This window comes from Meriones unguiculatus, chromosome 8 (assembly GCF_030254825.1).
Source record: "Meriones unguiculatus strain TT.TT164.6M chromosome 8, Bangor_MerUng_6.1, whole genome shotgun sequence".
NCBI classification, from domain to species: domain Eukaryota; kingdom Metazoa; phylum Chordata; class Mammalia; order Rodentia; family Muridae; genus Meriones; species Meriones unguiculatus.
Window position 1 is genome coordinate 108,116,877 of NC_083356.1, and position 60,948 is coordinate 108,177,824.

Sequence of the window (60,948 nt, forward strand, 5' to 3'; positions counted from 1 at the left end):
ATTCACTTTGTATCCCAGCTGTAGCCCCCTCCTTCATTCCATCTCAATCTGACTCTCCCTCCTTCATCTCCTTCCATGCCCCTCTCAAAGTCCACTGATAGGGAAGGTCCTCCTCCCCTTCCATCTGACCCTAGCCTGTCAGGTCCCATCAGGACTGGCTGCATTGTCCTCTGTGGCCTGGCAAGGCTGTTCCACCCTCACAGGGACGTGGTCAAAGAGCCAGCCAAGAGTTCATGTCAGAGACAGTCCCTATTCCCCTTATGAGGATACACACTTGGACACTGAGCTGCCATGTGCTGCATATGAGCAGGGGTTCTAGGTAATATCCATGAATGGCCCTTGTTTGGAATGTCAGTCTCAGAAAAGAGCTCTGTGCCCAGATATTTTGGTACTGTTGCTCTCCTTGTGGAGCTCCTGTCCTGTCTAGGTCTCACTAACTCCCCCTTCTTTCCTAAGATTCCCTGCACTCTGCCTAAAGTTTGGTTTTGCATCTCAGCATGTGCTTTGATACACTGCTGAGTAGAGTCTCTCAGAGGCCCTCTGTGGTAGGCTCCTGTCCTGTTTCCTGTTTTCTCCTTCTTCCAATAGCCATCCTGTTTGTTTTTTTGAGTGACGATTGATCGTCCTACCCAGGGTCCTCCTTCTTGCTTGGTTTCTTTAGGTGTACAGATTTGTGTAAGTTTATCCTATATTATATGTCTAGTATCCACTTATATGTGAGTATATAGCATGTGTGTCTTTCTGCTCCTGGGAAACCTCACTCAGGATGATCTTTTCTAGATACCACTGTTTGCCTGCAAATTTCATGATTTCCTTGTTTTAAATTGCTGAGTAGTATTCCATTGTGTAAATGTACACAATTTCTGTATCCATTCCTCTGTTGATGGACATCTGGGTTGTTTCCAGGTTCTGGCTATTATGAATAAACCTGCTATGAAAATGGTTGAACAAATGTCCTTATTGTGTATTTGAGCATTTTTTTGGATATATGCCTAGGAGTGATATAGCTGGACCTTGAGGAAGCACTATTCCTAATTGTTTGAGATAATGCTGGATTGATTTCCAAAGTGTTTGTACAAGTTTATATTTCCACCAGCAATGAAAACAGACACACTAAATCTGTTAGAAGAAAAATTGGGGAAGAGCCTAGAACTCATTAGCTCAGGAGACAACTTCCTGAACAGAACACCAACAGCACAGGCTCTAAGATCAACAAGCAATAAATGGGACCTCATGAAAAGCTTCCTTAAAACATAAGACATTGTCGTCAGAACAAAACGACAGCCTATGGACTGGGAAAGGAACTTCACCAACTGTATATCCAGAATATATAAAGAACTAAAGAAGTTAAAAAGCAATGAATCAAATAATACAATGTAAAAAAAAATGGGGTACAGAGCTAAACAGAATTCCCTGTAGAGGAATATAGAATGGCAGAAAAACATTTAAAATGTTCAATGTCCTTAGTCATCAGGGAGATGCAAATCAAAACAACCCTGAGATTTCACCTTACACCCATCAGAAGGCCTAAGATCAAAAACTCAAGTGACAATATATGCTGGAGAGGATGTGGAAAAAGGGGAACCCTCCTCCATTCCAGCCTTTTGTTAGTTATAAGTGAATAACAGTTGTAGATTCTCTTCTGGTACCTCCTGCTGACACTGGGGGCACTGTAGGGAGGGCAAAAAGCTGAAATGCTGGCCAAGTCCAAGAAGAACAAGCTGTTTTGCTGCTGTCCAGTGTCTGTGAGAACATCCAGGGCTGGGAGGGAAAGTGCAGGTCCAGCTTTATGGAAGTCTGTGAGGTCAGATTGGTACACTTGTGGTAGCTGCTTTGGCGCTGTTGTAGATATAGGAAATACCTGGGTCTGGCAGAATATTGGAACATATTTATAGGCTGAAGACAAAGTTAAGTAGGTTACAGAGAAAATTCTTTTAGGTGTACATTTAAAACTTTTGGGGGAGCAAAGAGAGGTAGAAGGTTTGGATCAAAAAGACTTGAACATGGGAACCTCCATTTACCTGAGGGAGCCTCCATTTACCCAATCACTGCCAGTAATCAAAATGGCTTTGCTTTGGATCTGTCATCTAAGGAAATTGAGGCCAAGTTTGGTTACAAAGTTGTGTAAGCTTAGAGGCCCTTAAAGGTATAGAAACTTGAAATTCTCCAGAAGACATTCCTGAGGAGAATATGGAGAAATGGATGAATGGACTATTCCCATTAGGCAGGTAGGAGACTGTGACCTGTCAAGGCCTCCCAAGAGCATGATTTGAATCAGTATATGCTACAGTCTGTCCTAACAGCTCTTCGGCATTGGCCAGAGACCAAGGAAACAGTTGCCTCTAGCAGATATGGCTTACCTAGCACTAGGATTTTTGTAGAAGAGCAAGAGGGGAAGGGAGAGAAACTGTGCTGGTAGAGGAAAAATCTTACCCAAGGGAGAAGATGGTCCTAGATGAAGCGTTTGGACGTAGGTTGGCGAGAGTGGTAGGGAGCGTTCGCACCAACTAGAAGTGAAGACTTGCCAAATGGCTGGTGCACGGATGCGGCTTTCGGGTGCCAGGAACTGACACCAACCAGAAGGGAAGACTCACCAATCAGCTGGTGCTGGATGTAGGAAATGTAGCAGTCAAGTAGCCAGGAAAGGGAAATCCCAAAACCAGGGAAAGGGGAGGAATTCCACCTTGAGTTGGAACCAGGATAGTGGTATAGTGGAATTTTTTTTATTAGAGTTAGATTAATAAATCAGGGCTCTATTGATAAAGGTCAAAGCTCTGGATAGTCAATAAAACAGTAGCATACCAACATGAGGAAATATTAAGCATTTTTACCTATTTAGGATACCTTAAATCACTTTAGACCTTGCAACCTTTATAACTTCCATTGACCAACCTTAAAACACTTTCTTAGACCCTCAAACATTTTTCTCAGTCCTTTGCAACATTGCAGGTCTGATTTGTGTCTGGTACCAGGGCTTTATCAGCAGTAAGGCTGAGTTCTCTTAGAGGGAATCTCATGTGCAGGAAAGGATAGGGCAAATAGGCAGCTTGAGAATGGAAGTAGGAAGGGGCTCAGTGTCCTTTTAGAGTCTACAAGAGACTACAGTTTTGTAGCTTCGGAAAGAGTGGGACAGAACAAAGTAGGAAAAGCAGCTGGCAGTGGTTTCCACAGCGTTTGTTTGTTTGTTTTTTAAAGAAGATGGCTGCCAATCATGTGACTGCCCTTGAGTGCCCTAAGTTAAGATGGCAGTGAAACCATGTGCTTGCCCTTAGTGGAGATGGCAGGGAAGCTGTTGCTTCACCCTCCTTGTCCCAAAATCAACATGGTGGCTAACCATGCACAGTGCGTGGTCATAGCTGCATAGCAAGACCAGGTGCTTGTTGGTGGGATGGCTGAACTGATTTGAAACTCTTTGCACGCTCATGGCATGTCTGATGGGAAGGCTGCACAATTGAAAACCCTCCTCTGCAAGCCAGCCTCTGGAGGCAGGCATTCTGAGGGAGATTTAAAATCTTGTCCATGGGGCCTGAGACAGCGGTGCAATCTAAAGCCACCTGTATGTGCACAGAGTACCCAGCAATTGCCTACCTAACAGCAACAGTTTAGATGCAGGCTGTGTCTGTGTCTGAAGTGGCAATTTCAGCATCTGGTATGACAGTTTTAGTTTCCCCTAGGCAGATGCTGGATCTGAGCAGCCTAGAGCAGAGGGACAGGTGTGCCTGGTAAGGACAAGGCACTTTAGAGAAAGTGTAGGTTTTAAGGCAGAGGTGGTTGAGTGCTGGTTAGGGATAGGTAGAACAGAAAAAGAAAATCTGTTGCAGACACCATGGTCCTAATAAGGGTTCCTGGTGTGATCAGACCAAGTGTTAACAGGAGAGCCCTTCCCAGCCAAACGTACCATCATTAGGACCAATGAGATGGGGATGCACACAAGAGATTTTATATGAAAGAGGTTTATTAGATGGAGATGAAGAGAGAGAGAGAAGGAGAGAGCAAGACATGACAGGGGAATGAAGGGGCACTCCCACAGAGAGAGGGGAGAGAGCAGGAGAGCAAGAGAGTAAGAGGGCAAGAGAGTGACCAAGTGGTGGGTTGGTCCTTTTAAGGAGAGACTTAACCACACCTGCCCGGTGCAGCAGCAGGGCAAACACATGATGACATCATAGGTTGCTAGACAACCCAGAAGCAGGCTGCCTAAATACTACTAATAATAATAAATTAAAAGGTAAAATACAGGTCTGTCAAGGGATCCATAAATTGAAAATTTAGAGAATTTGAAAACTCTTTGTTCTGAAGATAATTTTAAAGACAATGAAATTTTATATTAATGTGAGCTCTGTCATGTAATATTTTTACTGACGTGGCCAGTAAAAAAGAGGATGCAGCCAGACCTGATGAGACTTGCTAGACTGGGGTCAGTTGGTAGGCCAGGAGGGCCCTCCCTTTCTGAGGGCTATGGAGGGGATGGGGAAAGAGGGAAGGAGGTTGGGTCTCAGATGAGACAATAAAGGGGGCTAAGATGGGGATGTAAAATGAATAAATTAAAAAAATAAATTTAAATAGAAAAACAAATAACAGATAATTAAAAGGCAAGAAATTCAAATAAAGACATCAAAGAATGGTTATACTCTCAAATTCAGAAATAAAATCCACAAGAAAGAACATGTGTCATTTGTCTTTCTATGCCTGAGATATCCAATTCAATATAACACTGTCAATCTCCATTAATTTATCTTCAAATTTTCATTATTTCATTTTTCTGTGGAATTGAATAGAATCTGTGTATATTTAGCACACTTTCATTATCTGTTGATGAGTTAGATATGTATATAATCCCTGGATGCACTGCTATAATGTATGTATGTGGTGTGTGTGTATACATATATATATATATATATATATATATACATCACACATGGGTGTGTGTGTATACGTATGTTTGTATGTGTATAACAAGAACACTTAAATAAAAAGAGGCCATGAATGGTGTGGATAGAGGAGGAAGGATGGGAAAATAGAGAGATAGAGAGATAGAAATAATACAATAGCATGTGTGTAATTCTCAAAACCAAGAAAACTAAAGGTAAGTTACAAACTAAGACAGTACAGTTATGTGGCCAAAGGGGAAAAAAAATCAATGACATAGTTGGGGGAAAGGCACAACGTCCAGCTGCAACTAATGACTGATAAAGGAGGGGAAATAGAAGAGATGAATAGTCCATAAGTTAATATAGCTTTTATATGAAATATATGTATTACACATTTTATCTAGCCCCTGTCATAGAAGAACACAATGTAAATGCTTCATAAAAATGGGATTATTGGAAATTGTTTTTCAAATGCCCTTGAAATGTTTTAAGTAGGCGGCCTTACTTAGTGTAATGGTATGGCATGTTTCGAAAAAGACTACATGGGAACATAATATTAAAGAAAGAAAAATTCTGCTCTGTATTTATGAATGTAAAAGAAATGAGAAATGAACTAGGGAGACCTCTCAGTGGCTAAGAGTACTTTTTGCTCTTTCAGAGGACACAAGCTTAATTCCTAGCACCCACAAGGCAGCTCAAGCCATCCAGTTCCAGGTGATCCAGGGTTCTCTTCTGACCCATGAGTACCAGACACAAACTTGTCCATAAGTATATTCAGGCAAAATGCTCACACACAATAATTAAAATAAATCTATTTTTAAAGGAAAAAAGTTTAGAGATTGGTTTGTTTCACTGTATTTGTCAAAAAGGAAATGAGAATCTTAGTTAAAATAAAAGTTGCTTCTTCTAAGGTATTTGATCTTATTATACGAAAGAAAAATCCATCAAGCAATTCCAGTTTGCATGTGTAAATGCATGAATTATACACGGGTCAGCAAATTAGCCAATGATACATGTGACAGTATTTTATTTGAAACCATGACCATGGGTCCAGGGGAGGTGCCATCCAGGACTTGTTCCTCTGTGGGTAAATGTCAGGCTCCACTTCAAAACTAGAGCGGGGCTCCAAACCCAAGGGTAGAAAGAGTACCACAGATTTTAAACAACATAAGGAAACAGAAGGGATAAAGGGGATTGTGAACAGACTGAAATATTCAGGAAGGCAGGCCATGCTGAGCAGACATCAGGTGCTATGAGGGATGAGGAAGCTAATCAGATATTGAGAGTGATTATATAGAAGTGATCAGAGGTCCTTGCTAAACTGAATAGTCAGGGTTCTTTTCTAACACTGAAATTTACAAACTCAGATGGGTTAGAAAGAAGCTTGATAACCCAAGTGAAATTTGCCCACGTAAATAACTTTACCCTCTTTTTAATTTATCTTCCTATGCTTCTATCTGTCTACCTATTTAAACAATGCAATATTCCCTTATTTTATTATTACAAAGAATACATGAGTCTATAAAAGTTCATTATAATTACTAAAAGTGTAATATATTGTGTGCTTGTGTGCTTAATTATCATTGAATAAACACAGGCATATAATTTACTGTGTGTGTGTGTGTGTGTGTGTGTGATAGTGACCAAGAGCATCAGTCTTGCATGTAGAAAAATTATATACATAATTTGAGCCTTTTCTTATCTGAAATATTGGAGAATTTAATCAAAATTATGTAGTATTTGTGAGGATTAATGATAATGTACACATACATTATTAGGAACTTGTTTAAGACATATCATAGGCACTCTTATTGTTAATATTGATATTAAATAGTCCTGTGCTGTAATTGGTATTTTCATTTTGTAACTGAGGTTAGGACTTATGACCTTTTCAAGAGTGCTCAGGGAAGTTGTGAAAGACTCTGTGCACAAACTAAGTGAAAGCCAGCTCAAAATTTTCCTCTGAACTGTTTTGTACCCCAGCGGAAAGTGCTTCAATGAAGAAGGAGGAGCTTTCCCTGGGGAACTGCAACTATATCAACATATTCTAACTAAATTAATTAATCTTAATGAAAAAGTTGAAACTTTGTGTTTACTGAGACTGTTGTCAGTTAATATGTCCCCATGAAAAAGCTAAAGAACCCTTCCTTTAATGAGGCCCTTGGAAACTGATTAGCAAGTAAACTGAAGTTATAGAACAGGGAATTCTCTTTGCTATGAGTACTTTCATAATAAGACCCAGAGAGACAGTTTCATCATCAACACTTATCAAACTCTGGCTTCAGTTTCTTTCCCCATATGATCAGTAACTGTTTAATTAATATCAAGAAATGGAAAACTGCACTTAAGGAAAATAGCACTTTGCTTACAGTCTTAGGTCCTCTGAATTTTTGAGGTCAGAGTACAATTAGAATCACCAAGCTCTCTGTTTTCATGCTGTATAGTACAGCCAGCAGCAGGGGCTTAGGAACTCCTACACTCTGTGTTCAGATATTAAAATACAGCACATAATTAGAGAACATGATCACTCATTAAGACTTTTCAGATTCACTGGAAAACTGAACCTACTGCCTAATTAATGTTTGACAGGCACCGTGACCAGGGTTTCTGCTGGACAGGGCACGCGAAAGGAAACTAAGAGCCGGTCCCTCCTTTACTCAACAAAGATATCTAGGAGTCCAGCACTACATGACTGATTCACCTGGAGACATGACATAAAACTCAAACGTGCATATGCACTTCTTAGCAGCGGTCTGTGTGAGCAGCTTGAACAAGTGAGGTGGCTTGCAAGCTGCGTGATTAAGTAGATTATTGATTTCTACTTATACAAAATATGCATTTTGAGCTGAGCTAAATGAGATGCTTATGACTATGCCCTGATCACTTTATGAAAGAACCAGGCTTAAACATCTATGTTCAACAACTCACCATGGTTAAAAACTACTCACATAAATTTGCTTACGTGGGAAGTATGAAAACTGTTATAAAGTATTAGTTTCTTACATGCTTATCACAGAGGACATCTACACACAGGGATTACTCCCCTTAAATTTCATGAGAGACACTAAAAGTAGTCATGTTAAGAATTAAATAAAAGAAGCCTGTGTTCACTGGAATTTGCACTAAATGGAAGATGAAGTGGATAAACAGAAGTCAGTGGAGTGTACAATGAGGCAATTGATATTATTAGCCAGTGTTTAGATAAGAGAGAAATTCCATATTAGTTTCTAATTTAATTCCTCTATTATGCAAATTCGCAAATACTAAAAAAAGAAGTTGCACTTTGTCAATATTGAAACCTGAAGTCAGGAACTGTTTTGTGTTCATTGACCCAATTCATGAAACGGCCTCAATAAAGAGTACCACCTGGCTGTGTATACTGTATCAGGGGTTCAAACTAGAAATTGTGATCAATATTCAACAGTGCTTAGGGGTTATTAACACATAAAATATGGCCAGAGATGAAGTGAACATTAAGAATATAATCTGATAGAATTAGATAGTAAAACCTGTCAACCGTTTGTCAAGATAATATATCTGTTTGCTTTGTACTTGTAAGTTATAAAGATAATTCCCATACATTTTTCACTGTTTCAGTTTATTGGTATGATTCAACACATTAAGAATAAAAAGAAGAAAGAAAAGAAAGAAGAAAGAAAGAAAGAAAGAAAGAAAGAAAGAAAGAAAGAAAGAAAGAAAGAAAGAAAGAAAGAAAGAAGAGAAAGAAAGAAGAGATAGGAAGAGGAACTGGGAAAAATGGCTGAGTATTTGCTGCTCTCACAAAAGATCTGAATTTGGTGTCCAGCATCCACATGAGGTGGTTCACAACTTCCATCCCCAAGCTCCAGGAGGTCTGACAGCCACTGCCACCATTTGTAGATATCTGCATACACACATGCACACATGCACAAGCACGTACACATACATAAAAATGAAAAATCAATCTAGAAGTATAAAAAGGAAAGACCTTTCAACTCAAGTTTTGAGTATTTATTAAACGCTATGACTCTCTTCAGACAGAAAAGGGATCTTGGAACTACAGCCACCATTCTTACTGCCATTTCATTGGCGGCTGTTGGAGCTACCACCGGGGCATTAGCCAGGAGTCATACTGGGCAGACTGCTCAGACCCTGAATAATCATTTAGCCAATGTAGCTCATGCCTTAGTTGTACAAAAAGGAATTAATGCTCAACTAAAAGGAAGCTTGATGGTGTTCAATCAGAGGATTGACCTCTTGCAGGAGCAAATTGATACCCTATGGCAAATCGCTCAACCTGGCTGTCAATGAAAGTATGCTGGACTTTGTGTCACTAGCATACAACATGAGAATTTTTCCTGCGCTGCAAATCTGTCTAAACAATTGTCGAGCTATATTTTAGGTAACTGGACTGGAGAATTCGATACTACGATGGAGCAGCTGAGAGTGGCCATTGTCACAGTAAATTCTACCGGAGTGGACGCAGGACTAGCCACAGGATTATCAACATGGATTGCTGCAGCCATGAATCATCTGAAGGAATGGGCGGGCATGGGAGTGTTAGCAGGCCTTCCAGTGTTGGTCTCCTTGGTTTGCCTGTGGTATATATGCAAGATTAGAGTCTCACAACAGTGTGATGCAGCCATGATCATTCAGGCCTTTACAGCCATTGAAGCAGGACATTCTCCCCAAGCATGGTTGGATACCATAAAAAGCTAAAATGATACGCTCAGGATGCGAGGCTAAGCACTGCACTCAGGGTCAGCCGCTTTGGACCCAGAGAAGAGCATGTCTGATTGCATGCGGGTTGATGCCCCAGGTCCCGCCTCTGAGAAAAAGGTATCGGACGGGTCTGATGCTCTTTGGGTGGATGACACCTAAATGAACATCTGTACAAAGTCCCAATTTATTTCTAATATCAGAGATCAGACCTCTACTCTTGCCTGATGCGTCTAAAACAAAAAGGGGGAACTGTAGAGAGCTGCGGAATGCTATGCCTTAAAGATGGAGCTGGTTTCCGCCTTCCACCTTCCCGATAGTGAGTGCTCTCTGTCATGAACAATTCCATATTTGGCTAAGGCTGAGGATCTGGCTTGCTTCCATGTATGTGGACCTATCTGCATTGCCCCCGTGGCACGCCTGGGTTGGCTACCCAGAGGCTATTTAAGCTGTGGGCTGGCTTTCCCCGGAGTCCGAGGATTGTTCAAGGTTCCTGAATAAACTGCATTGAAAAAAAAAATAAAGATAAATTTAGAATTAGGAAAGCAACAATAGTAAAACACAACATCACAAAGCTAATATATTGTGAATCACTTGATTATCATATGAAATGAAATAAAGAAATGGAAATTTCTTTTATAATCATTATTTTCTCCATAATTTCTAGTGTAGGGCTCTATGGAATGATGGCAGGTAATGGGAAATACAGAAGCCACAGAAAGCTGCCAAAGAAATGAAAGTGAGGAGACAAAGGTCTAGCCAAGAGATAGTTTCCTATTATTTCTGAAGATTGTACCAAAAGGCCCATGAAAACTATTCAGATAATGACCTGGTATTAGTGAGGTCAATCACAAATATTCATGTATACAATCAAATGCACCCATCACTCTCAGTCACAAAATCAGACTAAAAAAAACATAGAAAAGAAAGAGCATTATTAAATGCTCTTATAACAGGTTCCTATGCTATGACTTCTCATACAGTCAAAGATTTCTTTCATATTGGAATATAGGTTTGAAAAACCTTCTTTACTCTGCATTTATATCATATCCCTCCACAGTAACATACTTAAAATCATGGATTTTATCTGTATTTACTCACACTGTGTCTTACGGACACTGACTAATATTTGGAACTTGTAGTTTCTTGACATTTTATGTAAATAACCTAAAGTAAGCTATTCACTAAATGAGGTTCAAGTAACCAGCTATTGTGTGAAGACAATAAAATTTAAGCAAAATTTAAGTTGCATGATTTAATCAGTCATAAAATAAGATGACTAGCTATAAAACAAAGAGGGGACAACAAAAGTAATTTAGGCTTTGATTCTTCATTTTTTTTCAGTTGAGAGTAGTGAAAAGCAATTGACCACACAATTGAGAAAACAGGAGCAATGTGGTAATCTATGAAATGAAAAAAAAATTAAAATCATTAAACTTCTTTTAAATTTTATTTAATATATGATCCTGCACTATAGAGTATGAAAATTATTTTTTTCCTCTTTGGAGGGACTGGATATTATCACTCATTTAAAAAACCAAGAGAAGATCAAAATTAAGATTAAACATTAAGATTATTTCCCACCTCCCAAATCCTCTCATATACCAGTACTCACCTTTTAAAATATAGGGCCTTTCTTTCCATTAATTGTTATTACATACATACAGGAGTATAGTAGGTTTTATTAATTATTTTAGTTAATAAAACACTGTATAAGCTGGGTATGGTGGAACATGCCTTTATTCCAGTGCTCCGGGAGACAGAGGCAGGAGGATAACTATGAGTTCAAGGCCAGCCTGGTCTACAAAGGAGGTACAGAACAACAAAGCTCACACAAAGAAAAACTCTGGAAAAAACAAACCGAACCAAAACCAAAACAAAACAAAAACATTGTCTAAAGTTTTATTGTGAATGAATAATACAAATAACTTATTAAATTCCCAAATTAATCAGTTGTTTCTTTAAGTCTGCCCTGACCATAATGTCACTTATGAGGAATGTACCTTTTTTAAAGTAAGTGCTTAAATATATGTATATGTTTGCATATATACATACCCACATAAACACAATAAAAAATTATAAATAGGCCATAAATTTGAAAGGCAGATGTAATAAGAGAAGATGAAGTAGATAAAACAATTTTAAAAGCCATTTTTTTTTATCATTTTCACTTTTAAAAGAAAAATGCAATAAATTGTCTATTTAAAAATCTCTAGCTCATAGATGTAAAGCACAAGGTTAGGAACTTATGAAAATAAATTATTCAATTGGAAACATCCTAAATGGGTAAGAAACAAAATAAAAGATAACAGCAAAAACCAAAGTCACCACGTTAGAAAGAGATATGCTACTTCAATGGTCACCACTCATGCAAGCCTATTCGTATACTGTTTGCACAAATTATAATTCATACACACAAGCAAATCTTGTTACTCTGTGGTAGGTGAGTTGATTTTGATTCACATATGATCTCATGATACCTTTGCCTTTGGAGGCCAGTCATTTTCTCCTTAGAATTTCCAAATGTCAGTAAGACCCAGGAGAGCCTGTGACCTTGGAGACAACTGTACAAATATTACTAGGAATTAACACTGAATAAGAAATCTCCCAATGACTTATATATTTATATAAACTAGCATCACTCACTAACTTAGAGAAGAGCCTTATAGAGAATGACAACAATCAGGCTGAGATTTCCTCCATAGTCAGGTAAGAAGAAACATTCTTCTGATTATTTGCAATAAAACTCTTCCTCAAATAGTCCATTATATTTTCTATTCAGAAGTCCATGAACTTGTCCATCTGTGCTGAAACAACACAAAACTGATGTCCACAATCCTAGGAACAAGGTAAGTATTCTCTCAACTGCTCTTTGGTTCTTGCAAATGTTAGAGAAAAAAAAGATTAATAAAATAAACAATTCTTGTATAAAAAGAACATTTGGTTTGCTGAGCAGTCTTAATTGTAGGATAAATTTTGAATAATTTAAAAGAGAGAATGTGTCACATAGAGACTCATGGATGGAGGCAATATACAAAAATGAGAAAAATGTGTTCAAGATGTGAAATTCAAAAACCATATTGCTTTGATGAAACTTGATGTAATTTATATATATTTTTATTTTACTATAGATTTGTCAGGAAAGAAAATAAATCTTATCTCAGTGAACTTTTAAACAACAGTAGCCTGTGCCAGGAAAGTCTCCATTATTTTCTTCACAGCATCTAAAGAGAGGTTTGTGAAAAAGGACTGGAAATGGGATTTCAACTAGCACATTCCTACATTTGAAAGTGGAGAAGTATTGACCAGTATTCATTTTTGCCTGGTTTTCTCTTCCATTTGACACTCAAAATGTGAATCTGAGTTATCAACATTGCCATAAAGACCCAGGTGAGTTTACAAGCTTTATTCTAACACCCTTCTATCAAAATGAGATTTGGTTCTAAGAATTAAATTATTTGGTAGAGAGAGAAAATTTCTTGTGGCATAAGTATATAGATAAATAGATGATAGACAAATGAATGTATAGATTATAGATGATAGATTAGATGATAGATAGATAGATAGATGATAGATACATACATACATAAATAATAAATGATCATCTAGGCAATATGATTTTGGATGAGATGGTAGTATTCTTTCTGTTTTAAATACTACATGCTAGGCAAATTTTCAACCATTGAACAACCACAGCCAACTGGTCTGTTTCTAAAATTTGCCTTTATTTGTTTGCTTTACAAACTTAGAAGCCATTGGAATAATTGAAATTGGATATATTTGGTAGCCTACTGCATTAAACAACATCAACTCACAAAGCAGTTGTATTTGATTACAATGTCTTTGCTGCACCAATAAATTGTCTTAATATTATCTTGTTTCATTTTTGCTTTTCAGATGTTAAGACTTGATGAAATGACCGAAAGGAATATCACTGTTGTGACAGAATTCATCCTCTTAGGTTAGGGTTTGCAGTCCATAGAGAGATAGAAATCATTCTCTTTCTCCTCATTCTAGTGGTCTACAGTCTGACTTTGGTGGGAAATGTAGGAATGATTTCACTAATCAGGATGGATTCTAGACTTCACACACCCATGTACTTCTTCCTCAGTAATCTGGCCTTTGTAGACCTTTGTTATTCCTCTTCAGTAGCCCCCAAGTTCCTGGAGACACTCATCACTAATAGAAGGTCTATATCTTTCTATGCCTGTGCAACCCAGCTTGGTTTTTTTCTGTACTTTTTGATTTCAGAGATGTTTCTCCTTGCAGTGATGGCTTATGACCGCTATGTGGCCATTTGCAATCCTCTTCTGTATATGGTGGTCATGTCCCAGAAAGTATGCCTACGACTTGTAATGGGCCCCTACTTTTACAGTTTTGCCGTTGCTTTGCTCCACACAGTAGTTACTTTCCGACTGTTTTACTGTGGCCCCAATATAATCAACCACTTTTATTGTGATGATGTCCCTTTGATGGCTCTCGCATGCTCAGACACCAGCCTCAAGGAGATTCTAATATTCATCTTTGCTGGATTCAACATGATCAGTTCTTTGACCACTGTCCTAATTTCTTACTTATACATTGTGGCTGCTATCTTGAGAATCCAGTCCACTGAAGGGAGATGCAAAGCTTTCTCAACATGTGCCTCTCATCTCACTGCTGTGACTATATTTTATGGAACACTCATTTTCATGTATTTGCAGCCAAAATCAAGCCATTCTCTTGACACAGACAAAATGGCCTCAGTGTTTTACACAATTGTCATTCCCATGCTCAATCCCATGATCTACAGCTTAAGGAACAAAGAGGTAAAGAGTGCTCTGAGAAAAGCCCTTGAAAAATGCTATGTGCTACCTCTAATGCACCTCAAGAAAGGAATTTCCTGACTAGAACCAATGCAATGTAAAGAAATGCCCTTTTTTTAAATCTTTGAAATAAATTCATTTTTATTATAATTTTGATGAGCAGAGTCCTTCCATTCACTATCCACATGCTAGAATTCTCTTGCAAGACAAACACAATGTAAAATACGTAGAAAAGGCAATAAATAAATTAGACAGATGATAAATAGATGATATGTAGCTAGATGATAGATAATGATAAATATATTTATTTCTAGGAGATGATTTAGTAGATAAAACACTTGCCATACAAGCCTGAGGTCCTGACTTTGAAAATCAGTACTCCTATAGTAAGATGTAAAGCTGAGACAGAAAAATCCCAGAAGCGTATAGGCCAGCTAATATGGTGTAGGTGATGATACACAGTAGGTGAACTTGTCGTAAACATGGTCTGAAGTGACACCACATACACACTCATTTTCATGTATCTGCAGCCAAAATCGACACAGACAATATGGCCTCAGCGTTTTACACAATTGTCATCCCAGTGCTCAGATGTTGTTCTCTAACCTTCACAAAATTATCATGGCACAGATGTACCTATACTATTTACACATGAACACACACATGCACAGAGGGGTGGTGAAGGGAGAGTGAGAGAGAGGAGAGAAGAGAGAGAGAGAAAGAGAAAGGGAGACAGAGACAGAGAAAGGAGAGTGAGATCCAAGATTTTTATTAAAATACACTACATTAAGGCTTTTCTCATTTATTTATTTTATTCACTTTACATCCTTGCAGCCCCTTCTCTGATTCCCTCCTAATCCCGCCCTCTCTAAGTCCCTTTATCCCCTCCCCTTTTCCCGTCTACCCCAGCTCATCAAGGTGCATCAGGACTGAACCTGTCTTCTTCCCCTGTGAGCTGTCAAGGCAATTCTGCCAGGAGAAAGCGATCTAAAAGCTAGCAAGTGAGTCCCCCACTCAGATGTAGTCCCCACTTCCCTTACTAGAGTACACACTTGAAGCCTAAGCTGCCCACCTGCTATATCTTTGTAGGAGGCATAGGTCCAGTTCATGCATGGTTCTTCATTGATACTTCAGTCTCAGCAAACCCCTCTGGGCCCTGGTTAGTTGGCCCAGTTGTTTTCCTTGTGAAGCTCTCGTCACTTCCAGGTCCTTTCCTCCCACTATTTCCCAAGACTCCCTGTGTATTGACCAATCAGGGGTCTAGGTCTAGCCCATGCAGACTCTTTGGTTGGTGATTCGGTCTCTTTGAGACCACATGGTCCCAGGTTAGTTTACTCTGTAAGTCTTCTCATAGTGTCCTTGACTCCTACAAATTCCTCAGTCCTTTCTCCAACTCTTCCACAAAACTCCACAAGCTTGGCATATTGTTTGGTTGTGAGTCTCTGCATCTGTTTCCATCAGCTGCTGGATGAAGCCTCTCAGAAGACAGTTATGCTAGTCTCTTGTCTGCAAGCATAACTGAGTGTCATTAATAGTGTCAGGGGTTGGCTCTCTTGTAGGGTGAGTCTCAAGTTGGGCTAGTCATTGGTTTGATGTTCCCTAAATCTCTGCTTTTTCTATATTTGTACATATCTTATTAATAGCACAAATTTTGGGTCAAAGGTTTTATGAGTTGGTTGGTGCCCCCACCCTCCACTGGAAGTCCCACCTGGCTACAGGAGATGATGACTTCAGGTTCCATAGACCCAACTGCTAGGAGTATCAGATCTTGGTTTTGAAGCCTTTGACTCCATGGCTTATGCCAGCCCATCTTCATCAGCCTCGTTTTAGTGCTTTCAGACTGGGATTGGAAGTAATACTATCAGATTTCTGAGCTCAAAATATTTTCAACTCAACATACACATAGTATATTCACTTGTAAGTGCATATTAGACATAATATAGGATAATCATACTAAAGTCTGTATACCTAAAGAAGCTAAGCAAGAAGGAGGACCCTGGGTAAGATGATCAATTCTCACTCAGAAAGACAAACAGGACATTGGAAGAGGGAGAAAACAAGGAACAGAACAGGAGCCTACCCCAGAGAGCCTCTGAAAGACTCTACCTAGCATGGCATTAAAGGGGATGCTGAAACTCAACCAAACTTTGGGCAGAGTGCAGGGAATCTTATGAAAGAAGTGGAGATAGAAAAACCTGGAAAGATCTGGAGCTCCACAAGGAGAACAACAGAACCAAAATACCTGCACCCAGGGGTCTTTTCTGAGACTGATACTCCAATCAAGGACCATTCATGGAGATAGCCTGGATGCCCTGCACAGAGGTAGTCCATGGCAGCTCAGTGTCCAAGTGGGCTTCCTAGTAAGGGGAACATGGACTGTCTCTGACATGAACTCAGTGGCTGAAAGGCTAAGATCAGATAAGAGGGGAGGAAGTCCTCCCCATCAGTGGACTAGAGAGGGGCATAACAGGACTTGAAGAGGGAGGAAGGGTGGGACCAAGAGGAGATGAGAGAAGGACCTACAGCTGGAATACAAAGTGAATAAATTGTATATAATAATAATAATAATAATAATAATGAATGTATTTTTCTTAAAAACTAAAAATAAAAAGTAAAAAAAAAGAAAGTCAAAAGAAAGAAACTGTACAGGCTTAAGTATTACATGTTGTTTTAAAATAGATGTCATAATTAAATATAAATTTTAGAGATTCATGAGATCACATTTTATCATATTGAACTATGTGTTTTGGGCCTTTAAATTTTAAAATACTTTTTGAATGGTAACATTCAAATTTTATGTCACTTTCATGTGGTTTAAAATATTATGTTCCTTTCCAACCATTTAAATATTTATTTTAGTTTTCAAGTTGCATGATAACAGAATGCAAAAGTGTCTGAGATTTAGCCCATACTCAATACTTAGTTAAACCCCAATCCAGGCAAAAAAAAAAAAAAAAAGTCAGGAAAATTTATCTGCTAGCATATTTTCTTTTTTTAAATTATTATTATTTTAATATTTTTAAAACATGCAAATGTAAGTTGATTGTAGCATGAACCTTCGTGATTTTCACAATGGAGACAGACATGGAAGTCTCAACACTAAGTGAAGGACGTAGCTACAGGAATACTTGAATAACAAGGTGCTGTAAGACCAGACACAAACTGTAGGAACAGAGGAGCAGTGAGTCTGCGGGAGAGGGAAGAGCAGGTGGGAAAGGAGGACTGGAGGAAGGGGAAACTACAGTCAGGATATATTGTACAAGAGAAGAATAAATGAGAAGAAAAGAGAAAGAATACTTGTGTTACCTGAGCTCGCATACTCCATACAGGAAACAGAAAAGTAACTGACTACATATTAATCTTCAAAATTTCAAAATAGTGGAGGAAGTCAACCTAAAGCAGGAATGATGTCTCTAGTCTCTCAGTCTCGGAAGTCCTCGTGCATGATGTTTAGACATCTGGCTGCAATCGTGCAGAAAGGCAGAACATTATGGTGGGAAGGGTACAATGTTAGCAAGTAAAGTGAGAAAGATCCTGGGTTCAAAACATCCTCTTCAAAGCATACCTCAGTGTGCTACCTCTTCAATCCAGATCCATATACGATCTTTTCACCACCTCTAACAATGGCAACAGTTGAGAGCAAAGTCCTTCCCACAAGGTTGGTGGAGATTTACAATTTAAATCATAATAGACAGGTAAATTGTGGTTACAGATTTTAGAGTCTATTTTTACATGTGACTCGGTAAACTCCATCTATCACCATCTTAAGTACTAAGCATCCATCACACATAACACAGTGCTGAGGTGCTCAAAAGGGATTATTCCTAGGGCACTAATCTGATGATTGGAGAGCTTCACTAAGTCAAAGAAGTAAGTGGGAACACAGAGGGAATAGTAGACATAACACATGCCAGAAAATGTTAGTCAGTAGAAGAGAACATTAAGTTGTCCTAAGTGTCATAACTGATTCATCTTTAAATACAAAGATATAATAGGATAAGAGTTAGTGTGTGAATAATATATTAGCCCCTCAACACAAGCTTTTGTGTCTTGATCTAACATAACCATTTAGTGACAAGTTATTTTTATTCTTTTGTTATTTTAAAATATTTATGACAAATTTTAATGATTTTAAAACCCATTACTATCTCTCATGCTATTTCCTCCCCTACTGATACCTTTCTTCTTTACAACAATTCTCTTCTTAATTTCATGTCATGTGTGAGTGTGTGAATATGTGTGTTTCCTTTTAAACTTCATAATACTTGCTTGCATGTGAACAGGTAGGAGATTATTTATTGCAACAAGAAAGTAGACATTATTGACAACACTAGAGAACTTAAAGATCTTTTTTTCAGAAACATTTCAGTACTAACAGTACCTTAGGGAGTAGAGACACACATTGTAAAGGATGAAGGGAAAGATATTTTATCACTGCACTGAGAATTCAAACTAAAAAAAGCGCAAACATTATTATCTAAGGAAAATTTTAAACAGAAGGAAAACTTTGAGTTATACTAACATTTTTGCATATTCTCAATGCAATTTCCTTGCTAAAATTTTATTTATTTATTTATTTTAATTTTAATTTTTCTTTTTAGTTGCATTTTGTTAACTCAGTGTCCCAGTGTATCCTGCTCCCTCATTCCCTCCCCAACCACACACTCCCTCCCTGGTCTCCTCCCTGCCCCTTTCCAAGTCACTGATAGGGGAGGACCTCCTCCCCTTTCATTTGACCCTGTTTAATCAGGTATCTTCAGGGCTGGCTGCAAAGTCCTCCTCTGTGATCTAAGAGGACTGCTCCTCCCCTGGGGGGGGAGGTCAAAGAGCCTGCCCGTGAGATCCTGTTAGAAATAGTCTTTTTTTTATTTTTTTTATTTTTTTTATCAGTTACATTTTATTAACTCTGTATCCCAGCCGTGTCCCGATCCCTCATTCCCTCCCAGTCCCTCCCTCCCTCCCTCATCTCCACCGTGCCCCTTTCCAAGTCCACTGATAGGGAGGACCTCCTCCCCATTCATCTGATCCTGTTTTATCAGGTATCTTCAGAACTGGCTGCAAAGCCCTCCTCTGTGGCCTAACAGGACTGCTCCTCCCTTCGGGGGTGGGGAGACCAAAGAGCCAGTCATTGAGTTCCTGTTAGAAATAGTCCCTGTTCTCCTCACTTTGGGAAACCAATTGGTTACTGAGCTACCACAGGCTACATCTGAGTGGAGGTTCTAGGTTATATCCATACATGGTCCTTGGTTGAATGTCAGTCTCAGAAAAGACCCTGTGTCCATATATATTTGGTCCTTGTGGAGCTCCTATCCTTTCCCCATCAGACTAACTCCCCTTCTTTCTTATGATTCCCTGTACTCTGCCAAAGGTTTGGTCATGAGTCTTTGCTTTGAAAACACTGCTAGTTATAGTCTTTCAGATGCGCTCAGGGTCATTTTGATTTGCATTTCCCTGATGGCTAATGAGGATGAGCATTTCTTTAAGTGTTTTTCTGCCATTCGATATTCCTCTGTCGAGAATTCTCTGTTTAGCTCTGTTCCCCATTTTTTAATTGGATTACTTGGTTTGCTGCTTTTCAGCTTCTTTAGTTCTTTGTATATACTGGATATTAGTCTTCTGTCAGATAAAGGGTTAGTGAAGATTCTTTCCCAATCTTTGTTCCCCTTACTTTGGAAAACTACTTGGTTACTGAGCTACCATGGGCCACATCCAAGCAGAAGTTCTATGTTATATCCATAGATGGTCCTTGGTTGAGTGTCAGTCTCAGAAAAGACCCTGTGCCTGGATATATTTGGTCCTTGTAGAGCTCTTATCCTTTCCATATCATACTAGCTCCCCTTCTTTCATATGATTCCCTGCACTCTGCCAAGGGTTTGGTTATGAGTCTTAGTGTCTGCTTTGAAACACTGCTAGGTAGTCTTTCAGATGCCTTTTGCGGTAGACTCCTGTCATACGTTCAATGCACATCCCATTTGTCTTTCTAAATGAGGATTGATCATCTTCACCAGTGTCCACTTTCTTGATTATCTTCTTTAGGTGTGTAGATTTCATTATGTTTATCATATCTTATAGGTCTATATAAGCGAGTATATACCAAGTTTGTCTTTCTCCTTCTGGGATACTTCACTCAGAATGATCTTTTCTAGACCCCACCATTTGCCTGCAAATTTCATGATTTCCTCCCTTTTGATTGCTGAGTAGTATTCCATTGTGTAAAAATACCACAATTTCTGTATCCATTCCTCCGTTGATGGACATCTGGGTTGTTTCCAAGTTCTGGCTATTACAAATAAAGCAGCTACAAACATGGTTGAACAAATGTCCTTGTTGTGTACTTGAGCAAATTTTGGGTATATACCTAGGAGTGGTATAGCTGGATCTTGAGGTAGCACTACTCCTAATTGTCTGAGAAAGCGCCAGATTGACTTCCAAAGTTAAAATTTTATTTGTATATAAACATTTTATGATAACATTTTACAAATTTATATTCCTACCAGCAATGGAGGAGGGTTCCCCTTTCTCCACATCCTCTCCAGCATATATTATCACTTGAGTTTTTGATCTTAGCCATTCTGATGATTGTAAGGTGAAATCTCAGGGTCATTTTGATTGTCACTTCCCTCATGACTAAGGACATTGAACATTTCTTTAAGTGTTTCTCTGCCATTTGATATTCATCTAGAGAGAATTCTCCATTTAGCTCTGTACCCCATTATTTTTAAATTGGAGTACTTGATTTGTTGCTTTTTAACTTCTTGAATTCTTTATATATTCTGAATATTAGCCCTCAGGGTTGGTGAAGATCCTTTCCCAGCCTGTAGGCTATCATTTTGTACTGATGACAGTGTCCTTTGCTTTACAGAAGCTTTTCAGATTCATGAGGTCCAGTTTATTGATTGTTGATCTTAGAGCCTGTTGTGTTGGTGTTCTGTTTAGGATGTTTTTGCCCATGCAAATGAGTTCTAGTCTCTTCCCCACATTTTCTTCTAACCAATTTAGTGCGTCTGGTTTTATCTTGAGGTCTTTGATCCACTTGGATTTTAGGATAATCACATTTCTATACTTAATTTATCACCATCTTAATATTAAGATGATAAATGATAAATGAGTTTTGTTATTCCTGCTGGAACTATAGATTTTGTGAGAAATCAATGGTGAAAAAAAATGTGGTTAACTAAAGCCTTAAGGGAGCGGGATACAGTGGGGATACAGAGTTAATAAAATGTAACTAATAATAATAAACAATAAAAAAATTCAAAAAAAAGTCTTCACCAGAACTCAAAAAAAAAAAAGAGGTAACATTCAACTCTAATAAGGGACTTACACTTTAATATTTATTAATTCAAACTTATTTGCAAGTACCTCAGATAACTGAATCAACAAAAAATTCATAAATAATATGGATTTTTATAAAAGGGCTGAATATTTAAGATAAAACATGCTTAATAAGGGACAATCATGCTGTAAGAATCACTGTGGGAAACTAGATCTTTGAGTGTGAATAATGGTTGTAAGAAAGATTTTCAACTTAAGAATTTTGTGCTTGGTCAACACATTTGGATTAACACACCTCTAAAATGCCTACTTTGAGTTCATGTCCTCAAATTTGCCTTGGCGATTATCTTGTTGGCTGCTTCTTTCACATCCTTATTCCTGAGGCTGTAGATCATGGGGTTCAGCATAGGAATCACCGTGGTGTAAAACACTGCCACCATCTTTCCCTGCTCCACAGACTCCTCCGTTGGTCTTCTCAGATACATGAATATAAGGGTCCCATAAAACATAGAAACAGCTGTCAAGTGAGATCCACAGGTGGAGAATGCTTTTTTCCGGCCTTCAGCGGAGTGCATGCGTAATACCGCGACTACAATGAGAAGGTAGGAGATGAGAACTACTGACAAAGAATATGTGAAATTAATTCCGGCAATAACAATCATCGTATACTCTTTGATATGCACTCCTCCACAGGCAATCTTGATGAGAGGAGGATCAGCACAATAGAAGTGGTTGATTTCAACATTTCCACAGAAGTATAAACCGTATGTCCACAGAGTGCAAATCAGACTCACAGAGAATCCGTAGACATAAGGCACAGAGATGAGGCGGACACACACAGCTCTGGACATCTTGCTGCTGTACAGCAAAGGGTTGCAGATGGCCATGTAGCGATCAAAGGCCATCACGGCCAGAATATAGACCTCCACGTGGACCAGAGCAATGAAGAAGTAGCATTGCACGAGACACCCCACATAAGAAATCGTTTTTATTTTTGACAACAAGTTTTCCAGCATTTTGGGGGTGACATTGGAAGAGAACAACACATCCACAAAGGACAAATGACTTAGGAAAAAGTACATAGGACTCTGAAGCTGAGGGCTGATGCTGATCAAAAGTATCATAGCAATGTTTCCCAACAGAGTGAGCATGTAAACAACCAAGAATAGCACAAAAAAGAGAACCCGCAATTCCTGGCGCCTTGTCAGACCCACCAGAAGAAATTCTGTTACATCTGTAAAATTTGGCATTGCCTTGATGGAGTTTATGCTTCCTGAAAAGCAAAACATAATCATCAATATATTTTTCATTCTTAAAAGTTTTTATGTAAATTTTCCTTATCCTTATTAGACACTTTATAAATTGATGCAGTTTTTTCATATGTCTAGTGTTGCAATTAAATATGCTATATTAAAATGGTTTGTTTGATCATATAACAACAACAACAAAACCTCTAAATTTTGAAATTTGATGCAGGGTGGCCTAATATTGATTTCCAGGATTTTAGTTAATGTGTTATGATTGAATTTCAGATGTTATAAAATGTTAGAATGATAAAAGCTGCAGAAGCTAAAAGTTCCACCCTTCCATAGTGATTTTTTACTACATGATAATTCCTTATTTTGCTTAGTGTGTCTTAAACACTCAATTATATAATGAAAATTGGCATGTAGTCACTCAAACTGGCCTTCTGATAACTCAGCATTTGGGGAGAATTCACAAATAAGCTTGAATGAATTTTAATGTGAAGAATCACTTAAGAGATGAGAGGGAAATGATGGTCACGGTATATTGTATGAGCAATGAATAAATAAAAAGTAAAAGTAAGAGTTTAATATTATCTTAGGTCCTTTTATGCAAATCTTTTCATTATAGATTTTGTAAAATCTAATTTCCTCATGAATTATAAGCACAACTCAACTATTTCTATGCTCGTTTTGAGATGCATAGCAATTTGATGTTTTAGATATATTAAAATGTTTTTATACAAATGAATTTTTGTCAAATGCATCGAGAATTTGCAAGTAGCTTTCTGATAGCCTAAGGCTGTGAAATACAGCTGAAGTCATAGGCTCTCCTATGGGGGGGGGAACTTAACTCAAAGTAAATAATCCTTATTTTCTCATCAGAATTTGATGTCATAGTAATTATACATAGTACGCCAGATTTACATATAAAATATATAAACTACAACTTCAAGAAGTCTTGTGTATAAGTGGGAGGAAGAAGAAAAGGACCTGGAAGTGACCTGAGCTCCACAAGAAAACCAGCAGAGCCAGTTAACCAGGGCCCAGAGCAGCTTGCTGAGACTGAAGCATCAGCCAAGGACCATGCAGGAACTGGACCTTGGCCCTACACAGATGCAGCAAATGGGCAGCTTAGGCCTCATGTGGGCCCTCTAGTAAGGGGAGTGGGGACTGCATCAGACATGGACTCACTTGCCAGGTTTTTTATCTCATCCTCTTGGCAGGACTGCATTACCAGGCATTAAGGGAAAAAGGACATGCTCAGTCCTGATGCGATTTAATGAGCTGGGTGGGTGGGAAAGGAAGCTCCCCCTTTTTTTGAGGAATAGGGAGGAGGGAGCAGGAAAAAAGGGAGGGTAGGTTTGAGAGGGGAGGATGCATGGGGCTACAGACAGGATGTAAATTGAATTTAAAAAGAAAAGATAAAGAAAAGCAGAAGCAAAACAAAACAGTACAATCATTCTAAGACTTTAACTACAAAAAAAAAACCAAAAACATAAACTACAACTAAATTAATTTGTTCAGTCATGATAAATTTGTGCTCTTTCAGCACATGTATTTACAGCTCTGTGGCAACAAATATTCTCTTCATTATAGAATTCCTTAAAATGCCTAACTTAGTGATTACATCTCTCTCTCTCTCTCTTCCCCCTCTATATATATACATGTGCATATATAGACATATAACATACATGATTTTACAAGCATTCTGACATACTATTGTATTCCACACATATATAGTGCATATCAAATGTTATTTCGACACTGAAATAACTGCCATGTTTATAATATTGATGAAGTCAATTTATTTGCATGAAATCTGCTTTACAAAGCTCTCAGTCCTCATGTCTGTTTTATAAATGAGGTAATGGGAACAGTTAGAGATTCAGAAGATTTCCCTGTATAGGATATCTACTAACTGGCAGGACCATCACTGCTAAGCAATTAATTCAGTGCTGTTTTTACAGTTTTAATAGATTCTTTTCAAACATTTGATAGCTTAACTTATTATCATATGAATTTTAATTGAAATTTATTTTTATTATTCTCCAAGACAGAAACAAACCATTCCTTTTCCACTTATTTTCCTATGTATTAATATGGGTTTCTGTAACCTCAGAGTGGTCTAGGCTTCAGAGACCAAGGGCCCTCAATTCTTTATTTATGCCCTAAATACTGATAATCTCTCTGACATACGATCAGATGACAAGTGATTTCTGTGAGAATCCCAGTTTATTACATAAGTGAGTATCATATACCAAGACAGTTAGAATGTGTAATTTACACTCAATAAAATTTGCTTTTATTACCATTTTGCTTTTCTCATAAATGTAAACAAAAATTATACTTTGCTGTATTAGTTTTGCCCATATATACCCAAATCTATTCATGAATATTTAAAACAAAATAAGGAATGCAAAAAAATTCTTTGATAATAAATAAGTCAGTGAAATGGTATTAATCTTTCTTTCAAAATGTCATCTAAAATTACTATATCTAACTTTGTCAATTTAGACTTCAATCATCCTAAAACATACCCACCTACCTTGACAGGGGAAGAGAACAGAAAATGATAATTTCTTAATATTTATCATATAGTCTTGCTTATTAAGAACACTGAGATAATCTCCCAAAGGTACTACCAAAATAATTATGAAATAAATGATGACAGAAATACTAGCAATGTCTCCTGGGTGAAGCTGAGGAGACTTCATAGAAGAATAGTTCTGAAAATTGAGAGGTCAATATTCTTTTCATCATCTTATCTGTCTCACACTACCTCATGATTCTGTGCAGTGTCCTTCATAAAATGCCAATTATACATCCAAAAGATGCTGGGTCTATCTTTTTATATAACTACTCTGAAGAGTACCATGTGTGATGCCTTCAACAATTCTTGCTAGAAGCATCTATGTGTCCAGTTCAAATGTCCAAAGGAGGTTCAAAGTGTAAGTCACTTGGGAGAAATGGGCAAAGGTATAGAACTACAAGTATGTAGTAAATTAGAAAATGAACTATGAAGTAAAGTGCATCTGTAATTGTAACCATGGTTTTAATAGTTTATATGAATTTGTGCAAATATCTTTTTTCAACTTTAATAATCTTATTTATAAAGAAAAAATTAATGTGATGGTGATCACTTCAGATAACATATAGAATAACAGTCTCTCTCAACACCAATTACATATGAATAATGAAAAATAATTATTTGCATGATCTCAATTTAACCGACTTCAACATCTGAATTCTTTATTGGATTGTGACTACTATTATCCTAAGATTTAAGAAAAATATGAATGTCTAACTATGAGGGAATATCTTTGAACCCAGCTTAGACATCTAACTAAGGGCAGAATTGTACTCAGACACAGTCTTCCTTTGTATCTTTCAACATCCAGTGAGTCAAATGTCTTAAACTTATTCATGCTTAATATGCAGGAAGTCCATTGTAAGAACACCTTCACAAAAAGAAATTATTATGTAATATTAAATAGCTCAAGAAAATATAGACTGGATAAGAAGAAAATATATGTAAGAACAAGTTACAGTGGGTTAGCTGTGCATTTTATACCAAAAGCTGAATAATACGAATTTTAATAAAATAAGTTGTTAAATTGCAGATACTTGTATAATGTAAGTGAACAATATAAAACCTATGATTCTTAGTTAATATTGTTTGACAAATTCCAATATGATTTTTTGGGGGAGAGGTATGAGCTGATGGATTACCCATTTCAAGAGACTGTTCTCTCTGATGACTGATCATGCTCTCTTTTTTCTGCTCTCTGAAGCAGAGAGTCAATCCCAATATTTTATTGATAAACCATTTCGTTATACATATTTTTCTACATGATCAAACCCCTTTTTGTCTTTCCCCCAAATACTGGCTTTTCCCCGAGTACCCACAGATAAGAAAAAAGTGAACATAGCAAGCTGTACTCTACATACATGGTACAGGGGTGGTACCCAAAACTCACATAATATAGCAAGCTGTACTCTGCATACATGGTACACCTATATAATTTTTTAAAACACAGATCATTCTTAATGAGTTTTTTCTTTCAAAAGCAAAGGTTAACTAAAATGTGTTAGTACCACAGATAGACAAAATTTTCTAGAGGAATGTCAGTTTAATTTACTAAGTTAATTTAGGAAAGTATTTTTATACTGGAATATATCAATTCCCAAATTCTATCTACAATGGAACCAGACTGAATAGAGTTCAAAAGTAGGAATGTGAAATATGTAATATATGACCATATTAATATTAATATTGGACATATAGGAAAATAAGTAGAATCCTATTATGTCTAAAAATAGTTGTAAAAGCATTAAATAAGCCATGTCCTAATTTTAAAAACAATATTAGTTGAATAAAACTTTCATTAAATTAAAAGAAGCTGTGAAATAAGACAAGCATGTACACATTAAAACAAAAATAAAAAAGAAAAATAAAAAAACCTGAGTGAGGTATCCCAGAAGCAGAAAGACACACAGAGTATACACTCACTTATAAGTGGATACTAGACCTATAATAGAGGATAAATATACTAAAATCTGTACATCTAAAGAAGTTAAGGAGAAGCTGCCTGCCACTAGGGGACTGGGAGGCCTATACAGTGACTGGCTGGAAGGTCCTGTGGGGTTCATATAGCTGCTTGTGGACCTGGAACCCAAAAGGCTGGTACAGCTGGCAGCCTGCACTGAGGAACTGGGAGCCCCACCTCTGCTGTCTCAGGCAGTGAGTTCTGTGCTAAGAGCCTTGGGCACTGTGGACCACCTCCACAGAGGAGGGGGGAGGCCAAACAAGGGGAAGGGTCAGTGAGTTCTGTGCTAAGAGCCTTGGGCACTGTGGACCACCTCCACAGAGGAGGAGGGAGGCCAAACAAGGGGAAGGGTAGAGGATCAAATGTTTGCCATTCTCCTTCCCCAGAGAAGTCTAAATGGTTTCAGCTCACATGTTTCCCCCTCTTGCTCAGGAAGCCTCAAAGTCAATGTTCTGGCTTCAGTTTCCCCTCCACTCACCAATTTCAGAGTTTCAGATCCTCTGCCTCTCAGATACAGTGCACACTGGTCTCTGCCCTCTTGGATCGACATCAAAATACCAACGCAATTCTTCACAGAACTTAAAAGAAAAATTCTCAACATAAAACGGGTCTGATGCTCTTTGGGTGGATGACACCTAAATGAACATCTGTACAAAGTCCCAATTTATTTCTAATATCAGAGATCAGACCTCTACTCTTGCCTGATGCGTCTAAAACAAAAAGGGGGAACTGTAGAGAGCTGCGGAATGCTATGCCTTAAAGATGGAGCTGGTTTCCGCCCTCCACCTTCCCGATGGTGAGTGCTCTCTGTCACGAACAACTCCACATTTGGCTAAGGCCGAGGATCTGGCTTGCTTCCATGTATGTGGACCTATCTGCATTGCCCCCGTGGCACGCCTGGGTTGGCTACCCAGAGGCTATTTAAGCTGTGGGCTGGCTTTCCCCAGGGTCCGAGGATTGTTCAATGTTCCTGAATAAACTGCATTGAAAAAAAAAAAAAAGTCAGTCTTCACAAAAAAAAAAAAAAAAAAAACAATAATGGTACTCTACTTAAATATTATAAAATAGGAATGCAGTTACCAACTTTTGAAACCAATGTCTGAATGAGTAATAATGAGTAATGATGAAAAAAAACCTTAAAAATGAGCATGTTATAAAGTCTAAGTAAGCTGTTATCTCAACTGATATAGTATTTTTATTTTTATACTAATATATTAAAGACAATTCTGTTTAAAAGTAAAAAAAATAAAAAATGTTAATATTAATTACTTTCCTTCTAAATAAAAGCACATCTATAAAGTAAAAAAAAAAAAAAAAAAAAAAAACCAGACACACTAAATTGGTTTGAAGAAAAAGTGGGGAAGAGCCAAGAACTCATTGGCACAGGAGACAATTTCCTGAACAGAACACCAACAGCACAGGCTCTAAGATCAAAAATAAATAAATGGGACCTCATGGAAGTGAAAAGCTTATGCAAAGCAAAGGATACTGTCTTCAGAATAATATGACAGTGTACAGAATGGAAAAGGGTCTTCACCAACCCTGTACCTGACAGAGGGCTGATATCCAGAATATATAAAGAACTCAAGAAGTTAAAAAGCAACAAATCAAATAATCCAATCAAAAAATGGGGTACAGAGCTGAACAGAGAATTTTCTATAGAGGAATGTCAAATGGCAGAGAAACACTTAAAGAAATGTTCAACATCCTTAGCCATCAGGGAGAAACAAATCAAAATGACCCTAAGATTTCACCTTATACCCGTCATGATGGCTAAAATAAAAATCTCAAGTGACAATACATACTAGAGAGGATGTGGAGAAAGGGAAATCCTCCTCCATTGCTGGTGGAAATGTAAACTTGTACAACCACTGTGGAAATCAATCCGGTGCTTTCTCAGACATTTAGGAATAGTGCTTTCTCAAGATCCAGCTATATTACTCCTAGGCATCTATACAAAAGATGCTCAAGTATACAACAAGGACGTTTGTTCAACCATGTTCATAACAGTGTTATTTGTAATAGCCAGAACCTGGAAACAATCCAGATGCCCATCAACAGAGGAATGGATACAGAAATTGTGGTACATTTACACAATGGAATACTACTCAGCAATTAAAAACAAGGAAATCATGAAATTTGCAGGCAAATTGTGGGATCTAGAAAAGATAATCCTGATTGAGGTATCCCAGAAGCAGAAAGACACACACGGTATATACTCACTTATAAGTGGATGCTAGACCTATAATCTAGGATAAACATACTAAATTCTGTACGCTTAAAGAAGCTAAACAAGAAGGAGGACTGTGGGTAAGATGATCAATCCTCACTCAGAAAGTCAAATAGGATGAACATCAGAAGAAGGAGAACACAGGAAAGAGGACAGGAGCCTATCACAGAGGGCCTCTGAAAGACTCTACCCAGCAGTGTATCAAAACGGATGCTGTGATTCTTAACCAAACTTTGGGCAGAGTGCAGGGAATCATATGAAAGAAGGGGAAGTTAGTAAGAGCTGGACAGGACAGGAGCTCCAAAGGACCAAATATATCTGAGCACAGGGGTCTCGTCTAAGACTGATTCTCCAATGAAGGACCATGCATAGATATAACCTAGAACTCCTGCTCAGACATAGCCCATGGATTCAGTATTCAAGTGGGCTCCCTAGTAATAGGAACAGGGACTGTCTCTGACATGAACTCAGTGGCTGCCTCTTTGTTCACTCTCCTCCCCTCCACCCCCCGAGGAGAGAGCAGCCTTGCCAAGCCACAGAGGAGGACAATGCACATAGTCCTGATGAGTTCTGATAAGCTAGGGTCAGATGGAATGGGAGGAGGACCTCCCCTATCAGTCGACTTGGAGAGTGGCATTGAAGGAGATGAGGGAGGAAGGGTAGGATTGGGAGGGAATGAGGGAGGGGCTACAGCTGGGATACAAAGATAATAAACTAATTAATATAAAAAATAAAAATTTAGTTAAAAAGTGATGCAACCAGTCTTGATAAGATCTAATATGTTAGGGCAGATAGAAGGGGAGGAGATCCTCTCCCATCTGGGACTAAGGGAAAGGGCATAGGGGGAGAAGAGTAAGGATGGTGGGAATGGGAGGGGATGACAAAGGAAGCTGCAGAGGACAAAGTGAATAAATTGTAATAAATAAATAATGTTATAAAAACTACAAAAGATATAGGGTACAGAGTTAAGCAGAGAATTCTCAACAGAGTAATATAAAATGGCAGAGAAACACTTAAAGAATTGCTTAAGAATTTAAACACCAACAAACCAAGTAATCCAATTTTAAAATCGGGGTATTTGAAGTCCTAGCTGGGGCAATAATAAACTGAAGGGTATTAAGGGGACACACATTGGAAAGGGAAAAAAAATCAAAGTATAACTATTGGCAGATGATATAATAGTCTACATGAGCGACCCCAAAATTTCTACCAGAGAACTCTTTCAGCTGATAAACACCTTCAGCAAAGTAGCTGGATACAAAATTAACTAAAAAAAAAATCAGTAGCCCTTCTTTATATAAAAGACGAAAAAGCTGAAAAAGAAATTAGGGAAACAACACCCTTCACAACAGCCACAAATAACAAAAAGTACCTTGGTGTTACTCTAATCAAGCAAGTGAAAGATGTGTATGAAAGATCTTCACAAACCCTAGATGTGATCCAAAACATATAAAGAACTTACGGAGTTAAACACCAACAAACCAACACTCCAATTAAAAATAGGGTACAGAAGTAAACAGAGAATTCTCTTTTTTTTTTTACAACAAATATGAACTATTATTTTATTGCATACATATTTCCCTATGATTGTTCATAATAATCTTTTTACACATCTTTGCAATTCACAATGCTCTTAAATCTGCACAGCTTCAAAACTGTCCACTCCAGAATTACCAACATTATGAGCAGTTCTTCAAAAACATTCTACTGTCAAGTGAGAAGGGAAGGTGAGATGATTTAACCATTTTCTTCTCTGGGATACTTGGGTTGTTTTGATCCTTTTATTAACAGAGAATTCTCAATAGTGAAATATCAAATGCAGAGAAACACTTAAAGAAATGCTCAAAGTCCTTAGCCATTAGGGAGATACAAATCAAAACGACCCTGGAATTACAGCCATCAGAATGGCTAAGATCAAAAGCTCAAGTGACAATCCCTGTTCCCCTTACTAGGGTAACCCACTTGGATATTGAGCTGCCATGGGCTACATCTGTGCAGGGGTTCTAGGTTATATACATGAATCGACCTTGGTTGGAGAATCAATCTCAGAAAATACCCCTGTGCCCAGATATTTTGGTTCTGTTGCTCTCTTTGTGGATCTCCTGCCCTCTCCAGGTCTTACTAACTCCCCCTGCTTTCATAGTATTCCCTCACTCTGCCCGAAGTTTGGTTAAGAATTTCAGCATCTACTTTGATACACTCTAGGCAGTTGTTCAGAGGCCCTCTGTGGTGGGCTCCTGTCCTCTTTCCTGTTTTCTCCTTCTTCAAATGTCCATCCCATTTGTCTTTCTAAGTGAGGACTGATTATCTTACCCCGGGTCCTCCTTCTTGTTTAGCTTCTTTGGGTGTACAGCTTTTAGTATGTTTTTCCTTTCTTATAGGTGAGTACATACCGTGTGTGTCTTTCTGCTTCTGGGATAGCTCACTCAGGATGATCTTTTCTAGATCCCACCATTTGGCTACAAATTTCATTGTTTCCTTGTTTTTAATTGCTGAGTAGTATTCTATTGTGACATGAACTCAGGGGCTGGCTGTTTGACCCTCCCCCCTACTGCCCACCAAGGGAGGAACAGCCTTCTGAGGCCACAGAGGAGGACATTCAGCCAGTCCTGATGAGACCTCATAAACTAGGGTCAGATGGAAGAGGAGCAAGACCTCCACTATCAATGGACTTAGAGAGGGTCAGGGAGGAGATGAGGGAGGGAGGGAGAGTGGGATTGGGAGGGAATGAGGGAGAGAGCTACAGCTGGGATACAAACCTAATAAAATGTAAATACTGTAAAAAATAAGTAAAACCCTTATATGTACACATATAAGTGCCTTTATATGTACACATTCATGGCCATGTAAGTGCATGTGTCTATGTACATGTATATGTACATCGTGTGTGTGTCTAAGTTTGTGTACACACACCAAAATATTTTGCTCATACATTATCCCTGGCAGTCCCACTCATCACTGATTTGCTTTGAAGAATTTTCTTTATTGAGGTTTCATATAAATGAAATATTTTGTTTATTAGAAAAAAAACCTCAAGTGACACCACATGCTAGAGAGGATGTAGAGAAAGAGGAACCCTCTTCCATTGCTGTTGGGAGTGCAAACTTGTAAAACTCTTGGAAATCGATCCAGGGCTCTCTCAGAAAACTGGGACTAACAGTACCCCTAGATCCAGCTTTACCACTCCTGGGCATATACCCAAAAGAAGCTCCACCATTCAATAAAGACATTTGCCCAACTATGTTTATAGTAGCTTTATTTGTAATAGAAAGAATCTGGAAAAATCTAGATGTCCCTCAATGAAAGAACGGATACAGAAATTGTAGTACATTTACACAATGGAATACTACTCAGGTATTAAAATCAAGGAAATCGTGTAATTTACAGGCAAATGGATGGGACTGGAAGACATCATTTTAAGTGAAGTAACCCAGAAACAGAAAGACAGGCATAGTATACACTCGCTTATAAGTGGATATTAGCCATATTTTATAGGCTAACTGTACTAAAATCTGCAGACCTAAAAAAGCTAAACACTAAGGAGGACCCTAGGGAGGAATCCTAAATCTCATTCAGAGGGCAAACAGGATAGACCACCAGAAGTGGTGGAAGAGAGCAAACAAGATGGGAGTCTACTCTAGAGCGTCCTCTGAAAGGATTCTCCCAACAGGGGATCAAGGCAGATGCTAAGAAGCAGGGCCAATCTTTGGGCAGTGCAGGTAGCCTTATGGAGGAAGAGAGCTGTGGGATTAGACAGACATGGAGGGTACAGGAGCCACACAAGGAAATAAAGCTAAAAGATATGAGCCCGGGGGGGGGGGGTCCTGCAGAAATTGTTGCACCAAAGGAGGACCATGCACGGAGAGGACCTAGATGTGGCCAATTGGCAGCTCAGTCTGCATGTGGATCCCTGAGGGAGGGGAGCAGGGGCTGCCTCTGTGAGGAACTCAGTTGACTGTTCTCTCATCACTAGCCCCTGGTGATGCAGCCTTGCAGGGTCAGAGAGGAAGAGGACCCAGGCAGTCCTGATGAGATTTAACAAGCCATGGGCAGATGGCAATAGTCGAGAATCAACCCTTTTGGTGAACTAGGGGAAGGGGATGAAGGAAAAAGAGAGGGACAGTGAGACTGGGGGGAGGTAAAGTAGGGGGCTTCAATCAGGATATATAATGAATAAATTGTGAAGAAAAAAATGAAAGAAAAAAAAAGCACCTAGGCATTATCATGTTCTTACAATATTTTATGCCTGCAAAAGTAACTTCTAAATGTATAAAAAAAATCACAGATTTACCTGGTACACATTTAAATAAAAATAGGAACATATTTCAGTTCTGGGTAAGCAAGTTAATATTTAAGCTAGTAAATCTAAGAGTTCCACATAGTGCCATTTCAATTTTTTTTTCCCATAGGAATCAATGTTCAGTGCATTCACCAGCAAGTACCAATCCACTTTATTTTTCTCTCATTTGTGTAACTTATTTTTTCTTTCTACTCATACTCTTAATGTTCCTTTTCTTATGTTTGAAATAGTAACCATTTTCCTGACAAATAATAACAACCAAAATAGAAGTTTTAGTTTATTTTATTAAGATCTTCTTGCTAATCACTTTGTCCATGGCTTCCTTGACATCCTTGTTCCGCAGACTGTAGATCATAGGATTCAACATGGGGATCACTGTGGTATAGAACACAGCTACCATCTTTCCTTGCTCCACTGACTCCTCAGTGGGTCTTCTGAGGTACATGAAGATGAGAGTACCATAAAATATGCCCACTGCAGTGAGGTGAGATCCACAGGTGGAAAATGCCTTGCACCTACCTTCCGCTGAGCGTATTCTGAGAATAGCAATGAGAATGAACAGATAGGAAATGATGACAACAATCAAGGAATAAGTGAAGTTAATGCCTGCAAGGAAGAGCATTGTATATTCTTTCACAAAGGTCCCCGCACAGGCCATCTTGATGAGGGGTGGATCTGCACAGTAGAAGTGGTTGATCTCAGTTTTCCCACAGAAGTACAAGCCATAAGTCCATAATGTTGCAGCCAGACTAGTCAGAAACCCATATATGTAAGGGAAAAAAATCAGTCGAATGCAGACAATCCTTGACATTTTGCTACCATAGAGCAGAGGCTTTCCAATTGCCATGTACCTGTCAAAGGCCATCACAGCCAGAATGAAGATCTCCACGTGCACAGGAGCAATGAAGAAGAAGCACTGTACCAAGCAGCCAGCATAAGAGATTGTTTTTGTTTTTGACAACAAGTTCTCCAGCATTTTAGGAGTGACATTGGAAGAAAACCATACATCAAGAAATGACAAATGGTTTAGAAAAAAATACATTGGGCTGCTAAGTTGTGGACTGATCTTAATTAATATCATCATGCCAATGTTGCCCACCATGGTGACAATATAAACAATGAGAAAGATGACAAATAAGAGTACTTGCAGTTCTTTTCGGCTGGTTAAGCCTAAAAGGACAAATTCTGTCACATCTGTGAAATTGAACATCTTCTCACTTCTGCTAACATGAATTGTGAACATCTGTAGAGCTAAAATAAACCAAAGTAGAGCTACTAAGGTACATAAATACTTTCTAAACAGAACAGTCTTTATATTAGAGACTAATAATTAGAAAATAATTAATCATGTTTTGCATATCTAGATATTTTGCAAATATACTCTAAAATTTAGCAATTATTACTCACCAACACATAGTAATTTCAATAGTAATAAGCATTTTTATAGAAAATTTACATCATATTTCTTCTTTAAGGAGCAGAAATTAGCCTTCATGCAGCCCAGAGAACCTTAAACCTAGTATGTAGCTAATAGTTATCTTGAACTTTGGATCTTCTTGCCTCTACTGACCACGTGCTTGGGGTCACACACATGTATTTTCAATGCATACTTACAGTTTATATTCTAAAGAAATGATGGCATTGTAGCTGTTGTTACTGACATTTTGTAGGGCAAAAATTCTATAGTTCTTTCATTGGTAATAGGAGGAGAAAGTTACATTATCTAGCTTCTTAGAGAGAGACACTATGTGCCTATAGATTTACAGGACAATGAGTTGGACAAAAAAACACCACTATATTTATTCTTGTTTAAGTGAAAAACTTGTTTAATGCACAGATACATACTTGCATATATACAACTTCACATAAAATTATATTAATGAAAATAGTTTGTTAAAATAATAGATATTCTGTAACTGACTGTGAACAATCAATTGAGATAGCTCACTTGTACAACCACTCTGGAAAGCAATCTGGTACTTTCTCAGACAACTAGGAATAGTGCTTCCTCAAGATCCAGCTATACCACTCCTAGGCATATTATCAAAAGAGGCTCAAGTACACAATAAGGACATTTGCTCAACCATGTTTGTAGCAGTCTTATTTGTAATAGCCAGAAGCTGGAAACAGCCCAGATGCCCCTCAGTGGAGGAATGGATGCATAAATTGTGGTATATCTACACAATGGAATATTACTCAGCAATAAAAAAACAAGGAAATCATGAAATTTGCAGGCAAATGGTGGGATCTGGAAAAGATCACCTGAGTGAGCTATCCCAGAAGCAGAAAGAGGCATGCAGTATATACTCACTCATATAGACATAAAATATAGGATAAACCTACTAAAAGCTGTACACCCAAAGAAACTAATCAAGAGGGAGGACTCTTGCTAAAATGCTCAATTCCTATCCAGAAAGGCAAAGAAGCTGGACATCAGAAGAAGGCGAAAAGAGAGAACAAGTCAAAAGCCTGACACAGAGGACCTCTGAGAAGCTCTGCCCTGCAGACTATCAATGCAGATGCTGAGACTTATGGGCAACTTTTGGGCACAGTGCAGGGAATCTTATGAAAGAAGTGGGAAACAGTAAGATCTGGAGAGGACAGGAACTCCACAAGGAGAGCAACAGAACCAAAAAAATCTGAGCACAGGGGTCTTTCCTGAGACTGCTATTCCAACCAAGGACCATGCATGAAGATAACCTAAGACCCCTGCACAGATGTAGCCCATGGCATTTCAGTATCCAAGTGGGTTCCATTGTAGTAGGAACAGGGACTGTCTCTGACATGAACTGATTGGCCTGCTCTTTAATTACCTCTCCCTGAGGGGGAAGCAGCCTTACCAGGCCACAGAAGAAGACAATGCAGCCACTCCTGATGAGACCTAATTGACTAGGATAAGAAGGAAGGAAAAGAAGTCCTCCCCTATCAGTAGACTTGGGGAGGGGCATGCATGCAGAGGGTGGAGGAAGGGAGGGATTGGGACAGGACAGGAGGAGGGAGAGAACCACAGGGGGGATACAAAGTGAATAAAGAGTAATTAATAAAGAAAAAAAGACTAAAAAATAATAGATACTCACATTTTATAAAATGTGGTATCAATTTTATCTAATGAAAATTTGAAATAGCTTTTAAGCAAGATGAGTTGAATAATGGACCATTTCTGATGATTAATACCATGTCTAAAGCAAGTGGTCTTTTCCACAACTCCATGGTAATTTGCAGCATTATGCTGTCTTGAATATGACTTTTTGGGTGATATCTATACGTTCTTTTTTTAATTTTTTCATTTAACTTTTATTAATTACACTTTATTCATTTTGTATCCCCCATAAGCCCCTCCCTCCTCCCCTCCTGTTCTCACCCTCCCTTCCATTTCTGCATGCATGCCCCTCCTCAAGTCCACTGATAGGGGAGGTCCTCCTCTCCTTCTTTCTGATCTTAGTCTACCAGTTCTCATCACAAGTGGCTGCATTGTCATCTTCTGTGGCCTGGTAAGGATGCTCCCCCCTCAGGGGAAGGTGATCAAAGAGCAGGCCAATCAGTTCATGTCAGAAGCAGTCCCTCTTCCCATTACTATGTAACCCACTTGAACACTGAACTGCCATGGGCTATCCATAAGTTCTTACTGGTTAATCTAAAAAGGAAAATTACAAAGGAAGAAAGAGAGAAAACCTCATCATTTCAGGAAAATACATAGATGCTCATCTATATTGTTACTCCCAACTGCTCTTTACTCACTCAGTTTAGCAAGAAAATTTACTCAATGATAGTGGGAAAGACTACTCACTAAAATAATTAAGAGTAACTCAATACATTTGTACATTGTTGGAGTAATTAATAAAAATTTAAGACAAAAACTAGTGGTTAATTAATTTTAAAAAGTAACAATATGTATAATGTTGTCTAAAATCTAAATAAACTATCTTACAAGATATAGCACAGAGTCTAGTACTGATTGCTAGCAACATATAAAAGAGAAAACTGTCTCAAGATTATAATCATAGTGCTCAAGTTGTGGAAAACATAAGGATCTTTGGAGTTCAGTGTCATCTGTGGCTGAATAAGGAGTTCAGAATTATGCTGGGCTGTATAAAACCTTGTTTCAATAATAAGAAAATAAATTTAAATAAATTAATAAAAGAATTAACTGTCTTAGAATATAGTTTTTATAAATTATAAAAATATGTTAGAATATACCAAAATTTCTTTGCTATCTTAAAATCAACTATACATGTAGATTGTGTACATATCTGCAGATCATCTCCATTTTATCTAATACACTTAAGTGATTCATGTATGCTTTTTATCTCTTATTGAAATAGTGATAATGGAACTCATACTTGGAAAGTCAGATCACATTATGGGCACTCAGGATGATCCAGCACGAACAAGGGTACAAAATATGGTGTTAATTCAAGAGAACCTGAGTAATGGTTCAGCAGGAGACAGATAAGAATAGAAAATACAGGATTCTTATACTGATTATATGGTAATGGGAAAATGACACCTGTGAAAATGTAGAAAGCACTTCAAGATGATTTAACTGAATTCTGTGTTACTTAAAGACAAAACTATATATATGTATATAAAAGATCTCAAAGTAAATTGCCAATATTGTGAGGATTGTTTCTACATGAGGTAAGAAGCAAAAATGCATATTCTACTCGAAGAGTTCCATCTTTGTTGCCAGATCTTCTTTGAATCCAGGATCCAAATCATGTTTTCTAGTTTGGGAATGTTTTGTAGTAGGTATGTTTTGATTTAATACCTCTGTTCTTCAATACGTTAACAAATTAATAGTCTACTACATATCACTCAATACGACCTAAATATATATATATTTTAAGGTATGTTTGTGCATATATTTCTTATTATATATAAAATAAACATCAAGGAATAATTTCTAAATGCCATCCAACAATAAAAGATAATTATAAAAATCAGTGGGTGCTGTGAAGCCATGTTTCATTGTCTCCAGCCTTTTAAACATAGTGTGTATAGGTAAAGTATGCCTATAATGACAAGAAAAAAGAAAAAAATGTAAGATATAAACTTACTAAACCTACCCATTTGTTACCAACCTGAGTTGTTTCAGCAGCATTTCATATCTAAATGCTTAATATTGTGTGGGCAGGTATTAAGCAACTTGGTCAATAAATTAAACCTACAAGATTTAGAGACTCCTCCCTTATATGTTTGCCTTGGATAAATGGGTCAATTTAAAATGTCCCCCAGGATTGCTGCAGGGGAATAAGACCTCTTGAGGGAAAGCAAACTTATTATTTCTTTATAGCAATTTGGAAAACATTTATTTTCCTAAACATTCTAATTATTTTGAATATTTTCCTAATTCTTGTTTGTTATTAAGCTGAGGAATTTTATAGTGGCTGTGAGGACAAAATAAAGAAATTACATCTAGAGATCCTATGCATTGATCCTAATGCCACATCAGTCATTGATATAGAGTACTCATGAAACATGAGAAACAGACAAACTTGCTTTTATAAGATAGCGACTCTTTATTGACAAACTAATCTGTGATCTGAATGTTCAGTTCGCAAGATTTAACATTCATTACTCAATTAGATCTTAAGGATCATACACAGTCCAACACTTTACCACATAAAAATATGAATTAGACATGCAATATCTACATGAATCTTAGAGAGAATATTTAACCCTCACAACTGTTTCTTGAACTCAAACCAAGTATACTCTGCGGTTGTGTCTAAATCTTTTCATGGTATTACCAAACTGTCTATAACTATTCTTTCCAGGCTATTAATCTTGTGTATTCAGTGAAATATGAATGATATATTTTACCCCTGATTAAATCTAGTATATATCAGTCTATAAGAGAGCTTCCTAAACAAGCTCTGAGTGCCAGTATCCATTTTAAATCAAAGCATGACCAAATTCACAGCTCTCCCCGTACCTCTTTCTGGAGAAGGGAGTAGTGTATCAATGAGTCTTTTAGCCCAATAGCTTAGGAAAGCTTTAGTTTCAGTGAGAGACCCTGTCTACAATGAATAAAGTTGGGCTAAGGACGTTGCTTGGCAGTTAAGTGGTGTCAACGCTCTTCCAGAAGACATGAAGGCATGAGCTTGGTTCTCCTTCCCATGTCAGATGGCTCAGAATGACCTGCAACTCGAGCTCCATGAAATGTCTTACTCTCTTCTAGACTTTATAGGCACACAGGTGCACACACGTGTGCACAAAGACACAAACACATCTGTACACACACACATACATCCACATACATGTTCAGACACACACAGGGGCACATGTGATTCAGTTTTCTAGGCATAAGAAAGAAATTCTGAACAAGACCTCTGAACAAGTACTATAGAAACCAAGAACAACAACTAATAAATGAGAATTTATGAAATTAAGAGTTTTCTGTAGAACAAAGGCTACTATATTCAAAGAAAGAGGCAGACTACAAAGCTGGAAAACTCTATGCTAGCTATACATATGATGTAGAGTTTATGTCTACAACATAAAATAAACTCTAATAAAAAATGAAGCATGGAATTAAACAGACTTCTTGAAAGAAAAATATATACACCTGAAAATTTTGTTCAAATGTTTGACATCCTTAGCAATCAGAGAAATAAAAATTAAAATAACTTTGAGATTACATTTACCCCTGTCAGAAAGGCTAACATACTAAATAAAAAAAAATGAGTACTTTTGCTTATGTTTTATTCTTTTTATCATTTTTGGGGAAAAAGGATCTCCCAAATAAAGGGAAACATAATATATAATGGAAACATTATATACTTATGGGAAGTTGGAGAAAGGCTAGATTGGTAGGATTAAATGTGCAGAGAGGATGGAAGACAGTGGTAGTGAGAGAATATAGTTAGAAACACCTAACACTAAGGGCCATGTAAAGGGTCTTATGGAAACCTAGTACTCCAGAGGCTTGCTAAATTATATGCACATATGAACAAGATCAAAAAGGAATCACCAAATAAAAGAGGAGACAATGCCCCAACTAGATAAGTTTAGCCACAAACACAAGCCTCCAGTGCCAGGAATTGGTTAAACCTAGCTGAGTTATTGGCCAAAGAGGACATATGAAAACCTGTTAAGAACCCAGGCTGTTGCTATCACTGTTATTTACTCTCTACCAACTGATGGTAAAGCCTTATTGCTGAAGAAAATACCTCCATAAATCATAGAATATAGAAAAGTCAAGTTAGAGTCTTACTTGAGCCTTCACTACTCCTGGCTGGTGGCGATGTATTACAAGGCACTGTGCACACGCTGCACACTACTGGAGGAGAAAGGTAAACAGTGTAAGCCACTTAATCTACAAAGGTGAACTGCATGCAAGATACGCTCAGGCAGCCATGATACAGATATTGCGGGGGCAATTAACCACTATCCACTTGTATTTAAGGCCTACTCCATGAGACAGAACCCTTTCCTGACACTGCTTAGGTAGCTTAGAACCTTAGACTTGATAAGCTATGGGCCTGAAGAAAAACAAAACAAAACAAAACAAAACAAAAAAAACCATCATCAGAGAAGCATTTTATTTTTTCTGTAGATAGAAACTAACATGGAGACCCAGAACTGGGTATTATGCAGAGTGAGAAATTTTGAACACTCAGTCCTAAACGAGTGTTTTCATCAAACCCTCCTCCCAGGGCTTCTAGATGTAAAAGAAGCAGACAGATATCAGCCCGCTGTCAGAGGATTGGTGAAGATTCTTTCCCAATCTGTAAGCATTTGTTTTGTTTTGATGACAGTGTCCTTTGCTTTACAGAAGCTTTTCAGTTTCATGAGGTCCCATTTATTGAGCCTGTGCTGTTGGTGTTCTGTTCAGGAAGTTATCTCCTGTGCCAATGAGTTCTAGGCTCTTCCCCACTTTTTCTTCTAACCGATTTAGAGTATCTGGTTTTATGCTGAGATCTTTGATACATTTGGGCTTTAGTTTTGTGCAGGGTGATAAATATGGATCTATTTTCATTTTTCTGCATGTAGACATCCATTTGTTGAAGATGCTGCCTTTTTTCCATTGTATGGTTTTGGCAACTTTGTCAAAGATCAGGTGTCCATAAGTGTGTGAGTTTATTTCTGGGTCTTCTGTTTGGTTCCATTGATCCACCATTCTGTTTCTATGCCAGTACCATGCAGTTTTTATTACTGTTGCTCTATAGTACAGATTAAGAACAGGGATGGAGATACCTCCACTAGATCTTTTATTGTAGAGGATTGTTTTAGCAATTCTGGGTTTCTTGTTATTCCATAGGAAGTTGAGAATTTTTCTCTCAAGGTCTGTAAATAATTGTGTTGGTAATTTGATGGGAATTGCATTGAATCTGTAGATTGCTTTTGGTAAGATAGCCATTTTTACTATGTTAATTCTGCCAAGCCATGAGCATGGGAGATCTTTCCATCTTCTGATATCTTCTTCTAGTTCTTATAGAGAGCAACAGAACAAGAAAATTTGAACACAGGGAACTTCCCAGAGACTCATACTCCAACCAAGGACTATTCATGGAGATAACCTAGAACACCGGCACAGATGTAGCCCATGGCAGTTTAGTGTCCAAGTGGGTTACATAGTAATGGGAACAGGGACTGCCTCTTACATAAACTGATTGGCCTGCTCTTTGATCACCTCCCCCTGAGGGGGGAGCAGCCTTACCAGGCCACAGAAGACAATGAAGCCATTCCTGATGTTATCTGATAGACTAAGATCAGAAAGAAGGAGAGGAGGACCTCCCCTATCAGTGGACTTGGGGAGGAACATGCATGCAGAATGGGGAGGAAGGGTGGGATCCGGAGGGGAGGAGGGAGGGGCTTATGGGGGGGATACAAAATGAATAAAGTGTAATTAATAATAATAATAAATTGACAAAAAAAGAACTAAAGAAGCCGAAAAGCAACCAACCAAGTAATCCAATTAAAAAAATGGGGAACAGAACTAAACAGAGCATTCTCAATAGAGGAATATCGAATGGCAGAGAAACACTTAAAGAAATGCTCAACGTTATTAGCTATCAGAGAAATGCAAATCAAAATGACCCTGAGATTTCACATTACACCCATCAGAAAGGCCAAGATGAAAAACTCAAGTAACAACACATGCTGGAGAGATAGTGCAGAAAGGGGAACCCTCCTCCACTGCTGGTGAAAATGTAAACTTGTACAACCACTCTGGAAAACAATCTGGAACTTTCTCAGACAACTAGGAATAGCACTTCCTCAAGATCCAGCTATACCACCCCTAGCATATGTCCAAAAGATGCCCAAGTACACAATAAGGACATTTGCTCAACCGTGTTTGTAGCAACTTTATTTGTAATAGCCAGAAGCTGGAAACAACCTAGATGCCCCTCAACTACAGAATGCATACAGAAATTGTGGTATATCTACACAATGGAATATTATGCAGCAAGGAAAAGCAAGGAAATCATGAAATTTGCAGGTAAATGGTGGGAACTGGAAAAGATCATCCTGAGTGTGCTGTCCCAAAAGCAGAAAGACACACACGGTATATACTCACTCATGTAGACATATAATATAGGATAAACCTACTAAAATATTTATACATAAAGAAAGTAATCAAGAGGGAGGACTCTGGCTAAAATGCTCAATCCTCATTCCCAAAGGCAAAGAGGATGGACATCAGAAGAAGAAGAAAACAGGAAACAAGTTAGGAACCTGCCACAGAGGGCCTCTGAAAGGCTGTGCCCTGAAGACTATCAAAGCAGATGTTGAGACTTATCGCCAACTGTTGGGCAGAGTGCATGGAATCTTATGTAAGAAGTGGTAAATAGTAAGATCTGGAGAGGACAGGAGCTCCAAAAGGAGAGCAACAGAACCAGAAAATTTGAACACAGTGGTCTTTCCAGAGACTCATACTCCAACCAAGTACCATGCATGGAGATAACCTAGAACCCCTACACATACGTATCCCATGGCATTTCAGTATCCAAGTGGGTTCCATAGTAATGGGAAAAGGGACTGCCTCTGACACAATCTGATTGGCCTGCTCTTTGATCACCTCCCCTTGAGGGGGAAGCAGCCTCACCAGGTCACAGAAGATGACAATACAGCCACTCCTGATGATATCTGATAGACTAGGATCAAAAGGAAAGAGAGGAAGACCTCCCTATCATTGGACTTGGGGAGGGGCATGTGTGGAGAAGGGGGAGGGAAGGGGGGATTAGGATGAGAGGAAGGAGGGGTTTATTGGGGGATACAAAGTGAATAAAGTGTAATTGATAAAATTTAAAATAAAAAAGAAGCAAACAGATTGTAAGATTCAGAGGAAATTGATGACCCTAAGGAAACATTGTTCTCTAGACACAATCAAAGAAGTTGTAGGGGGAAAGAAAAACTGGTCAGAATATAAAGTGTGCCTACAGAAAAGAGCAGTCATTCCAAGGATGCCAACCAAACACTGGATAACAAGTTATAATAATACTAGGCAAAAACACTCATATTGAGGCAGGAAGAAGAAACCTAGTAGGAGAAAAGAGTCTGCAAGAGCAGGCAAGAGTCAGAGACTCCCCTCTCACTCCCACTGTTCCGAGTCCCACAAGTACACCAAGCTACACAATCGTAACATAAATGCAGAGGGTCTAGCTCAGACCCATACAGACTCCATGGTTGTTACTTAAGTCTCTGGCAGCCCCAATGACCCCTGCTTATTTAATTCTGTGTGCCATGTTCTCCTGGTGTCCTCAACCCCTCTTGCTCCTAGAATTCTCACCCTCTACTGCATGCTCCTCAAGCTCCATCTAATGTTTGGCTGTGGGTGTTTGCATCTGTTCCCATCAGCTTTTAGAGGAAGCTTCTCTGATGATTGGACTACTCACAGATCTATGACCATTGTGGAATATCTTTAGGAATCATTTCACTAAATTATTCCCAATCATATTTGGTTCCATCCTGGGTCTCTGTGTTGACCAGCTTCTAGTTCCTGACCACCCATACAAGCTCAGACATGGGCTTCCCCTCTGCCATGGGCTTCCCTTGCTGGGCTTCAATTTGGACAAGTCATTTGTTGGCCACTCCCACAAGTTCTGAGACACCATTACCCTGGTGCATGTTAGAAGCAGGACAAATTATAGGTTGAAAGTTGTATGGCTGAGTCGAAGTCACAATGCAACCTCTGGAAGCCTTGCTGATTACCACAGGTGGCCTATTCAGACTCCATATCTTCTATTTCTAAGAGGCTTAGCTGGGGTTGCCCTTGTAGGTTTCAGGGAGTTTCCATCTCTCCCTACTACTCGTATCCCAAAGAACCATGCATCCCCAATGAGACCTCCTTATTACTTAACCTCTCTAGGCCTCTTAAGAATACTATGGATGGTGTTCTTTACAAAAGCTGTTTTGGTTTCATGACATCTCATTTATTAATTGTTGATTTTAGTGCCTGTACTATCAGTGTTGTGTTCTGGAAGTTGCCTCCTGTGCTAGTGAGTTCAAGCATATTCCCCACTTTATCTTCTGTTAGGTTCAGTGTATCTGGTTTTATTTTGAGGTCTTTGATCCACTTAATCTTGAGTTTTGTTCAGAGTGATAAATATTCACCTTTCTGTATTCTTCTACATGTAGAATATGTTGAAGATGCTTTCGTTTTACAGTGTGTATTTATGGCTTCCTTTTTCAATTAATTTATTTTTAATTACAATTTATTCATCTTGTATTCCACCTGTATCCCTCCCTTGTCCCCTCTCAATCCACCCTCGCTCTCTCTTCTCCTCCCATGCCCCTCCCACCGTCTACTGATAGAAGAGACCTTCTTCCTCTTCCATCTGACTATTAGGTCTCACTAGGACTGGCTACATTGTCCTCCTCTGTGGCCTGGTAAGGCTGTTCCTCCCTCAGGGGTGGGGGTGTAATCAAAGAGCCAGCCACTGAGTTCATGTCAGAGCTAGTACCTGTTATCATTACTAGAGAACCCACTTGGATAGGATACTGAGCTGCCATGGGCAACATCTGTGTAGGGGCTCTAGGTTGTTATCCCCATGCATGGTCGTTAGTTGGAGTATTAGTCTCAGAAAAGACCCCTGTGCCCAGATTTTATGGTTCTGTTGCTCTCCTTGTGGAGCTCCTATTCCCTCCAGGTCTTACTCTCTCCCCCTTCTTTCATAAGATTCCCTACACTCTGCCCAAAGTTTGGCTATGAGTCTCAGCATCTGCTTTAATACCCTGCTGGGTAGAGTCTTTAAGAGGCTCTCTATGGTAGGCTCCTGTCCTGTTCCCTGTTTTCTCCCACTTCTAATGCCCATCCCATTTCAGTTGTCCATAGTAGCTCTGTTGTACAACTTGAAATCTAGAATGGTGGTACCCTGAGAACTTCTTTTATTGTACAGGTTTGTTTTAGCTATCTTGGATTTTTTTTTAAAATAAGATTGACTATTGTTGTTTCAAGCTCTGTAAGAATTGTGTTAGAATTTTGATGGAAATTGTAGACTGTTTAATTTTTATAAGGTGGAAATTTTTACTGTGTTAATCCTAGTGATCCATGATCATGGTAGATCTTTCTATCTTCTGATGTCTTCTTCAATTTATTTCTTCCAAGACTTGAAGTTATTTTCCTAACAATTTTCACTTTCTTGGTTAGTTACCCAAGATATTTTATATTATTTTTAGCTATTTTGAAAGATGTTATTTTCCTGATTTCTTTCTCAGCCCATTTGTCATTTGTATACAGGGGAGGCTACTGATTTGGGTGGGTTGATATTGTATTCAACCACTTCACTGAAGGTGTTTATGAGCCGTAGGACTTCCCTAGTAAAAATCATTGTCATCTGTAAATAATACTTTAGCTTTTTTCTTTCCAATTTGTATCGCTTGATCTCTTTCAGTTTTCTTATTACTCTAGCTAAAACTTCAAATGCTACCTACAGTAGATATGCAGAGAGTGGAGAGACTTGTCTTCTTTCTGATTTTAGTGGAATTGCTCTTAGTTTCTCTCCATTAATTTGATGTTGGCTATAGGCTTGCTGTAACTTGCCTTTACTATATTTAGGTATGTCCCTATTATACATTGTCTTTCCAAGACTTTTATTCTGAAGGAGTTTTGAATTTCTCAAAGGCGTTTTCAGCATCTAATGAGATGATCCTCTAGTTAGTGGAGGTGATGGGGGAACTGTGATGAGTGGAGAGAGATGAAATAAAGAAGAATAAAGTTTTAAAAAGAATATATAGTATTAAAACAATATAAAAAGGTATGAGAAATAAATTTACCAAAAAATTAAAGAAAAAAAGAATCATATATAATCTTCCTCCTGTAGGTCACACACACACACACACACACACACACACACACACACACACACGAAACAAAGACAAAAACAAAAACAAAACAAAAACAAAAACAAAAACAAAAAAGTCTCATTTTATAATTCATTTTCTTAGACATGATACAAAGTAAAGAATTCCCCTCAACACAAACACATATGTTTCTACAGATGTAGGAAGCCATTCTTTACCATTTTGAGAACTTCTAATGAAGTAAGGCATCTTTATAAACTGGAACAATATGATTAGGTATATTCCCTTGTCCTTATCAAGAGCAGCCAGTGCTCTTAAGCCATCACTCTAGCCTCCAAGAACCTATTTTCCATTTGCAGATTCAGCTGCCCTTCTCTTCTTACTCCTTATGATTTATTCCATTTTATTTTTATGTTACATCTATTATTCTATATACTAATCTGGCAGAATATTGGAACATATTTATAGGCTGAAGACAAAGTTAAGTAGGTTACAGAGAAAATTCTTTTAGGTGTACATTTAAAACTTTTGGGGGAGCAAAGAGAGGTAGAAGGTTTGGATCAAAAAGACTTGAACATGGGAACCTCCATTTTCTCCTTCAGTTTGTTTATGTAGTGGATTACATTGATGGATTTCCGTATGTTGAACCACCCTTGCATGCCAGGGATGAAACCTACTTGGTCATGGTGGATGATATCTTTGATGTGTTCTTGGATTCGGTTTGCAAGTATTTTATTGAGTATTTTTGCGTCAATGTTCATAAGAGAGATAGGCCTAAAGTTCTCTTTTTTTGTTGGGTCTTTGTGTGGTTAGGTATTAAGGTGACTGTGGCTTCATAGAATGAGTTTGGTAGTGTTCCTTCTGTTTCTATTTTGTGGAATAGCTTGAGGAGAATTGGAGTTAGCACTTCTTTGAAGGTCTTGTAGAATTCTGCGCTGAAGCCATCTGGTCCAGGGCTTTTTTTGGAGGGGAGACTGTTAATGACTGCTTCGATTTCCTTGGGAGATATAGGGCTATTCAGTCTTTCTACCTGATCTTGACTTAGTTTGGTAGATGGAATCTTTCAAGAAAATTATCCATTTCATTTAGATTCTCAAATTTTGTGGCATATAGGCTTTTGTAGTATGACCTAATAATTGTTTGGATTTCCTCAATGTCTGTGGTTATGTCCCCATTTTCATTTCTGATTTTGCTGATCTGGATAGTTTCTCTCTGCTTTTTAGTTAGTTTGGCTATGGGTTTGTCTATCTTGTTGATTTTCTCAAAGAACCAGCTTTTTGTTTCATTGATTCTTTGGATAGTTTTATTTGTTTCTAGTTGATTGATTTCAGCCCTTAGTTTGATTATTTCCAGCCGTCTGCTCCTTTTGGGTGTATCTGCTTCTTTTTGTTCTAGGGTTTTCAGTTGGGCCATTAAGTTGTTTGTATGTGATGTTACGAATTTCTTCTTGCAGGCACTTAGTGCTATAAATTTTCCTCTGAGCACTGCTTTCAGTGTGTCCCATAAATTTGGGTATGTTGTGCCTTCCTTTTCATTGAATTCTAGGGAGTCTTTAATTTCTTTCTTTATTTCTTCCTTAACCCAGCTGTCATTGAGTAGTAAGTTGTTTAGTTTCCATGTGCGTGTCGGCTTTTTGTTGTTTTCTCAATTCTGCTAATATGAATTATTAATCCGTGTGGGTTTAAAATGAAATAAATTAGTTAAATATTCTATCATGCAAATGTACTTTGTAAACTTAGAATATATTCTTAAACATGTAAAATCAATGAAAAAAATAGAAAAACAGTGGACATTATTGAGAGAATCCAAGAAAACTATGTTCTTGGTTAGTTTTCAAAATGTATTCATGAATGTAGAATATAGCATCTGTACTTTTTATAGATATTTTACAATATATATTTCTTTGAAAACACTACTGCCTTCTGTGATGCTAACAGGTATTGTGAAGACAACCTGAAACATATTCCCTAATCAAACAAAAGTTTAAACATCTATGCCTTTCCAGATTCATACAGACACATGACCCCTCTGATAGAATTATGCTGAGGAATTACATGGGGAATGATTCTAGCTTTTCTCCCCATGTCATTTAAAACCTGTTTCTCTCTGTGTGTCTCTCTCCATGTGAGTGTGTGTGTGTTTGTGTGTGTGTGTATCTAAGTCTCACCCCAGAACTGAGGTAGTAATATGGGCACATTGGTATGTGCACCAAAGATGTGGAGACTTGGGGCAATAATGGAGCTCTGTGTTCAGGTAGTATACTTAAATCAGTGAGTTACAATTCCTAATAAAAAATACTGCCACGGTGGCATTGTACCCATTGGGGTCCTTCCCTCTTCTGAGAAGAAGAGAATAAGGAGATGGAAGATGGAAGAATTGGAATAAGAGAAAAGGAGTGAAGGGAGATGATATCAAGCTGTCAAGTGAATAAATAAGTTAAGAAAAAAAAAAAAAAGAAAATCATGCTGAAAAACAAAACAAAACACAGGTAGTTAGTATCTGAGGAAGAACAACAATAAAGGTTTTCTTTGTCCAGAACAGTTTCTGCACAAAATACAATTCTAATCTATATAATGAGAAATTAATTTTGTTTCCTATTCAGATTTGGAAAGGAATCATATCAGATCATGCATGCTGTCATTTACAGGAGGCTTTCTATGCCAATGCATGCAGCTGACTATGTTCCTCTGCAAATATCATTAAAATTTGCAGCAGTTAAATTCTTTTTTAAAAATTTATATCAAAAATTTAATTTTTTCTCCAGATCTTACTGTTTCCCACTTCTTACGTAAGATTCCATGCACATGGCCTAACAGTTGGCCATAAGTCTCAGAATCTGCCTAGAACCCCTGCACAGATGTAGCCCATGGAAGTTTAGTGTCTAAGTGGGTTACATAGTAATGGGAAGAGGGACTGCCTCTGACATAATCTGATTGGCCTGCTCTTTGATCACCTCCCCCTGAGGGGGAAGCAGCCTTACCAGGCCACAGAAGATGACAATGCAGCCACTCCTGATGAGATCTGATAGACTAAGATCAGAAGGAAGGAGAGGAGGACTTCCCCTATCAGTGGACTTGGAGAGGGGCATGCGTGAAGAAGGGGGAGGAAGGGTGGGATCCGGAGGGGAGGAGGGAGGGGTTTATTGGGGGATACAAAGTGAATAAAGAGTAATTAATAAAAAAATCAAAAATAAAAAAATAATTTTTTAGGCATGAAATTTTAATTTTTTTATTAATTACAGTTTATTCAATCTGTATCCCAATTGTAGCCCCCTCCCTGATCCCCTTCCAATCCCACCCTTCCAGCCTCTCCTTTTCCCATGCCCCTCCTCCAGCCCACTGATAGGGGAAGTCTTCCTCCCATTCTTTCTGACCCTAGCCTATCAGGTCTTTTCAGGACTGGCTGCATTGTTTTCCTCTGTGGCCTAGTAAGGCTGCTCTCCACTCAGGGGAAGGTGATCAAAGAGCCAGCCATTGATTTCATGTCAGAGACAGTCCCTGTTCCCCTTACTAGGAAACCCATTTAGACACTGAGTTGCCATGAACTACATCTGTGAAATGGTTTTATGTTATATCCATGCATGGTTCTTGGTTGTAGTATCAGTCTCAGAAAAAAAAAAAAAAAAAAACCATTTGCCTAGATTTTTTGGTTTTATTGCTCTCCTTGTGGAGCTCCTGTCCCCACCAGGTCTTTCTATCTCCCGCTTCTTTCATCAGATTCCCTGCGCTCTGCCTAAAGTTTGACTATGATTCTCAGAATCTGCTTTGGTATTCTGATAGGTAGAGTCTTTCAGAGGCCCTCTGTTGTATGCTCAGGACCTGTTCCAGGATTTTTCCCTCTTCCAATGTCTGTCCTGTTTGCCTTTTAGAGTGAGGATTGATCATTTTACTCAGGGTCCTCCTTCTTGCTTAGCTCCTTTAGGTGTACAGATTTTAATATGTTTATCCTGTATTATATGTCTAATATCCATTTATAAGTGAGCATATACCATGTGTGTCTTTCTGCTTCTGGGATACCTCACTTGGAATGATCTTTTTAGTTCACACCATTGCCGGCAAATTCATGATTTCCTTATTTAAAATTACTGAGTAGTATACCGTTATATAAATGCACCACTATTTCTGTATCCATTCCTCAGTTGAGGGACAACTGGGTTGTTTCCAGATTCTAACTATTATGAATAAAGGTGTAATGAACATGTTTGAGCAAATGTTCTTGTTGTATTTTATGTCATTTTCATGTGTTTTAAAATATTATTTTCCTTTCTAACCATTTAAATATTTATTTTAGTTTCCAGGTTGCATGAAAACAGAATGCAAAATTGTTTGGCATTGAGCCCATACCCAGTCCTTACATAAGTACCAATCAAGGTGAATAATGTCAGAAAAATTTATTCGTCAGCATCTTTTCAAATTATTATTAATATTATATTATATTTTTAAATGTATAAATGTAAAGTTTATTTTAATATCTTGATATATGTCTGAATTGTGTATTCATCAAAACAGCAAAATTAGCATAACTGTGATCTGAATCATTTGCCTATTCTCTGAAACATTTTCTTTGAAACCTTCAAAACATTCTTCAAGATATTTCATAGCATAATTATTATTGAGTATAATAATCCTTCTAGGCAATACAAAACTAAAAATAATTTATTCTTTCTGACTCCCTTTTTGGATATTTTGAACAACTTTCCCGTCTCCTATTCTCTCTCTGAGTCATGGAAACCATTACATACTGTTGACACAAAAGAAAATTGGTAGGGCCTTTATGAAAAACCACAGAGGGTTTTTTTCCCCAATATTAATTGTGTAACTACTATATGAACTCACATTCTTCCATTTGGTTACTGAAACCAACAGACTCAGTGTCCATCAGTGGATGAATGCATCATAGTGATATATATGAAGCAATGAAATATTATTCATCCAATAAAACATGAACCTTCGTGATTTTCACAATGGAGACAGACATGGAAGTCTCAACACTAAGTGAAGGACGTAGCTACAGGAATACTTGAATAACAAGGTGCTGTAAGACCAGACACAAACTGTAGGAACAGAGGAGCAGTGAGTCTGCGGGAGAGGGAAGAGCAGGTGGGAAAGGAGGACTGGAGGAAGGGGAAACTACAGTCAGGATATATTGTACAAGAGAAGAATAAATGAGAAGAAAAGAGAAAGAATACTTGTGTTACCTGAGCTCGCATACTCCATACAGGAAACAGAAAAGTAACTGACTACATATTAATCTTCAAAATTTCAAAATAGTGGAGGAAGTCAACCTAAAGCAGGAATGATGTCTCTAGTCTCTCAGTCTCGGAAGTCCTCGTGCATGATGTTTAGACATCTGGCTGCAATCGTGCAGAAAGGCAGAACATTATGGTGGGAAGGGTACAATGTTAGCAAGTAAAGTGAGAAAGATCCTGGGTTCAAAACATCCTCTTCAAAGCATACCTCAGTGTGCTACCTCTTCAATCCAGATCCATATACGATCTTTTCACCACCTCTAACAATGGCAACAGTTGAGAGCAAAGTCCTTCCCACAAGGTTGGTGGAGATTTACAATTTAAATCATAATAGACAGGTAAATTGTGGTTACAGATTTTAGAGTCTATTTTTACATGTGACTCGGTAAACTCCATCTATCACCATCTTAAGTACTAAGCATCCATCACACATAACACAGTGCTGAGGTGCTCAAAAGGGATTATTCCTAGGGCACTAATCTGATGATTGGAGAGCTTCACTAAGTCAAAGAAGTAAGTGGGAACACAGAGGGAATAGTAGACATAACACATGCCAGAAAATGTTAGTCAGTAGAAGAGAACATTAAGTTGTCCTAAGTGTCATAACTGATTCATCTTTAAATACAAAGATATAATAGGATAAGAGTTAGTGTGTGAATAATATATTAGCCCCTCAACACAAGCTTTTGTGTCTTGATCTAACATAACCATTTAGTGACAACAGTTATTTTTATTCTTTCGCTATTTTAAAATATATATGACAAATTTTAATGATTTTAAAACCCATTGCTATCTCTCCTGCTACTTCCTCCCCTACTGACACCTGTCTTTTTTTACAACAATTCTCTTCTTAATTTTCATGTCATGTGTGAGTGTGTACATGTAAATGTGTGCGTGCATTTCCTTTTAAGCTTCATAATACTTGCTTGCATGTGAACAGGTAGGAACTTATTTATTTGAAAAAGGGAAAAAATCAGAGTTGAGAGCACTGGAGAACTTAAAGATCTTTTCTTCAGAAACCTTTCACTACTTGCAGTACCTTAGGGTGTAGAGACACACATTGTAAAGAATGAAAGATATTTTCTCACTGCACTGAGAATTCAAATTAATAACAGACAAAATTTATTACCTGAGGAAAAATTTATTAGGTTAGACCAGCACCATTTTTTGAAGATGCTATCTTTTTTTCCATTGAATGGTTTTGGCATCTTTTACAAAAATCAGGCTCCATAAATCTGTGGATTTATTTCAGGGTCTTCTATTTGATTCCATTGATCAGAAAGACAAAGAGGATGGACTTCAGAAGAAGGAGAAAACAGGGCTCAGGACAGAAGCCTGCCACAGAGGGCCTCTGAAAGGCTCTACCCTGCATTGTATCCAAGCAGATGCTGAGACTTATGGCCAACCTTTGGGTAGAGTTCAGAGAATCTTATGAAAGAAATGGGAAATAGTAAGATCTGGAGAAGACAGGAGCTCCACAAAGAGAGCAAGAGATCCAAAAAATCTGGGACCAGGGCTCTTTTCTGAGACTGATATTCCAACCAAGGAACATGCATGAATATAACCTAGAACCCCTGCACAGATGTAACCCATGGCAGTTCATTGTCCAAGTGGGTTCCATAGTAATGGGAAGAGGGCCTGTCTCTGACATGAACTGATTGGCCTGCTCTTTGGTCACTTCTCCCTGATGGGGGGGAGCAACTTTACCAGGCCACAGAGGAAGATGATGCAGCCACTACTAAGAAGACCTGATAGACTAGGATCAGAAGGAAAGAGAGGAAGATCTCCCCTATCAGTAGACTTGGGGAGGGTCATTCGTGAAGGCAGGTTTGGGAGGGGAGGAGAAAAGGGGCTATGAGGGGATACAAAGTGAATAAAGTGTAATTAATAAAAATTAAAATAAAAAATATTTAATAAAATTTTAAACAGAAGGAAAACCTTGAGTAATAGTTGCATATTCTTGCATATTCTCAATGCAATTTCATTTCTAAAGTTTCATTTGTATATGAACAGTTTATAATAACATTTTTAATTAGGATCATCACATTTCTATACTTCACTTATCACCATCTTAAGTATTAAGACGATAAATGTTAAATGAGTTCTGTTATTCCTGCTTGAACTATAGATTTTATGAGAAATCAATGGTGAGGACAAATGTGGTTAACTAAAGCCTGAGGAAGTAAAATTCAACTCTAGTAAGGGACTTACACTTTAATACTTATTAATCCAAACTTATTTGCAAGTACCTCAGATAACTGAATCAAAAAAAATTCATAAGTAATATGGATTTTCATAAAAGGGCTGAATATTTAAGATAAAACATGCTTAATAAGGGACAATCATGCTGTAAGAATCACTGTGGGAAACTAGATCTTTGAGTGTGAATAATGGTTGTAAGAAAGATTTTCAACTTAAGAATTTTGTGCTTGGTCAACACATTTGGATTAACACACCTCTAAAATGCCTACTTTGAGTTCATGTCCTCAAATTTGCCTTGGCGATTATCTTGTTGGTTGCTTCTTTCACATCCTTATTCCTGAGGCTGTAGATCATGGGGTTCAGCATAGGAATCACCGTGGTGTAAAACACTGCCACCATCTTTCCCTGCTCCACAGACTCCTCCGTTGGCCTTCTCAGATACATGAATATAAGGGTCCCATAAAATATGGAAACAGCTGTCAAGTGAGATCCACAGGTGGAGAATGCCTTTTTCCGGCCTTCAGCGGAGTGCATGCGTAATACCGCGACTACAATGAGAAGGTAGGAGATGAGAACTACTGACAACGAACATGTAAGGTTAATTCCAGCAATAACAATCATCGTATACTCTTTGATATGCACTCCTCCACAGGCAATCTTGATGAGAGGAGGATCAGCACAATAGAAGTGGTTGATTTCAACGTTTCCACAGAAGTATAAACCGTATGTCCACAGAGTGCAAATCAGACTCACAGAGAATCCGTAGACATAAGGCACAGAGATGAGGCGGACACACACAGCTCTGGACATCTTGCTGCTGTACAGCAAAGGGTTGCAGATGGCCATGTAGCGATCAAAGGCCATCACGGCCAGAATATAGACCTCCACGTGGACCAGAGCAATGAAGAAGTAGCATTGCACGAGACACCCCACATAAGAAATCGTTTTTATTTTTGACAACAAGTTTTCCAGCATTTTGGGGGTGACATTGGAAGAGAACAACACATCCACAAAGGACAAATGACTTAGGAAAAAGTACATAGGACTCTGAAGCTGAGGGCTGATGCTGATCAAAAGTATCATAGCAATGTTTCCCAACAGAGTGAGCATGTAAACAACCAAGAATAGCACAAAAAAAGAGAACCCGCAATTCCTGGCGCCTTGTCAGACCCACCAGAAGAAATTCTGTTACATCTGTAAAATTTGGCATTGCCTTGATGGAGTTTATGCTTCCTGAAAAGCAAAACATATTCATCAATATATTTTTCATTCTTTTTTTTTAAGTTTTTTTTTGGTAAATTTTTCTTATCTTTATTAGACACTTCATAAATTGATGCAGTTTTTTCATGTCTAGTGCTGCTATATTATGCTATTTTAAATATATTAAATATGCTATATTAAAATGGTTTGTTTGAACATATAATAACAACAAAAAACCCCTCTAAATTTTGAAATTTGTTGCAGGGTGGCCTAATATTGATTCCCAGGATTTTAGTTAATGTGTTATGATTAAATTTCAGATGTTATAAAATGTTAGAATGATAAAAACTCCCGAAACTAAAAGATACAGATTTCCATGGTGATTCTTGACAACACGATTATTCCTTATTTTGCATAGTGTGTCCTAAAAACTCAATCAAATAATGAAAATTGATATCTAGTCACTCAAACCGGCCTTCTGATAACTCAGCATTTGGGGAGAACTTAGAAGTAAGTTTGAATGAATTTTAATGTGAAGAATCACTTATAAGAGATGAGAGGGAAACGATGGTCATGGTGTATAGTGTGAGCAATGAATAAATAAAAAGAGAGTTGAATATCATCTTAGGTCTTTTTATTCAAATATTTTTATTATAGATTTTGTGAAATATAATTTCCTTGAGAATTATAAGTATTACTCACTTTTTTCTATACTCATTTTGAGAATCACTGAAATTTGATGATTTAGATATACAGATATAGTAAAATATTCATGTACAATATTTTATCCAATATATTCAAAATGTGCAAGTAGCTTACTGATAGTCTACAGTTTCCTGAGTTTGTGAAATACAGCTGAAGTTATGGGCTCTCCCATATAAAAAAAAACCTTGACTCACAGTAAATAATCCATATTTTCTCAACAGAATTTAATTTCATAGTATTTATACATGGTATGCCAGAATTACATGCAAAATATACAAACTACAACTTCAAAAAGTCTTGTGCATAATTTTGGTGAAAAAAAATTATGCACAAAGAGTCTTGTGCATAATTGAAAAAGAAAAGTACCTGGAAGTGACCTGAGTTCCATAAAAGACCAACAGAGCCAACTAACCAGGGCCCAGAAGGGCTTGCTGAGACTGAAGCATCAACCAAGGACTGTGCATGAACTGGACCTAGGTCTGCTACACAGATGCAGCAGATGGGCAGCTTAGGCCTCATGCGTGTACTTTAGTAAAGGAATTGGGGACTGCATCAGACATGGACTCACTTGCCAGCAATTTGATAATGTCCCACTACAAGACTATATTATAAGGCATTAAGGGGAAAAGGGCACATTCACTCCTGATGCAACTTAATGAGCTTGCTGGTTGGGAAAGGAAGCTCCCCTTTTTTGAGGAATAGGGAGGAAGGAGCAGGGAAAGAAGGAGAGTGGGGTTGGGAGGGGAGCATGCATGGGGCTAAAGACAGGATATAAAGTGAATTTAAAAATAAAATATAAAGAAAAGCAGAAGCAAAACAAAACAATACAATCATCCCAAGATTTTACAAAAAAATAAAAGTAAACAACAACTAAATTAATTTCTTCAGTCATAATTAAATGTGTACTCTTTCAACACATGTATTCACAGCTCTATAGTAAGAAAAAATTCTCTTGATTATGGAATTCTTTAGAATGTCTAAGTTATGTACATATATGGATATATATACACATGCATATGCACATATAATATACATGATTTTACAAGCATTCTGACATACTATTGTATTCCACACATATATAGTGCATATCAAATGTTATTTCAACACTGAAATAACTGCCATGTTTATAATATTGATGAAGTCAATTTATTTGCATGAAATCTGCTTTACAAAGCTCTCAGTCCTCATGTCTGTTTTTTAAATGAGGCAATGGGAACAGTTAGAGATTCAGTAGATTTCCCTGTGTTGGATATCTACTAGCTGGCAGGACCATCACTGCTAAGCAATTAATTCAGTGCTGTTTTTACAGTTTTAATAGATTATTTTCAAACATTTGATAGCTTAGCTTATTATCATATGAATTTTAATTGAAATTTATTTTTTATTATTCTCCAAGACAGAAACAAACCATTCCTTTTCCACTTATTTTCCTATATATTAATATGGGTTTCTGTAACCTCAGAGTGGAATAAGCTTCAGAGACCGAGGGCCCTCACTTCTTTATTATGCCCTAAATACTGATGATCTCTCTGACATAATATCAGATGACAAGTGATTTCTGTGAGAATCCTAGGTTATTACATAAGTGAGTTACCAAGACAGTTACAATGTGCAATTTACCCTCCATAAAATTTGTTTTTATTACCATTGTACTTTTCACATATAAATAAACAACAAATTACACATTGCTGGATTACTTAAATCCATGTATACTGAAATCTATTCATGGTTATTTTAAAACAAAATAAGCAGTGCAAAAAATTCCTTTGATAATAAATAAGTCAATGAAAATAGTATTAATCTTCCTTTCAAACAGTCACCTATAATTACTATATAAAATGTTATCAATCTAGATTTTAATACTCTTAAAACATACTCACCTACCTTGACAGGGGAAGAGAACAGAAAATGTTAATTTCTTAATATTTATCTCATAGTCTTGCTCATTAAGAACACTGAGATAAACTCCCAATGGTACTACCAAAATAATTATGAAATAAATGATAACAGTAATACTAGCAACATCTCCTGGGTGAAGTTGAGTAGACTTCATAGAAGAATAGTTCTGAAAACTAAGAAGTCAACTTTTTTTCATCATCTCATCTGCCTCACACTGTCACATGTTTACAAAATGGCAATTTTACAAAATTTAATGTGTCCATCCTTTTATATAAGTACACTGAAGAGTACCATGTGTGATGATAGATGGTTTCAACAATTAATGTTAGATGCAACTTTGTGTCTAGTTCAAATGTCCAAAGAAGGTTCAAAGTGTAAATCACTTGACAGAATGTAGGCAAATGTATAGAACTGCAAAAATGTAGTAAATTAGAAAATGAACTACGAAGTAAAGTGCAACTATTAAAACCATAGTTTTAATAGCTTATGTGAATTTATGCAAGTATCTTTCTCTAACTTTAATAATATTATTTATAAAGAAAAAATTTAGTGTGATTGTGATTACTTGAGATAGCATATAGAATAAAAATTTGTCTCAACACCAATTACATATGAATAATGAAAATATTAATAATGGGTATGATCTCACTTTAACAGAAATGCAAAAAGAAAAAAATAAAATGTATAGAAAACATCTTATCATGTTTATTTTTTTAAGTTATTTTATTTTATTTTTCTTATTAGTTACATTTTGTTAACTCTGTGTCCCAGCTGACAGTAAAAAATGTAATTTATTTTAAAATTATTCTCATTATTATTATTATTGCTATTATTAATAGTTGAAATTTATTCACTTTGTATTTCAGTTGTAGCCTCCTCCCTCTTCTCCTTCCTGTCCTGTTTTCCCTTCCTCTTCCCCAACATGTCCCTCCCTAGTTTACTGATAGGGGAAGTCTTCCTCCCCTACCATCTGACATACACATAACATACAGTCAGGAAGTGCTGGATGATACAATATGATAGTGGTACAAATCCTGCTACCAGGGATACAGATGCTGACTCATTTGAAATTGTGATCTGGAACAAGGCACTGGCCCGCTTAAATTGTTTCTCCTCTTTAAGACAGTGGCACTAATAATTGTGGTAGGTTGAATTTGAAATGACTGAATAAATATAATTAAATTTTCATGCTAAACATCCTTCTTACTTCACTAAACATACTACTATAACTAAAATTACTATTTTCTTGTTTATATGAGAGGCTAGAAACAAATAATGTATTCCTTCTGTGCTAGACAATATTTCTAATCATAGAGCACACGTATTGACAAATCTTTCAATAGATAAATCTCACCAGACTGTAAGTTCTTATAAAGCTCAAAATTGCCATATGAAGGATGAATAATACAATGAATAAAGTTTAGACAATAAGACAATACTAACCAGTTCCCAGAGCATCGGACTGTTGCCAATAAAACTCATGCTGACGTTTATTTCCTATTTTTCAGTGGTAAAAGACTGGTTCAGGGAAGACCTTCATGTGTAATTTGGTCATGAGGGTTGGCTGTAATGAATGAGTTAATAGTAAGACTTATAGCTCTAGAAGTTACCAACCCTGGGTTTCTGTTAATGCCTTGGGAAAAACCTAGACTGAGGTAACACCTGAATCCTTGGACAGAAGACAGAAACCATACAACATAAAAATAGTAAGAAAAGAAATCAGTGATTTATTGTTATCAAATTCTGAGATGGAGAACCTTGTAAGTTAGATGGATTACTTCTCTTCCCATGTCATAAATGATAGGAGTGAAGATCTGGAGAGATAGGAGGAAAAAATGGAAGGAAAAGGGAAAAGAAAGATATAGAGAGACTCAAAGGTAAGACAGATACCAAAGTCTTCTTGTAATCTTCAATAGAAAGACTTCAAACTTTCTGTTCTATTTCTAAATAACTTCAGATGGAACCTTTTTTTTCCTGATTTTTTATTAATTACACTTTATTCATTTTGTATCTCCCCATAAGCCCCTCCCTCCCCCCCTTCCTATTCCACCCTCCCTCCCCTTTCTGCATGCATGCCACTACCCAAGTCCACTGGTAGGGGAGGTTCTCCTCTCTTTTCTGATCTTAGTCTATCAGTTCTCATCAAAAGTGGCTGCATTGTCCTCTACTGTGGCCTGGTAAGGCTGCTCTCCCTTCAGGGGGAGGTGATCAAAGAGCGGGCCAATCAGAATATGTCAGAGGCAGTCCCTCTTCCCATTACTATGTAACCCACTTGGACACCGAACTGCCATGGGCTACATCTGTGCAGGGGTTCTAGGTTATCTCCATGAATAGTCCTTGGTTGGAGTATGAGTCTGGGAAGTTCCCTGTCTTCAAATTTCCTTGTTCTATTGCTCTCCTTGTGGAGACCCTGTCCTCTCCAGATCTTACTATTTCCCACTTCTTACATAAAATTCCATTCACTATGCCCAACAGT

General features: G+C 37.8%; 3 protein-coding genes and 1 pseudogene across 3 annotated transcripts; 1 reads left to right on the top strand and 3 right to left on the bottom strand.

Moving 5' to 3' along the window:
• The first annotated feature begins 13,481 nt into the window (after positions 1 to 13,481).
• On the top strand, positions 13,482 to 14,452 carry LOC110543939 (olfactory receptor 8U3-like; annotated as a pseudogene).
• A 7,459-nt stretch (positions 14,453 to 21,911) lies between these two features.
• Positions 21,912 to 22,933, bottom strand: LOC132656045 (olfactory receptor 5M9). The gene has a single exon (XM_060390594.1). The coding sequence runs from the start codon at positions 22,894 to 22,896 to the stop codon at positions 21,964 to 21,966; it is 933 nt and encodes a 310-aa protein (XP_060246577.1). The 5' UTR covers positions 22,897 to 22,933; the 3' UTR covers positions 21,912 to 21,963.
• Positions 22,934 to 33,906: 10,973 nt separating this feature from the next.
• Positions 33,907 to 35,205, bottom strand: LOC110542235 (olfactory receptor 5M3). The gene has a single exon (XM_021628867.2). It carries the CDS (start codon positions 35,178 to 35,180, stop codon positions 34,248 to 34,250), a length of 933 nt encoding a protein of 310 aa, XP_021484542.2. The 5' UTR covers positions 35,181 to 35,205; the 3' UTR covers positions 33,907 to 34,247.
• Positions 35,206 to 54,944: 19,739 nt separating this feature from the next.
• Positions 54,945 to 55,878, bottom strand: LOC132655973 (olfactory receptor 5M9-like). The gene is given in 2 exon segments (XM_060390532.1): positions 54,945 to 55,805; positions 55,807 to 55,878. Coding segments are annotated over 2 exon segments (933 nt in total).
• Positions 55,879 to 60,948: the final 5,070 nt, after the last annotated feature.

Bases quoted from the DNA above. Each gene is read 5' to 3' on its own strand.
- LOC110542235 (XM_021628867.2), bottom strand. From the start codon at position 35,180: ATGTTCAATTTCACAGATGTGACAGAATTTGTCCTTTTAGGCTTAACC.
- LOC132656045 (XM_060390594.1), bottom strand. From the start codon at position 22,896: ATGCCAAATTTTACAGATGTAACAGAATTTCTTCTGGTGGGTCTGACA.